At 48.6% G+C, this 58,302-nt stretch overlaps 1 protein-coding gene across 1 annotated transcript; it reads right to left on the bottom strand.

The window, feature by feature from the left end:
- Nucleotides 1-4,798: 4,798 nt before the first annotated feature.
- CIDEA (cell death inducing DFFA like effector a) lies at nt 4,799-30,883 on the bottom strand. Its single transcript, XM_002828020.6, has 5 exons — nt 28,934-30,883; nt 20,478-20,622; nt 18,995-19,141; nt 8,130-8,311; nt 4,799-5,282 (listed from the first exon to the last, which is right to left on the bottom strand). Exons 1-5 carry the CDS (start codon nt 28,969-28,971, stop codon nt 5,135-5,137), a joined length of 660 nt encoding a protein of 219 aa, XP_002828066.3. The 5' UTR covers nt 28,972-30,883; the 3' UTR covers nt 4,799-5,134.
- Nucleotides 30,884-58,302: the final 27,419 nt, after the last annotated feature.

A 58,302-nucleotide genomic window follows, 5' to 3' on the forward strand; every position in this document is an offset into this window, starting at 1 on the left:
AGGAGCCCACCAAGAGTCTCCTAAAACGATACTCCTGGCCAGGCGCGGTGGCTCATGCCTGTCATCCCAGCCCTTCGAGAGGCCAAAGCAAGTGGGTCTCTTGAGCCCAGGAATTTGAGATCAGCCTGGACAACATAAGGAGACCTCATCTCTACACAAAATAAAAATGATTAGCCGGGCGTGGTTGTGTGCAGCTGTAGTCCCAGCCACTGAGGAGGCTAAGGTGGGAGGATCACTTGAGCCCAGAAAGCTGCAGTGAGGTGTGATCACACCACAGCACTCCAGCCTGGGTGACAGAGCAAGATGCTGTCTTGAAAAAAAAAAAAAAAAAAAAGATGCCCCCATAACCCAGGAAATTCCAAAGGATTTAGGAACTCTGTGTCAGCCATTCCAATCACTCAGGAGATTACAGATTTTAGGAGATCTATGTCAGGAACGGGGGCAGAGGCCAAATATGTATTTTTTATTATATCACAATATCACAGGGGTCCTGGTGCCCTGGCCTGGCCTTGGAGTAGCAGGGAGAACCTGGCTCCCAGCAGTGGTGGCCTGAAGACTTCTCGCAGGTGGGCTGGGGGAGTTGCCGCAGTGACCTTCACAGACTGGCCTCCAACAGTCATAGCCACTGGACATCTCAGGGGAGGCCTGGGTGGGACACAACTCCCCATAGTCGGAGTGTGTCCCCCACTGCCTTGGCACATGAGCCCCTGGGGTATGAAGTTGGGGAGACCACTCAGTGGAGTGGAGGCTCAGAATAAAAGGCACTGCACTGACCATCAGATTTTAAAAGCAATAGCTCATGCCCATAATCCCAGTCCTTTGGGAGGCTGAGGTGGGAGGATCACTTGCTCCCAGGAGTTGGAGAGCAACCTGGGCAACATAGTAAGATCCTGTTGCTAACAACAACAACAAAAAATCTAAAAAAAAAAAAAAAGATGATGAGCTGGGTGTGGTGGTATGCACCCGTAGCGTCAACTACTTGGGAGGCTGAGGTGGAAGCTACATTTAAAAAAATGTTATGTTGGCCAGGCATGGTGGCTAACGTCTGTAATCGCAGCACTTTGGGAGGCCAAGGCGGGTGGATCACCTGAGGTCAGGAGTTTGAGACTAGCCTGGCCAATGTGGTGAAAGCCCAAAAACACAAAAATTAGCCGGGTGTGGTGGTGCACACCTGTAATCCCAGCTATTCAGGAGGCTGACGCAGGAGAATCGCTTGAACCCTGGAGGCAGAGGTTGCAGTGAGCCGAGACCACACCATTGCACTCCAGCCTGGGCAACAAGAGTGAAACTCCATCTCAAAAAAAAAAAAAAAAAAGTTATGTTGATTTTGCCACAATACAATAAAATCTTGGGGAAGGAGAAGGAAGAGCTATCCTCCTGGCCCACTGGGACTTGAGAGCTGGCTGTCAGAGATGGAGGGCAGGCAGGTAGCCCCATGGCCTCTGCTGCTGGAGGGGGCCTGGTAATTGTAGCAAGGAACAGCCGTCCCCATGGAGGTGGTGGTAGGGAAAGGCGCTGGCCACAGTTTTCTTTCCCTACAATTTATAACACAGGAGGGAGTGGGAGCCAGGAGACCCAGCGTGGGAACAGTGTCATCCTGGGTGGAAGCCGACCCTCACATGTGGCTTGATGAGCCGCCCCCACCTCATCACATGAGGAGAAAGGAGAACTTCCCTTTGGGGAAATGGACTCCCGTTTTAGAATCCTGGTCCTGAAGAGGCCTACGCCATGGCTTTGAGCTGGGCTCCTGACCTGGCGGGTGGTGACAATTTCTTTGGGGTGCAGGAGAAGGGCAAGCTGTGGCTGGCTGGCTGAAAAGTGCTGGCTGGAAGACAGATCGTGTTTACATTTTTAAAATCTGGGCCAAGAAAATCTGTCTGGGAATGGAGTTCCTGGACCAAGTCGATTGGATCCTGATTTTATGGATGAAGACAGCAGCTTGGGCTGTGAAGTCTGGTCACTGCGGGTGATTTTAGCCAGAGTCTGTCTCTGGCCATGAGGTCATTGCTCTTAGAGCATTTCATTCTGATGTCCTCAGTTCATCCCTGGCCTGCACCCTGTTCCCTGCTGCTGGCAGAAAGTGCTCCTTGAATCTAGCCTGGGGATCATGTGGCAGAAACACACTAGGACGAGTGTGTGGGGGATGCTCATGGCAGCTACCTGTGTTTGTGCGCCTGAGAAAGGGGTCATAGGAGTGGCGTCCAGGTCCATGCAGTGACTGCAGGAGCGTGGAACCTGGGCTCATAGGAACCATTTCTTTTTTTGTGAATTGTGATTCTAGAAGTGAATAATTTCCAATTCGAGCTCTTCAGCTTGGCCCCATCAAAGACACACAGACGAACACTCAGCCCCTGAACGGGACACACACGCCACCCCGGGGGTTCAGCTGAAGGCTTAGGTGAAGGCGGCGTCCAGGCCCCACAGGGTCCAGGCCTCGAGCCCGCTGGAGCGCCGTGGCTCTCCCCACCCACCCTCAGCTGCGTGGGGCACATCCTGGTCTGAGCTAGCGGACTAAATGCAGGTGATAGAGAAACTAAGATGAGAACAAGAAAGTGTCACGTTTGGAGTGCCTGTCACCTAATCCGAACCAGAGACAAGACAGCCACGCCTGCTGGGACCCTTCCCCTGAGGGAGTGGGTTTCAATTCCACCCGTTTCCTGGCCAAGGGCCCACTGAAGCCTTTGACAACAGCAAAACCAACCTTTGCTGCCTCCTCCCCGAGGCCTGGAGCCTCCCTGAGGGTTCTGCGAAGAGGCTGCTCTTGTCCCAGGCCACCCCATGTATCATGGGCACAGGAGATAGGGAGGAGGTGGCCGCAGCTCCTTCAGAAGCTCCCAAATGCCAAGAGGTCCTTCTGAATGTCCTCCCCCTTCCCATGGGGAGAAGGCCAGCCCGTCCCTTCCTCAATTCCTCCCTTTGAACAGGTTGGGCCCCCACAGTTTCCCCACCATCTGGACATAGGCCTAGGGCCTCCCAGCGAGTGAGGGCAGTGGCTGAGTCAACGGGATCAGGCACTGGAGTGAAAATTCCTTTTTTGGAAGCCAGGCAGTCACTGCCCAGGCCGGTGGAATCCTTGGGAAGTGACGCAAGCCCGGAGTCAGTGAGAGGCAGAAGTGAGCGCCCCTCGGCCAGGCCGGCCACACGCCTGGCTGCAGCCCTCCTCCTCTCCTCTCCTGCTGGCCCGAGGTGGGCAGGGCGGTCAGGAGCTCCTTATATAGGAAATGTTTTGAAGTCACAGCAGATGGCCTGTGCCTGAACAATGTTTGTAACCCTCGCTCTACCAGCAGCGCAGCTCATTCTGGAAGGCAAGAAGGGATAATACTGAACGTGCCTGTTTTTTTTCACAGTGTGAAAGAAGAGCCTGTGCTTTGAGGAATGCCACCTCCTTTCCTTTTGTCTGTCCTGCTGTGGGGCCTGGCCCAGCTTCTCCAAGAACTGGCTTAGACACAGTGAAAGCCCAGGACTCAGGCAGACGCCGGTCACGGGGCCTCTCAAAGGCGACTGCAAAGTGTCTGTGAAGGGAAGACCGTCCAGGCCGGGAATGGCTGAGCAGCAGCTGGGAGCCCCGGGAAGGGGAGAGTTTTTCTTCCTCTAGGGTTCCAGGACACACTGTGGTGACTTTCCGTGGCCAGAGTTGGTGGCTAGGGAAGGAAAAGGCCTCCAAGGCATCATTTCTTAATCAGGAAATATTTTTCTTCTAGCATCTGTTCCCCCGATTCTAGGAACAGCACTCTATTTCTCTTTGGGGTGGCTCCAGGACTCAGTGTGTGGCCCAGCCTGGCAGAGCCACCAGCTGCTGTGTCTGCAGCATGAGGTGTAACCCAGGGCATCCGATGAGGGGACAAGGTGTAGCCCAGAGCTTCCTGCTGCAGGGCCTGAGGTCTGCACTTGCTTCCACTTGAGGGGGTCCCCCCTCCCTGCAGGGAATCAGATCGAAGAGAGTGGGAGACAGATTCTTACAATGTTGTCTGATTGCCTTCGTCCAGCTGTGCCTGCAGCTAGAGACCCCAGCCATGGACAGGAGGCTCCTCGCAGCTGAGCCAGCATGAGGCACAGCTCCACCTTGGCAACCCGGTGCCCCACCTGGCTGCAGGCAGCATCTGCAGCTGAGGGTGAAGCAGTTTTTTTTTGGTTTTTAAGAAAAAGGCTGGGCCGGGTGTGGTGGCTCACGTCTGTAATCTCAGAACTTTGGGAGGCCCAGGCAGGAGGATTGCTTGAGTCTAGGAGTTTGAGACCAGTCTGAGGAACATAGCAAGACCCCATCTCTACAAAAATAAAAAAAACTAGGCGTGGTGGTGTGCACTTGTAATCTCAGCTACTCAGGAGGCTGAGGTGGGAGGATGGCTTGAGCCCAGGGAGGTCGAGGCGGCAGCGAGCCGAGATCATGCTGCTGTACTCCAGCCTGGGTGACAGAGCTAGACCCTGTCTCAAAAAAAAACAAAAAAAAAAAAAAAGAGAAAAAGAAAAAGAAAAAAGAGGCTGAAAAAGTAAAGTCCTTTCACTTTCACAAGTGAAAAAGTAAAAAAGTCCTTGAAGACCTCCACAATTTGAGTCCTTCAGTGTGAGGGCCCCTTTGAGCCTGTTAAAAATCCACGTTTGAAAAAAACATACAGTAACATTTTGCAGCTTGTTATTTTTGTGGCACTAATAAAGACTTATGAGGGATTATATCTGTTAGCAGAATATTCCTGGATGAGTTTTGCTTCTATATAAAGTTTTTTGTTTTTGCTGTTCTGATAGTTTTGTTTTGTTTTGTTTGTTTTTTTGCTCTTCTGAGAGATAAAGGAGACGCGGGAAGTGTCACACATCTTGAAGGTCATTCTTGCGATGGGTTTATTGCAGGAGATGGTGGACCAAATGGCTCTGACACATGCACACGCTCCTGGGCACGCCTGCTGCGTGGTCGCTTCCCATGACCCCCAGGGCCCTCTATGCCTCCCCCCCACGGCACCCTGCCCACAGCCCCCACTTCATGTACCACCAGGCCCTTTCCTTTTCTGGGCACCGCTCCTGAGCAGCGTGACCAGCGGCCTACAAGTGTATGTGGCTCAGAACATAAAAGCATCTTCAACATTCGTCATTGAGCCAAACGAAACACAGAGTTTGGCTCAAGAGCCAGCGACAGCCTGCATCCCTATCCACACGTGAACCGGCCCTTGGCTTGTGACCGGAGGGATGGCCGCTCTTCCTTGTCATCCAACACCCGGAGCATGTACGTGCCCAGATAGATGAGAAAATGTCCCGTCACCTGGGCGGAGTAGGACAGGAACCGCAGCAGACTCCTGTGGCAGAGGGAGATAGGGAGGCTTTAGCTTGGGATTATGGGCCAGTGAGAAACAGACAGGATGGGAATACTTCACTCCCCCCACCAAAAGGCACTCGGAGGAGGCCAGGCTGACATTTAGAGCGTGGCTGTCTGAGCACTCTCAGGGTGCACGTGTCCCGGGGCTGGCACAGATGCAGCTGCCGTGGCAGTGGGTCTGGCCGGGAGCAGGTCTCTGTGAGCTCCCTGAGGACCCCCTTGCTGCTGGCCCAAGACGACCCCAAGAAGCACGGCTCCCATGAGCCACCTGAAGTGTGGCCTGCTTGTTGAGTGGCTGGCAAGCTCTCTGTGGAGCAGATGGCCGCACCCGCACAGGTGTGCTGTGTCCTGGGCTTCGGCTGCTGGGCTGTTCTAGGGGCCCTGCTACTGAAATCCCTTCCCTTCCTAAGGTAGTAGCAGGACATTCAGCAGTGACTGAGCCCATGGGGATGCGATAGCCAAGTCTGGGCAGCTGTCTCATCAGGAGGGCCCACTGCCCCCAGCACCTACAACAGGGTCCCTGGCAGGCAGTGTGGGGGCTGTCGTGAGTTCCATGGCTGCTTGTGGTGTCATCAGATTTATCAGAGAATCCAAATTAGTAACAAGAAGGCTGAACTTGTCTTTCAAGAAAGACTTTGTGGCCAGGTGTGGTGGCTCATGCCTATAATCCCAGCACTTTCAGAGGCTGAGGTGGGAGGATCACTTGAGTCCAAGAGTTGGAAGCTGCAGTGAACTATGATTGTGCCACTGCACTCCAGCCTGGGGGACAGTGTGAGACCCTGTTTCTTAAAAAAAAAAAAAGAAAAAGGGCCTGGAATGTGGTTCATGCCTGTAATCCCAGCACTTTTGGAGGCCGAGGTGGGTGGATCACCTGAGGCCAGGAGATTGAAACCAGCCTGGCCAACATGGTGAAACCCCGTCTCTACTAAAAATGCAAAAGTTAGCTGGGTGTGGTGGTGCATGCCTGTAATCTCAGCTACTCGGGAGGCTGAGCCACGGGAATCGCTTGAACTTGAAAGGAGGAGGTTGCAGTGAGCCAAGATCGTGCCCCTGCACTCCAGCCTGGGCAGCAGAGTGAGATTCCATCTCAAAAAAAAAAAAAAGAAAGAAAAAGAAAAAAGATTTCTCTGAGGTGGAATTTTGGGTGAGGTTAACTTTCTTCATCATACCTTTTTCAGTTGTTGTAACTCTCTTGCCTCACTTTTAAAATCCAAGTGTAAAGCTATTTTCTCCTATCCCGGCAAAAAGGAAAACACACAAAAAAGGCAGCTCTCCTGGGAGTCAAGACTCCAACACTATGACAGTGACTGTAGTTTAGAGTCAGCCACTGATGGCTCTGAATGGGAAACTGAGGCCACAGAGAAGCCACACACCCTGGCCCACCTCAGGTGAGGCCGGGAGACCTCTGAGAGGAGGGCATTTCCCCTTTGCTGTGCTCAGCACAGATCAGAGCAGTTGTCAAGGCCACGGGGGACGGAAACAACACCCTCAAAGAGAAACGGGCGGCCCTGCCCACGGGGACGTGCAGGGGGCACCGGAATGGCAGCAGCTGCAAAACTTTTCGACTTGAAGAAGACCTTTCTACTGCAGTCAGCCACTCTCCCATCCACTCCCTCCACAGAGATTAGTTCTTTAAGGATCAACGGTAAATTTACTGGAGTAGAAGTAGGTGTAGTTAGAGCCTGGCAATCGTAAAGGCTTGGAAGCAACCTTCTCATTTTATTTTATTTATTTTTTGTTTGTTTATGTATTTATTTTTGAGAAAGAGTCTGGCTCTGTCACCCAGTCTGGAGTGCAGTGGTGTGGTCATGGCTCACAGTGGTGGATCTCAGCTCACTGCAACCTCCTCCTCCTGGGGTTAAGCGATTCTCCTGCCTCAGCCTCCCGAGTAGCTGGGATTACAGGCATCCACCACCACGCCTGGCTAATTTTTGTATATTTAGTAGAGACGGAGTTTCGCCATGTTGGCCAGGCTGGTCTCGAACTCTTGGCCTCAAGTGATCTGCCGACCTCGGCCTCCCAAAGTGCTGGGATTATAGGTGTGAGCCACCATGCCTGACCAACCTTCTCATTTAAAGATGATAAAAGCAAGGCTCAGAGAAATTAAGGAGTCTGTGAAAGGTCACACAGCTGATTCCTTAGAGCAGGGACTGCTGGTGTCTGTCTCAGTCCCAGTCTCAATGGCAGGGGTGCCACCCAGTTATGGGGCAGAAACACCCAGGAAGGTTCCTTTTGATCACATGGAATTTGTTTGAATAGGTCTGGGGTATGGTTGGATCAGGAGTCTGTCTTCTAAAAGTTCTGTTTCCTGGGATGCTGTGCAACCAGCCTGGCCTTCATCTTTGGGATGACAGTGCCCTGGCATTATGTGGAGAGGACACATGCCCATGCCACCTTACTGGTGAGGCTGAAGTTATCAGGAGTACAGGGGATACACGCAAAGGCGTGTGATTCACCAGGGTCTAGGTGACCGCTCTGTACAAACCCGGCCACGACCTCCATGGCTCTGGTTTTAGTCATCATCACCTAGAATTAAGTGCTCTAGTTCTTAAAATGAATATGGTTCCTCTTTATATTTATTATTTAGCTTTTGTTTCTAATGAATAGTTAATGGTCTTTGGAAGAAATAAATCTGTTTTGACTTGAGATTTTCTGTTGTGTGAGATGAGCCTGTGGGATAAGAGTTGACCTCCAGACAACATTACTCCAACTGCCCCTAACAGTGCTAGCCAGCCCGGGAGCCCAGAGGAACAGGGTGGGGACCGCTGCCTGTGCCACATCCCGAGCAGTCTGCAGACCCCTGGAGGTGACCCCTGGAGTGTGTTACCTCAGCAGGCCCTTGAGTCCCGTGCACCGGATGTTGTAGGACACGGAGTACATCTCATACATGGTGGCCTTCACGTTAAGGCAGCCGATGAAGTCCTTGGGGTTCAGCCTGTACAAGTCGAAGGTGACTCTCGCTATTCCCGACCTCTTCGGCGGTGAGCAAGTGGGGATGTGCTGGCTGCCCTGTGACAATGGGGGGAGGGGCAGGCTTCAGGAGCCTTCCTAACCCTCCCACGTCATCACTCTGCTCTTATGCCAGCTTCAGATTCTCCTATGTGTCTGTTTAAGGTCTGTGAGCGGCTCCGTGGCTAATCGATAGAGAGATGCTTTCAGCAGGACCCATTTGCACACACTACGACTGTGTCCAATTAGCCATGAGGCGTCTGTCCCTAATCTGCCTACAGTTCCGGACTCAGGGTGAGTCTGGTGTGGCGTCAGGGCCTGGATTTTAGGACCCCCTTGCTCAGTGGATAGTTGTGCCCTGATGAGTGGTGGGGACCCACTCGCCCTGGAGGCCACCATGGTTACCGGTGACAAAAGAATCTCATCTCATCACCATAACACAGTTATGGTAATGGAGAAGCAGGCAGCATTGGTTCAATTTTATGGGGGCTACTGGGCGGAAAGTACCAGAATCATATGGCTGAAGTGAGGGCGGAGTGGGTACCTTCCCAGAGCACCTCTGTGTTTAATAACCCCCCGGGATGAGAGCGAACTCCATGGGGAAGCCCAAAGCCATGCAGCAGACCCCTGGGTGGGAGGAGACCCCCCTGGGTGGGAGGAGGAAGTCAGCGACCTCTACACATCCCACGTTTATAAACAGCACTGGAACAGAATTTTCCTCACAAAATGGTTTAAAAATATGAGAGCAAAGATGCCCCCATTACAAATGACAGGCCAGGAGCTGTTCTTCCTGAGTGGCTTGTGCCACATACAGATCTTGCAGCACTGAGGATTCGGATCTACACAGGGTTCCTAGGTCTTGTGAGCCTTCGAGGTTGGGGGCCGCTGAAGCTGTGAACGGTAAATTCACTAATGACAGTGATCTCATGAATGGGAACTTAAAATGTAAATACCCCTAAAATTACCCAAACCCTCCTCGCTGTGGCCAGCCTTCTTTATTCCGCTGCCCGCCATACAGACAAACCCACCTGTGGTTCCAGCTGTAGCCTCTAATTCGGATCATACGGAATTTGTTTGAATAGATCTGGGGTATGTATGGATTAGGAACCTGTCTTCTAAAAGCTCTCCCTCCTGTGACACTTTAAAAATATAAGAGAGCAAAGCTGCCCCAAGGTACAAATATCAGGCATTTGTCTTTGACTTGAATTTGTCTTTCAGGAAAGATTTTGTGGCCAGGCACAGTGGCTCATGCTTGTAGTCTCAGCACTTTGGGAGGCTGGGGCAGGAGCACCCCTTGAACAGGGCAGGAGGTTGAGGCTGCAGTGAGCTATGATTGTGCTACTGCCCTCCAGACTGGATGACAGAGCAAGACCTTGTCAAAAAAAAAAAGAAGAAGGAAAAAGAAAATAAAATTTTGTGAGGTGGAATCTCAGGTGAGGTTGACTTCATCATCCTTTTCTAAGCGGTTGTAGCTCCCTCTTATTACTTTAAAAATCAAAGCTGAGGCCCGGCACAGTGGCTCACACCTGTAATCCCAGCACTTTGGGAGGCCAAGAGGAGCAGGTGACCTGAGGTCAGGAGTTTGAGACTAGCCTGGTCAACATGGCGAAACCCCGTCTCTACTAAAAATACAAAAATTAGCCGGGCATGGTGGTGCACACCTGTAATCCCAGCACTTTGGGAGGCCGAGACGAGCGGATGACCTGAGGTCAGGAGTTTGAGACCAGCCTGGCCAACATGGCGAAACCCCGTCTCTACTAAAAATACAAAAATTAGCCGGGCATGGTGGTGCACGCCTGTAATCCCAGCTACCCAGAAGGCTGAGGCAGGAGAAGCACTTGAACCTGGGAGGTAGAGGTTGCAGTGAGCCGAGATCGCGCCACTGCACTCCAGCCTGGGCGACAGAGTGAGGTTCCATCTCAAAACAAACGAACAAACAAAAAAAACCCAACCAAACAACAACAACAAAACACACACACACACACACAAAATCAAATCAAAACAAACGAACAAACAAAAAAAACCCAACCAAACAACAACAAAACACACACACACACACACACACACACACACACACACACACACACACACACACACACACACACAATCAAAGCTGAGGCTGAGGCCGTTTTCTCTCAGCGGCCTCTTGGGGGCGCCAGCGAGCCCTCAGCCGGGAAACGTGTTTGGAAAGCTCAGATCCTGGCATCGGAGAGGGCTTCTCCTCCCATCCCGCGCCTCTTTTTCCGAGCCTCACATCCCTTTCTGACTTTTGAAAGTTTTAATTTTACTCTCCCTAAATGTCTCCAGTCTTGGTTAAAATTATGACGCCCTCCCGCCGCGGATCCGCTGTGGCCTCGCCGGGCGGGAGCTGCGGGGCGGCGCTCTTCCTGAGGGCGCTGGGACCGGGGAGCGAGACACCTGCTGGCGGCTTCCTGCTCCGGCGTTCTGGTCTCAGTCTAAACTGGTTTTGCCCAGAAAGGCCTACAGGTGGCTGGGATCCAGGGAGGTGGTTGGGCAGCCGAAACGGGGGCCGCGAGCCCCCTGGAGCGCGTGGCCGGCGGTGGCATCTACACCCGTGGCATCGACCGCCCCCACCGCCCTGCCCTGCAACCAGGTTCCCAGCGCCCACCACCAACTCCTCTCTGTTAGCCGAGTGTCTCCTTTAGAAAAACAAACGCGCCTTTCCCATCTCCTACTGCTGCTGTAACAAATGACCAGAACCTCAGTGGCATGAAACCCACACACCAATGCTGTCCCACTGCCGAGGTCAGAGTCAAAGCTAGGGCGCAGGGCCGCCGTGGGGGCTGCAGGGCAGGCCCGGCCCCTCGCTTTTCCCGGCTTCTTGGGCGCCTGCCTTGGTGGATACCCCACATCCCTCCTCCTCCTCTGCCTCTGGCCCTCATGCTCACCTGCCTCCCTCTCATAAGGACCTTTGTGAAGACTTCGGCCTCTACCCAGATGATCCAAGACAAATCCCACCCCAACCCCGCCCCAGTAGCCTTCACTTAATCCCATCTGCCACGGCTGAGGATTAAGACAGGGGTGTCTGTCCTGGCGCCTGGGCTTACGCCTGTAATCCCAGCACTTTGGGAGGCCGAGGTGGGTGGATCACCTGAGGTCAGGAGTTTGAGACCAGCCTGGCCAACATGGCGAAACCCCGTCTCTACTAATAATACAAAATTTAGCTGGGCGTGGTGGTGGGCGCCTGTAATCTCAGCTACTCAGGAGGCTGAGGCAGGAGAATTACTTGAACCCTGGAGGTGGAGGTTGCAGTGAGCCCAGATCGCGCCATTGCACTCCATCCTGGGTGACAAAAGCAAAACTCTGTCTCAAAAAAAAAAAAAAAAAGAAAAAGAAAACAAACAGAGGTGTCTGTGGTCTGCGGGGGCATTATTTTTGCTGCTACACTTTCCTCAAGCAAAAAGCCATGCAGACCAATATTTGCTTTAAAAGATTTATCTAATTCACCCCACAATTAATAGTCTCATCTACAGACATAATCTCCCCACCTGCTTTTTTTTTTTTTTTTTTTTTTTTGTGAGACAGAGTCTTGCTCTGTCACCCAGGCTGGAGTGCATTGGTGCCATCTCAGCTCACTGCACCTCCACCTCCCCGGTTCGAGCAATTATCTGCCTCAACCTCCCAAGTAGCTGGGATTACAGGTGCCCACCAGCATGCCCAGCTAAATTTTGTATTTTTAGTAGAGACGGGGTTTCACCATGTTGGCCAGGCTAGTCTTGAACTCCTGACCTTGTGATCCACCCACCTCGGCCTCCCAAAGTGCTGGGATTACAGGTGTGAGCCACTGCGCCCAGCCCTGTTCTGCATTAAAGATTACATTTTATTCTAAATATTATGCTTTTATAATTGGTCTGTGGTTTCTTTCCCAGTCAGGAAAATTGTGAGGTTATATATATAATATATATATGTATATGTATAATATATGTAGAAGTAAGGAACAGAAAGACGTAAAATGAAACCTACACACTGCCATCCCTTAGAGACCCCATCCACCTGTCACATCTCCCCTTCTCTCAAGAGGGTTTTATGCCGTGCGTTTTCCCCTCACTTTTCTCTATTTTCAGCACATGTGTATCTCAAACGTTATACTGTTAATTTTGCATATTTTTGAATTATCTGTAAATGATTTGATGTGGAGTTTATCAAAGTGTAACCTAGAGACATCCAGGAATCCTGAGGCCCTATCAAGGGACTGAGAGGTCAAAACTAGGCCAAGCAAGGTGGTTTATGCCTGTAATCCCAACATTTTGGGAGGCTGAGGCAGGTGGATCACTTGAGCCCAGGAGTTCAAGATTAGCCTGGGCAACGTGGCGAAACCCCATCTCTAAAAAAATACGAGCATTTAGCTGGGTGTGGTGGCATGCACCGGTAATCCCAATTACTTGGGAGGAGGAGGTGGCAGGATCCCTTGAGCCCAGGAGGTGAAGGCTGCAGTGAACCAAGATAACGCCGCCGCACTCCAGCCCGGGTGACAGAGCAAGACACTGTCTCGAAAAAAAAGAAAAAAAGAAAGAAAGGCCATAATAAACAGTAAGATGCAGTTTGCCTTCTTTGTTCTCACAAGAAGTGCTGTTTCCACAGCACATTTGGAAAACCTGCATAACTCAGTGAATCAGTTTTTCTCAATGACCAATGCCTGCTGTTACAAAATCATCCCCAGGAAAAGGTCCATTCAAAATGGAAGACAGACCAGTGGATTCACTGTAACAGAGGAGGCCAACTTCACTGGTACACCTTCAGATTACGCGCTGCATCTAACCTTTCTGAAAACACCTCAACTCACTATTCTGAAACCATGACTTGGTGAGTTCTGGCATAATATAAAAAAAAAGAATATCCTCAGTTATCTGAATAGGCTATTAAAATCCTCCTCCTTTCCTAGCTGCATATCTGTGTCAGGATGGATTTTCTTCATACTTCCATCAGAACAATATGTTACAACAGACTGAATATAAAGAAGCAGATGTAAGAATCTTCTATTAAGCTAGACATTAAAGAAATTTACCAAAATGTAAAAAATGCCATTCCTCAATCTTTTTGTTTTGGAAAATAGTCACTTTTCATAAAAATATGTGAGTTAAGTTAACCTGGTGGCTGGTCGTGGTGGCTCGTGCCTGTAATTCCAGCACTTTGGGAGGCTGAGGCAGGCAGATCACAAGGTCAGGAGTTTGAGACCAGCCTGGCCAACATGGTGAAACCCCACTAAAAATACAAAAATTAGCTGGGCGTGGTGGCAGGCACCTGTAATCCCAGCTACTTGGGAGGCTGAGGCAGGAGAATTGCTTGAACCCAGCTGGCGGAGGTTGCAGTGAGCCGCCGAGATTGCGCCACTGCACTCCAGCCTGGGCCACAGAGCGAGACTCCATCTAAAAAAAAAAAAAAGGTGAGTTAAGTTAATCTGTATTGGGTTATTACTTTTAATGAATTAATACATATTTTAAAATTTCTGAAGTTTAATTTCTTTCAAAAATATGCTAATTAGTAACTTCCAAACAATTTACATTTTGAATATTGGCTGGGCGCAGTGGCTCACACCTGTAATCCCAGCACTGTGGGAGGCAGAGGTGGTGGATCACTGGAGCTCAAGAGCTTGAAACCAGGAGTTTGAAGCCAGCCTGGCCAGCATGGCAAAACTCTGTCTCTACAAAAAGATACAAAAATCAGCCGGGCATGGTGGCACATGCCTGTAGTCCCAGTTACTTGGGAGGCTGAGGTGGGAGGATTACTTGAGCCCAGGAGGTCGAGGTAGCAGTGAGCTGAGATCGTGCCACTGCATCCCAGCGTGGGCAACAGAGCAAGACTGTCTCCAAACAAAAAGCAAACAAATAATTAAAAAAAAAAAACAACCCGCTGGGAGTGGTGGCTCATGCCTGTAATCCTAGCACTTTGAGAGGCCAAGGTGGGTGGATCATCTGAGGTCAGGAGTTCGAGACCAGCCTGGCCAACATGACAAAACTCCGTCTCTACTAAAAATGAAAAAAAAAAAAAAAAAAAAAAAAAAAGCTGGGCATGGTGGCAGGCACTTGTAATCCCAGCTACTCAGGAGGCTGAGGCAGGAGGATCCCTTGAAGCCAGGAGGCGTAGGTTGCAGTGAGCCTAGATCACGCCACTGCACTCCAGCCTGGGCGGCAGAGTGAGACTCCATCTCAAAAAACAAACAAACAAGCAAAAAACAATTTTGACTATTGGGAATATCTATATCTATCTATAGCTTATAGTTTCTCGACCTTGACACTGGCGACATTGGAGGCTGGATAAGACTTTGCTGTCGGGGTTGTCCTGTGCATTGTAGGATGTTTGGCAGCATCTCTGGTCTCTCCACACTAGATGCAACAGCCTAATATGTCTTCAGACATTAACAAATGTCCCCCAAGGGACAAAGTCTCCGCAGTTCAGAACCTCTGATTGGCACATGTCTATAGAATTTATTGATACAAGCCGGGTGTGGTGGCTCATGCCTGTAATCCCAGCACTTTGGGAGGTTGAGGCAGGTGGATCACTTGAGGTCAGAAGTTCAAGACCAGCCTGGAAAACATGGTGAAACCCTGTCTCTACTAAAAATACAAAAATTAGCCGGGCGTGGTGGTGGCTTGCCTGTGATCCCAGCTACTTGGGAGGCTAAGGCACAAGAAACGCTTGAGCCAGGGAGGCAGAGGTTGCAGTGAGATGAGATCATGCCAAAGGCTGTTTGGGGTCCTCATTAATTTTTAGGAGCGTAAAGAGGTCCTGAGATAAAGTTTGAGGACGCCTTGTTTACTGTATTATCCTGTGATCTTTTGCTCAGCATAGCTGATGTGTATCCACATGGATGCCTGTAGCTGAACTTCACACATTTTCACAGCTGAAGAGCATTCTGTTCAGGGACCACATTGCAGTTTCTTCATGTGTATTTACTTAGAAGTACTTCTATGTGCTGGGCACACATGTGTGCTGCAAGGGTACATAATTTGTTTCCAGTGTTTGCTCTCACCACTTAGGGCACTGCTGCCATGGACGCTCTAACACACACCTGCTGACGTGGTGGTGTTGGAGTCTCAGGTTCATGCCCAGGAAAGCAGCTGCTGGGTCATAGTCTGTGCCATACTCTCTGAGATGAATCAAATTGCTGCATTAAGTAGCTGTTGACAGTAGTAGAGGACTGTGTTGCCCTGTATCTTAAAAATAAAAAAATCGGCTGGGAGCGGTGGCTCACACCTGTAATCCCAGCACTTTGGGAGGCCGAGGCAGGCGGATCACGAGGTCAGGAGATCAAGACCAACCTGGCTAACATGGTGAAACCCCGTCTCTACTAAAAAAATACAAAAAATTAGCTGGGCGTGGTAGTGGGTAGTGGGCACCTGTAGTCCCAGCTACTCAGGAGGCTGAGGCAGGAGAATGGCGTGAACCCGGGAGGCGGAGCTTGCAGTGAGCCAAGATCGTGCCACTGCACTCCAGCCTGGGCGAAAGAGCGAGACTGTCTCAAAAAAAAAAAAAAAAAGAAAAAAAAATCAAGAAGTCTGGCAATACCAAATCTAATGGTGTAAAAATGATATCATTGTTTATTCTGGAGATCCCTGTCTCTGTCTGTTGCTCCCTCCTTTTTTTTCCCCCTTAAGACTTGCTCTGTTGCCCAGGAATGCATTGGTTTGATCACAGCTCACTGCCACCTCAAACTCCTGGGCTCAAGCAATCCTCTTGCCGCAGCTCCCAAGTAGCTAGGACTACAGGTGCGCACCACCATGCCTGGCTAATTTTTTTATTTTTAGTAGAGACAAAGTCTTGCTATGTTGCCCAGGCTGGTCTTGAACTCCTGGACTCAAGCAATCCTCCCGCCTTGGCCTCCCAAAGTGCTGGGATTGCAGGTGTGAGCCACCATGTGTGGCTTCTTTAGCTCATTTTTAAATTGGATTACTTGTTGTTTTCATAATTGATTTATATGAGTTATTTACATTTACTGAATACTAATCTTTTATCAGGTTATGTTGGAAACACCTTCTTCCCATTTTGTGGGGAGTAAAACAATAAGCCATTGTTTTACTTCCTTTATAGTGTCTTTTGATGGAAAACATTCCTAAATGAATTGATTTCTATCTTTTTTTAAAAAATGACTTGTGCATTGTGTTGGCCCGGTGTGGTGGCTCACGCCTGTAATCCCAGCACTTTGGGAGGCCTGATCACAAGGTCAGGAGTTTGAGACCAGCCTGGCCAATATGGTGGAACCCCATCTCTACTGAAAATATAAAAATTAGCCAGGTGTGGTGGCACACGCCTGTAGTCCCAGTTACTCGGGAGGCTGAGGCAAAGAATCACCTGAACTCGGGAGGCAGAAGTTGCAGTGAGCTGAGATCACACCACTGCACTCCAGCCTGGGCAACAGAGTGAGACTCTGTCTCAAAAAAAAAAAAAAATGACTTGTGGATTGCGTCTTGTTTTAAAAAAATCCTTCCCTACGTGAGGATGCTAAAGAGAGAGAGATTAGATTTCAGTCTGGTCTCTAACATCCTTCGTGTTCCCCACCTCTATTGCTTTGTGTTACATCACGGGCAACATCTTTCAGATCTTTTATCATTATCTTCAGCTCTGTCTAACCTGAGTCTCCATTTACTTGATTTTAGTTGTTATATTTTTCATTTCCAAAAATTCTATTTGATTATTTCAAATCTGTGTAGTCAGTTCTTATTATCTCTTGTTCCTTTTTAGTGTATTTTTATTTTTTGAGACAGGGTCTCCCTCTGTCCCTGGGGCTGGAGTGCAATGGTGCAATCATGACTCTCTGCAGCCTTGACCTCCCAGGCGCAAGTGATTCTCCCGCCTCAGCCTCCCAAGTAGCTGGGACTACAGGTATGCACCACTATGCCAGGCTAACTTTTGTGTTTTTTGGTAGAGATGGGGTTTCGCCATGTTGCCCAGGCTGGTATTTTCTTATTTTTTGTTTTTTTGGAGATAGGGTCTTGCTCTGTCACTCAGGCTGGAGTGCAGTGGTGTGATCACAGTTCATTGCAGCATCCAAGTCCTGGGTTCAAGTGATCCTCCTGCCTCAGCCTCCTGAGTAGCTAGGACTTCAGGTGTGTACTATCTTGCCTAGCTAAGCCTTAAAAGTTTTTTTTTTTTTTTTTTTTGTGGAGATTGGGGTTTTGCTATGTTGCCTAGGCTGGTCTTCAATTCCTAGCTATTCTTACTTTAGATTATTTTTAATGTTTCTTTGAGCATTTAATTAATTTATTTATTTAGTCAGTCAAATTTAGCCATGGGTGAGCATTTTTAGTACACTAATTTTATACTCTGTATCTGATGAGTCCAACATCTGTGGTCCTGGCAGGCCTGACTTTATTGCTTCTGCTTACTGTCATGAATGTGGTGCCTGAGTCCTTACATTCTGTGTTTTGATTGTGAACTTGCATTGTGAGAAGGTTAGGAATGAAAACTCTTTGAGGCCAGGATGGACGTTCATCCCAAGGGGAACTGCCTGAGCTCCTGCTAGTTACCTGGGGCACTATCAATCCTGGAAATGGGGCTGGAGCAAAGAGAATCCAATGAGCAAATCCCTCCATTGATGCTACTTCCCCAGATCTCTGAAAACCGAACTCTCAGCTTAGGGGTTTGGGACTCAGCAATGCCTAAACCCTCATGAGGGCAGCTTGTGGCCCAAATTCCCAGGAGAGAGCTCTAAGATTCCCTGCTTTACGCAGACCCTCACATCTCACCCCCTGACTTTGTGTCAGCTGGAGGCTGTCTCCTGTCCTCCCAGCATCTGTCCCTGATGTCTGTGGGTGCTTACAGGTAGGGGAACCCCGGAGGAGATGCCCGGGGAGCTGCCAGCTTCAGTGTTCATGTTCCTCTCTGGATGCTGGCCTCAACATTTTAACCACTGAGGATTTCTCTTTCTTGGAGATCAGTTTATTATGTGAAAAGATATTTTGATATTGTGCTTTACATTTTTAGGCATTTTATACTGAGAAGGTTTTTTGAGCTATATCATCCATAGTTTTCCCAGAGACCGAAGGCTTCATTCTGTCTCTTTACTTTTCTAAATCTCCGTATTCACACATGCACACGCATGCGCACACATCCCTCTCCCTAACTTTCTTGATGGTGTTTACTTCTCCAGCCTTCTAAGAACAGAGATGGTGAAGAGTTGCCAAGTCAATTCTGTGCATTTTACAGGATCTGTAGCTACTCACTGGCCAAAGCCTGTTCCTTGGAATTATTTACTTTATATCAAGTAACCTCAGTTCACAGAGAGACTAAGTTTCCTAGAAACACTTGTAAGAATCCCTTTGAGGGCGGTGGATCCAGTTGTTAGGTGAATACAAAGTGCATATTTAGAAAGTGGAGAAGTCGGCCGGGCGCGGTGGCTCATGCCTGTAATCCCAGCACTTTGGGAGGCAGAGGTGGGCGGATCACGAGGTCAGGAGATCGAGACCATCCTGGCTAACACGGTGAAACCCCATCTCTACTAAAAATACAAAAAATTAGCCAGGTGTGGTGGCGGGCGCCTGTAGTCCCAGCTACTCCGGAGGCTGAGGCAGGAGAATGGCGTGAACCGGGAGGCAGAGGTTGCAGTGAGCTGAGATCGCGCCACTACACTCCAGCCTGTGGGACAGAGCGAGACTCCGTCTCAAAAAGAGAGAGAGAGGAAAAAAAAAAAAAGAAAGTGGACAAGTCAACACCCAAGTAGGGCACGCACTTTTTTAGGTAAAAAGTCTACCCAGTAGCTGTTTGGGTGACAGTGTTTTTGCTTACCGGCATCCACTTCTGTCCTTTTTCCAAGATCATGAAATGTGTGTTGTCTCCCAAGGTCTGAAAGAACTCTTCTGTGTCCACCATGGTGCCATCTTCCTCCAGCACCAGAGTGACCAGTCCGGTGGTGATGACGAGGGCATCCAGAGTCTAGGTGTGCAACACATCAGAGAAATGGAGTGAAGCCAGGTATTTCCATGTGACCAGCCAATGACATTTATTAAGTTGCAGTTTTCAAAAGTGTTGGCTGATTCTGATAAAATTTTAATGGTAAAGGTAACCTTGACTTGTGTCTATGACTCAGTCTTTGCTCGGAAACAGGGAAGTGAAGAATGTTCTTTTTAAGATGGGGACCCACTATGCTGCCCAGGCTGGAGTGCAGTGGCTATTCACAGGCACAATCATAGTGCATCACAGCCTCAAACTCCTGGGCTCAAGCGATCTTCCTGCCACAGCCTCCGGAGTAGCTGGGGCTACAAGTACATGCCATTGCATGTGCCCGGGAAGTTAAGATTTTTAATGGATCTGTCTCCTTAAGATACATGAGGTAATGATTACATTAAATAATATTTGTAATTTCTAAGATTACCTATTTATTTAGATGAATAAAAAGAAAGCTCTTGCATGTTTGCTGCTGTAAGAGCCGCAGCCTCGTGTGTGTAGCTGAGCGTCTCTCTTGCTTCAGAGACTGCGTGTTGGATGCTTGTTTCTTGTTTCCATGGGTGCCTGAGTCTGAGTTATGCTTCTCTGAGAGGCTGGGATTCTTCCTTATTTGGTGGTCTAGGACACTGTTCTAGATCCTGGCCTTTACAGCCAAACCCAGACTTCCAAAGTCGGCTCCATCCCTGCATCCTCCCTTGTCAAAGAAACAAAGTGATGTTCTCCATTGGTGACTGTTTTAAGGTTTTTGTCTCTGTACCTCAATGTTTTATGGTACAGAGATGTAATGTTCCCCTTGATCATTTATACCTAACCTTTACTCTCAGAGTCTCTGAGGCCAAGAGAGGGTCTGATGAGTTTAACTCGCTGTTTCTCCTTCTTTCTTTTCCTCCTCTTTTAAAAACAGCTTTACTGATGTATAATTCACATATTATACGATCCACTCATTTAAAGTATACGGTGCAGTGGTTTTTGGTATGCTCACAGAGTTGGACCACCGTCACCACAATCAATTTTACAGCACTTTCATCACCCAAGAAAGAAACTGGCAGGCACTTGGGAGGTTGAGGTGGGAGGATCACTTAAGCCCAGGAGTTCGAGGCCAGCCTGGGCAACATGGCAAGACCCCGTCTCAAAAACAGAAAAAGAAAAAGAAACTCCATAACCACCAGCAGTCATTCCCAATTTCTCTCCCCGTTTCCTCCCAGTGAGATGCTGCTTTTCTTGACCGTTCTCTGCTGGCCCTGGCTTAGAGCCCAAGACCACGGCCCTGTGTGAGTGCAGGGCACCCCTTTGGACTGGGGGAGAGGTGTGGGCTGTGGGGCACCTTGCTGATGAGCTCCTGCAGGCTGCTTGCCATCACCCCACGCCGGCTGCTCCTGTCATGGTTGGAGACCCGGAAAGGGCGAGCTGGATGCATGAGCGGGGTGAGCAGGACTCGCTTAGTCTGTGATCCCATAAATGTCAGGGGCCTGAAAATGGAGGTGAAAAGTAAAACTTTTTAAAAAGAGTCTCTCAGGAGAAGTGTGAAAGTACATAAAAAGAATGCATTTTTAATATTTGCATTTAAAAGAAAGAAATTCAGTGGTTGGGATTACTAAAAATTATATATACACGTGTACACATAATTCCAAAGAAGAAACAAGTAACACATCAAGCCAAAAAACACAACCATCTTTATTCCTATTTTACTAGAACATCCAAAGTCCTTGCTGAAACTCTTTGAGAAGGAATGGTTAGAGAATTCAACTCAAACAAGAAAGAAGAATTATATTCTGCAAATATGGATGGGAGATTTAAAAAATCCAAAAGAATGATTTCTAGTGGCCATGAAGTAGTTACACAGAGTTAGAGACTGACTGCACTCAGACACGTGCACATAGCTACATGTTTATACAATAAGAGTAAGCCAGAAATCAATTCAAAAGTGCAATATTGGTCACTATAGCAATCAATGAAGTTTCTGAAATCAACTTAGGATGAACCAAGAACAGCAGAACCACCCTTAGAACTGTGGCTGGAATCACAAGAAAGAAAAGACCCTCAGGGCTTACATCACAGGACACTTTGGAGTAAGTCCACATTTATCAAAGAATTAATTCAAACATTTACTTTTTTTTTCTCCTTTTAGATACAGGGTCTTGCTTTGTTGCCCAGCCTGGATTGCAGTGGTGTGATCTCAACTTACTGCAGCCTTGACCTCCGGGGCTCAAGCGATCCTCCTGCCTCAGCCTCCTGAGTAGCTGGGACTACAGGTGCAAGCCACCATGTTTGTCTGAGTTTTGTATTTTTGTAGAGACAGGGCCTTACTTTGTTGCCCAGGCTGGTCTTGAACTCCTGGGCTCAAGCAGTCCTCCCTCCTGCCTCAGCCTCCCATATGAAGCTTTTGATAGCAATTTAAGAAATGCAAAACCTGCTGGGTATGGTGGCTCTCATGCCTGTATTCCAGTATTTTGGGAGGCTGAGGCAAGAAGATAGCTTGAACCTAGGAGTTCGAGACCAGCCTGGGCAACATAGTGAGACCCTGTCTTTACAAAAAAAAAAAAAAAAAAAAATTAGCTGGGTGTGGTGGTGCATCTATACTCTCATCTACTCAGGAAGCGGAGGTGAGAGGATTGCTTGAGCCAGGATGAACCTAGAAGGTCAAGGCTGCAGTGAGCCAAGGTTGCACCACTGTCCTCCAGCCTGGATGACGTAGTGAGACTCCAACTGAAAAAAAAAAAGAAAAGAAAAGAAAAGGGAAACTGCCTTCAACACATGATTGCATGCTTTTAAACCAAAAAGCACGAAGGCATGAAATTATATAAAAATAACTCCAAGAGGGGAGACACAGGTGCCCTGCTGCTGTCACTAGAAGGGGGGCCAGTAGAGCAGCATGTAGAGTTTTCACCCAGGACTGCAGACTTCTGTTTGTTTGTTTTGAGATGGAGTCTCGCTTTGTTGCCCAGGCTGGAGTGGTTCAAGTGATTCTTCCGCCTCCTGGGTTCAAGTGATTCTCCTGCCTCAGCCTCCTGAGTAGCTCGGATTGCAGGCACGCCCCACCATGGCCAGCTAATTTTTTGTATATTTAGTAGAGACTGGGTTTCACCATGATGGCCAAGCTGGTTTCAAACTCCTGACCTCAAGTGATCCGCCCACCTCAGCGACCCAAAGTGCTAGGATTTCAGGCGTGAGCCACCATGCCTGGCCGACTTTTTTACATTCAGAAATAGATTAATAACAAAATGATTGCAAATAACACAATCAGAAATCCGCAAGGGTTCAGGTCTTACCTAGAGCCAGGCACCGTGATAGTGGCATCTGTGTGACCTCATTCAATCCCCATTCCCCCACAGAGCAGGACTGGACACTCCCCTCACCCCGGAGAGCACCCACCTACCACAGGTGCTCAAATTAGTGGCTATTTGGACAAATGCTCGTACACGGATATTCAAGAGAATGAAACAAAGGGTGTAGTTTCAGGACAACCTTGAAAAAGACACAAAGTGAGCACATCACTGCTTTTTGACTCTTAGAGCAGTTTTTCTGGATTAACTCACTGAATGCTAAAATACTAGGGAACACCTGCACAGATTGCCAATGCCTGTCACCTGCGATTTGGCACTTTATGACACACAGCCATCTATCCATGCTTTATTTTCTGTATGGATAAAGAATTCTTTGTTATATTTCCTGTAATACCTAGCTTAGTTGTAGGCACATACATTTTAGATAGTATATTGTCTAACTTAAAGCTCTACAAATGGATCCAAGTGAAAATTCAATGACTTACCAAATTGTTTGTAATATAAAAAACTGATAGTTGGCCGGGTGCAATGGCTCACGCCTGTAATCCCAGCACTTTGGAAGGCTGAGGCAGGAGGGTCACTTGAGCCCAGGAGTTAGAGACCAATCTAGGCAACATAGTGAGACCCTCATCTTTACAAAAAAATAAATTGAAAAAAAAATTAGCCAGGTGTGGTGGTGCATGCCTGTAGTCCTAGCTACTTGGGAGGCTGAGGCAAGCGGATTGCTCGAGCCCTAGATTGGGGCCACAGTGAGCTGTGATTACACCACTGCACTCCAGCCTGGGCAGAAGAGTGACACTGTCTCTAAAATAAACAAACACACAAACAGACAAAAAACCTGATAGTAGAGTAACAAGCTGGCTCTCAAAAATCACCTTGTTGAGTTCACGCTACCAGCTTGATCCCAGTTTCAGGCTTTCCATAATAGTGAGTGTTTGTGCCTTCTCCAGGTGCCTCACCAACAAAGTGTTGTTCTAGAACCAGACCAAGGTCATTGGCAAGAATTTGGTCTGGAGTATCCTTGGCCAGGACGACATCAGGGCCTCATAACTGCTGGCATCTGAGCACTTGCCATGGCCAGCAGTGTATTAGCAATTTCAGCTCTTGTTAATGTTAGTTCAATTTTTTTTTGTTTGTTTTTGGAGACAGAGTCTCGCTCTGTTGCCCAGGCTGGAGTGCAGTGACACGATCTGGGTTCACTACAGCCTCTGCTTCCCGGGTTCAAGCAATCCTCCTGCCTCAGCCTCCTGAGTAGCTGGGGTTACAGGCGCCCGCTACCATGCCTGGCTAATTTTTGTATTTTTAGTAAAGAAAAGTTTTTCACCATGTTGTTCAGGCTTGTCTTGAACTACTGACCTCAAGTGATCCGCCCGCCTTGGCCTCCCAAAGTGCTGGGATTACAGGTGTCAGCCACCATGCCCGTTAATTCAATATTAATTAATATTAATAAATTATCCTCACAACCTTGCAAGGAAACTATTGCCCCACTTCACGGATGAGAAAACTGAGGCTCAGAGTGGCTTCTCAAAGTCGGCCAGTCAATAAGCGAAAAAGATAAAACCTGATCCCAGGTCTGTCTAAAGCCAAGACTTTTTTTGGTTGGGGGAGTAGATTGTTTGTTATCCGTCCTCTGAACTTCAAATCTCAAGCAATAAACATCTATCCAGAGGGCTGTGCGGAAGAGCTGCTCTATGGCTGAAGCACAGCAGCGCTTTGAGTTCATGCCCTCAACGCCTTTCCCTTTTGGGTAGACAAAGTTGCTACACAATTTGTTTTCAATAAGGCAAGCCTGAGGGAAATGTGCTGGGTTGGGGTTCCGGACCTGTCAGATTGACCCGCACATGTTTGCCAGGGACCCACCAAGCCAATCAGGGCCTCGCCCGGCCGGGCTGTGCACCAACACGGCCCCAGGACTGGCACACGGCTTCTGAACTGTCACCTCGATTAAGAGAGTGACGCAGGGTTCTCAGTTACACAAGGCCATAAACAACACTGCTGTGCTGACACCACGGGGAATTCGCGCACACTCCCACCCCTGGTGACCCAGGGGGAGAGGGCGGTGAGGACGGGCTGTGTTACATTTCACATTCAGAACCCTGGCGTCGCCTCCAGCTGAAACTTAGCAGCTGAAACTTAAACTAGCGGAAGTCCCCTCAAGGAGGGAGAGAGAAAGGCCCAAGTGCCACTGGATGCCAAACCCTCGTGTGTGAGAGCTAGCACCTTGCCTAACCACTCTTTGGGATCCACCTTACAGTGAAACCTAGGCCTGGGGAAAGCAGGAGGCGAATCGTCAGGGCAGCAAAGGCTAGACCAGGGTCTGAGCCCAGCTCCAGCTTCCACCCAGCGATGCGGCACCTGGCCAGAAGACGCGGCTCTCACAGGAGAGAAGGGCCCGGCCTCAGCAGCAAGAAAGAGCCTCTCTTCGCCCCCAAGGCAGGAAGTCACCACAGTCTCGCACAAGGCTTCTAGCATCTGTCTCACGGGGTCTGGCGGTGCATTTCCTACTTTCCCACAGCGCCTGTCAACACGCCATCTATTTACTGAGTGAAAGATGCTAGGCCAAAATCAGAGAAATGAGAGAACATGGTCCATGTCTTCCAATGCTAGGTCCAGCCCCAGTGGTCAAAGGCGCAGCCCTGGCCCTGCATCTCCTCATTGGACGAACATGCTCATGCCTTCGTAAGCACCTGTGCTCCAGTGACCTGGCCCAGATGATTAATTCCAAGTTCCTGCGGTCTTTACCTGTCTGACAAGATAAGAGCTGGCAACCATTTCTGGTTCTCCCTGCCTTCACCTGCCCTCAAGATCACCATCGTCAGTGAAAAAACACCTACTGTTCTCACCTGTAGCATTTCCAAACCAAGAGCTGGGTCACTGCTGGAGGAAAGGCTGGTGGGGGCACAGGGGACAGGAAATTTACACCCCACCTTCTTGTCAAGGAGGAGGTGAGTGATTTCTGGGTCAAATTATGTAAAATCAAGACTGTCTCATATGTAACACAGAAAGGGGTTAAATGAGATATTCTGCACGCCAGGCCTATGTACACCAGGACCCCACAGGTACCGAATCTGCTGCTACATGAACAAGCCACCGTCTCCACCCAACTCACCTCCAGCCCGCTGAGTAGAGTCATCTCTATCACTGGCCATCAGCACCGTGCCTAAAAGCAGGGCCACTGAGCGGCCCTAGGACCATGCGTTTAGACACACCACACATGAGAACTGCCGCTCCTAATTCCTGTGAAAGTAGGGGCAGACAACCACAGGAAACAGAAAGGGAAATAACCCTCTAACACGGAAGACATAAGGAAACAGTTTGTTTAAGGAAATAGGCTGTTTCAGAGAAATCCAGAGAGGAAAAGTCAGACTTCATAGAACGCTGTGAAATGGCATGTCTCCCAGGAACAGGTGGGAAGGGAAGGTTTTGTATTCTGCCCCGAGGGAGGCAGGGCGCCGCCAACTTCCAAAAGTGTGTGAAATACACCAACAAGCCACAGACTGACAGTAGACCTGAACTCTTCTCCAGTAAAACAAACCTGAGCTGTACAGAGAATTAAAAAGCTTTCTTTATGTGCCACCTATGGAGTAAAAGGGCCCAGGATTAAGGTCTTCCTCAAAGTGAAATATTTTGGTGTCATGGGTGAGGGGGCAGCAGTACAGGCTGTGTAAGATAGTGCCCGGGAATATTCAGGGGGCAGTGATGGCTGAGGGAGGAAGAAGCAGTACACAGGAGTAGGGCAGAAGCCAACCGAGCACTGTCACCAACAGCGGCAGGGAATGCCAAGGAGGGAAGTGCGAGGTCAAGCACAGCCATGCAGAGAAGGAAGGGAGGGCTGGGAAAGTGCTCCACAGGCCTGGAGAAGAGTCCCTGAGCTGTAGGGACAGCATCAGAGGATGGTGGGGTCAGTGGCAGGAAGCAGAGAAGCAAGTGCTGCCTCGATGAGACTTCCTGCTGCCCGGCTCCCCTAGGACGCTTGGACGTGACATACGCAGGTGGGAGCACACCTACCCCCCAGATGAACTTGCCCCAACAAGGACTGCCTGGCTCGTGGCTCAGTTCTTCGCAAGCTACCTAAAGGCTTGACGTTATCAAGTTTTCAATACATGACCATGAAGTCTTTGAACACTTTGCAGCTTCATTAAAATAAGAATTTAAATTCAAGAAGCAGAAAGCTGAGAGATTGACTTGTAGCATACTTAATTCCTTACTAATGTCACTAAGAAGACTGGTGAAATTTGTACTGAAATAGCAGCACAAAACCTAGAGTTCCTTGTTCAAGGAAAGGAAAGATGTGCTAGATAGCTATGAAAGCAGCCATTCCACACGAAGCTTATAACATGTACCAGCTTCATAACAACTTCAGCATTTGGCAGGAATGTTATCACTGACAGAACACAGGAACAGAGCAGACTTTGTCTGTGACAGTCAACCTGCATGTGGACCTCCTTGATGTCTGGAGCTTTGTTGTGAGACCTCAGGCTGCTTTCCTCAGGACCAAGGCCCCTAATGATTCCAGCTGACTAACAAATGCCTGGGTTAAGGTTTCACCACTAACCACAAGTGCCTGATTTTTAAAAATTGTGCACATTGATTAAGTTCTTTCCTTGGTAAAATGTAGTTACTAATAAAGACAGAATTATGACATCCTGGACCCGGTTTAAATTAAGGAACCCTGAGAGGAAGCAGAAGTCCAGCAAGAGCACAATTAGCAAATGTGTTAGGACCTGGCCTCTGGCTCTTTTGCCTGGACAGGGTTTTAGAGAGGGGCAGGGAAGAAAAGGTGCTTTCCCTTCAACAAGAATTACAGATTGTTTTCTTCCAGTTTAGTTTGGTAACAGGTAGATTTCACAGAATTACAGTAGTTCAGCCTGGGAGCAGGTAGATTACACAGAACGACGGTAGTTCAGCCTGGAAGCAGGTAGATTTCAAAGAACTGCAGCAACAGCTTGTCCCTAACAGGTAGAGTCATTCACTCCTGGGATGAGCCAAGCTAGAAGGAATGTGTCCTGGGAGACTCAAGGTTTCCCAATGTTTCATTTGTCAACAGCTCATAAGCAAGTCACTTCCACTTCACACTTGAACTTGCAGTGACCCCACACAGAAGCATTTTGGATTTCGGTGAGCTGTTCTAATAGTCAGAGGCAGGGACAGGCTCAGCCTGAATCCTGCTCAGAGGCCAACCAGGATTGGTTAGTGCAAGTCAGCCCACACCTCCTTCCCCCATGCTCCGGAGGAACAGTGGGTGTGTTGTGAATTCACTGGAACAGTGGTTGGAAGGACGCATTCCAAACTGCTAAGTCCTCCCCTCCTGGAAGTGGGACTGTGGTGTGGATGGTTCTGGAAGAACGCAAAAGAAACAGGGCCCTGACCTTTAGGCCTAAGCGTGTTAATGACCATACACGAAGCAGGTGTTTCTCAGCGTCCCCCTGCCACCGCCCCGACTTGTACTGTGGGCTTGTTTTTAAAGAGAAAGGTGCTTCTAACCTGCAGTGTCTGCAACAGCTCGCATTTAAGAACCCGGGATCGGAAGCTCATAGATTGCGTTTTGTAGCCGGACCGCTCCCTTTCACCCATGTAGTCTCTCTGCCCGCCAGACGTAGCACACACAGTGCGACCCGGCGCCGCTGAACGCCTGCACCTTCAAGCCCGCAAGTGCTTCTCTATCCTTTTCCAGGCACTTGATCTTCAGAGAAACACGATCTCCCTCTTAGACCTTACTTTACAGTTGCTGCCACGCAACGACTTAGGATTTTACCAAGAATTGGCTTGGGTCTGTTGGGATATGAAGATTAACCCAAGCAGGAAAATAGCCAATGCTGCCTGTTCGACCACGAGCGGGTGCGAACCGCAGGGAAGACTCCTCAGGGTCCACCCGCCCCTTGTCCCCGCTGCTCCCCAGGCAGCGTCTCCGCCCTTGGACCCGGAGGCAGGAGGAGCGCTTCTCCCAGCACCACCAACCTGGCGGCTCCGCTGGACGGTCGGGGCCTCCCCTCGGAGACCAGAGCCCGCGCTTCCAGGAGGGGCCAAGCCTGGGCCCCTCCCGCGCCCAGCTCCCGTTGCGATTTCCAGGACCCCCAGAAGCCCGGTCCCCTCGCACCGTGGAAGCTTTGATCCGGGTTCCTGGGACCGGACCCTCTTCTGCGCCCGCGACTGCAGCAGCGGCCAGAGATGCAGCCACTCGCCAGCTGTCACCTGGTCTGCAGACGCCCGCGCACCTCGCAAGAGCCACACCTGGTACCTGCGCCCAGCTGCAAGAGGGTGAGGAGGCGCGGGACGGGATTGGGCTCTGCCCGCGGGAGCGGCTGGAAGGCTTGGGCACCAGTGGGGCGGATGGGTGTGTGCGCGGGGTTGCGGAGCACAAGAGAATGCGGGGAGCAGGAGGATGAGGGGAGCGGGGTACGGTACGAGAGGCGCACAGGGGAATATGAGACCACGGAACGCAAGGCGATTGGAAGCGCACGGCAATGCGGGGCTCAGGGGGACGCGGGGCACTCGCCTGATGAGGGCTCCTGCATAGTCCCGGGCGGCCTCCATGGCGCGGATCCCCTAGCTGGCCTGGAGGCCTGTCTGCCTGCATAGCCTCTTAAAGTGCGGCGGCCCCGCCCCCGCCCGCCTGCCAGCCCCGCGAAGGCCTGACTCGCGCAGGGGAGGACGTTTTGGCATCAGCTCTCCACCGCCCAGGATCGCGGCTTCGCGCTCTGGGAGCCCCGGGTCGTCCCTGGCTCCCGCAGCCTGGAGCCGCGCGTCCTTCGCTGCCTTGGGCGGTACCGAGGAGCTTGGAAGCCCAGATGCTCCGCGGGTCTCTTTTGGTCACTTGTCAGCCTGCTTGTTTTGCACTTCTGGGGGTCGGGGCAGTTGGGGTCATCACCAATCCTGGCAGCATCACTTTGGCCGCGGAAAGACGGGTGTGTGGATTTTAAACCCAGGCCACGGGTGAGGCAAGTGAGGAGACGGATGTGAGCGCCACTTGCCTCCAGCTCTGGAGTCCCCCAGAGCCCAGCCCCAGGCTCAGCGAGCAGCTGGTTCCCTGCAGAGATGCGGAAGCTGCCGCAGACACCGGGACCTGCAGCCCTTCAGGTTCTCCGAGGCGCCTGGGCTTCCTGCCCGCTGCGCTGCTCTCAAGGCAATGTCATGAGCATCTGGGGACAGTGAGAAGGGCATGCAGAACGGGAGGGGAAAGGAACCTTTGGACTGCATGAATTGCCTTTTAGCTGTAGTAAGGGACCCTCGCAGAGTGAGGAGGCAAAGAGCGAACCCCGCTGGGGCTGGGGGACTTCTGTCCACACCCAGCTCTCATGGTTGTTCCCATCAGAAGACACAATTAGGGCCTCTGAGACCTCCGAGGAAGGCGGGCAGTTACAAGGGGTTCCCAGAACCCCTCACTACAGGACTGAAGAGGTGGGCTCTGTGTTGAGGGGTGGGACTCGGGCAGTAAGAGGTGTAACTTTCTGGGATGGAGGCTTGCTAGGACATCCTCTTGTGCCCAACTGCTGACTGCCGCCTGGGAACTGCGTTTCGGGAGCTGCAGCGGGACCCTCGCTGGCTCCTCCTGAGCCCACCTGGTTTGAGCAGACTGACGTGATCTCTTAAGACCTGACCCTATGCCCGCCCTCTTCCTCCGCTGGATCTCAGAAAGGGTCACCGTGGTCAACAAGCCTTGTGACTTGCAGGACTGTTGAAGCCAAAGGCAATTGCCTTCCAGAGTCAAGGACTCTGCCTACTGGGAACACCCAGCTCCAGACTCACAGGGGGCAGCTTCCCCCAGAGGCACTGGGCGGACACAGCCTTGGGAGGTCATTCACTGCCCCTCCCACTCACAGCCCCAATCTGATGGATGAGAAAATGGGTCCAATCAATTCAGGTCAACTTACCTCCAACCTTTTTATTGTGAAAAAGTTGAAATATAGAGATACATAGAAAGAACAGGGCTGAGGGTGGTGGCTTACATCTGTAATCCCAGCACTTTGGGAGGCCAAAGCAGGAGGATGGCTTGAAGCCAGGAATTTGAGACCAGCCTGGGCAACACCATGAGACTACCACCTCTACATAAAAATAGCAATAATTAGCCAAGCATGATGGCGAGCAGCTGTAGTGCCAGCTACTCAGGAGGCTGAGGAGGGAGGATCACCTGAGCCCAGGAGTTTGAGGTTGCAGTGAGCTGTGATCATGTCACTGCACTCCAACGTGGGCAACAGAGTGAGACTTTCTCTCTAAAGAAAGAAAAAAAATCTGTTTGTGTGTACATATCTATATATATATAAAAGATAGATAGATAGATAGATAGATAGATAGATAGATAGATAGATAGATAAGAGAGAACAGTACAATGAGCACACTTACACCCAGCCCCTGGATTCAACCACTGTTAACATTTGGACATATTTCTTTGTTCTTTATATTTGTATTTGAACCCCTCCAAATTAAATCCTTCAGCTTGCATCTCTGGAGAAACAAGGACATGATCTCATACATAACCATAGTGACATTATCACTTGTAACAAAATTAAAATAAAGACCTGGGCACTGAGTGTGGACATGGGGGTGGGGTGGGGACTAGCGAACATTTCCAGGCCATGGTGATGGCAGAAGGGACCCAGCTGGAGATCACCCTGGGGTTTTGAGCTTGGGAGACTGGAGAGATGAGGAACCCTGGACGGGAGCAAGTCTGTGGTGGAAGTGGAGATGGTGGTGAAACCAGGCCCTGGGGACCACTTGGTCACGGAGGCGGCATAGCCCTGGTGTGCATTGGTTCTCATGCCGATCTTCAGCCTGGGAGTAAAAGTCGGTCACTGCCCTGCTGCTGAGTGGGAATTCTGGAGTGCTGCGCTAGGAGGGTGGTGGGGAGAGGTGGGAGATGGCAGAGGGCAGACTGAGCTCCAGGGGACTAGGCTGCAAACCCAACAGATGATGGAGAAGAAAACAGTGAGAGTCATGCCCCGCCTTCCAGCACATTCCCGTCTCCAGCACGCAAATTCATTCCACTCTCACTCGACAGGTTTCATCCATCCATGTTCAACAACTACTCTGTGCCCGGGCAACCAGGATTGGGAACCCAGCTTTTTAGTTCAATTCACCAAATGTTTGTTGTCACAGAGCCTGTGCAGCTGTGAACAGTGGGCTCCACCTGACACCGACACCCTCAGGAAGGGACCTCAGCATTGCCTTCCCTCGGCTCCCAGCAGTATCTGCGGGGTGACGCCACAGTGGGCTCTGCTCTTTCTCCGAAGTATGGATGCCTCCCCACTCCCCAAGTCTCAGCATGTGCTGGGCACAGCCCATGCTCTGGAGTGCAGAGACCTAGGTTCCTAGCCTGGCTTTACCTCCTCTAGCTGGGTGAACTTGGGCAAGTCACATAACTACCCCAAGCCTCAGATCTTAATCTGTCACAGGGCAGCGGCCTGTCTGTCTCACAGGGTGTGTGAGACTTAAATGCCATGAGGGAAGGGCTGGCCTGGTCAGCTCCAGCAGTGTGAGCAGGACTGACCACGACAGCAATGAACGGCTCCACTCCCTACTCCTAGCAAAGAGCGAGTGCCTGAAACAGAAATTGATTCCCACTTACCAGAATATGTTATAAACGTCGGTGCTTAGGGTTCAAAGAAACTCCAGTCTCTAATCCAATTTCTGTTTTTGTTTTTTTTGGTGGAGGAAACAATCATCCCTGAACTTTGGCCTTGCTACTCTCAAATTCTGTCACTGTGGGGAACTTTTCTTTTTTGAGCTTCAGTTTCTTTATTCCTACTGATCCCTGATGACATGCACTTTTTACCAAGTTTCAGTGGGGTGCAGTGAATGTCGAGTGAGGTAATGCTTTTGAAATACACTGTGAACCATCAAGCACTGGAAAAGGACTAATCCAAATACCGTTAAACACATAGCCAGGGCATCTTCAGCAGAAAGGTCAGTAAGGCAAATAATTTATTTCAATTTGCTCTGCTATTTGCCAAAGCCAAGTGTCCTCCTATTTCCATACAGCTTCCAGCCTCCCTGTTTGAAAAAACTTTCTATATTTATTTATACTAAGGTGTAAATGATTGCTGTCCCACTCAGCAAGCATTTTCTGAGCATCTCACTGGTTAGTCTCCACCAGGTCCATTCCCCTGCCCTCTCTGTCCAGCCCTGTGCTCAGGAGGCCGCCCCACGGGCTGCTCCTTGCCCTTGGGCTACCAGTTGGTTCATGCTGGGCTTTAAAAAATTAAGAACAATTGTATTGCAGAATAATGTGCATCTGCTAAAATGCACAGATCTTTGTGTGAATGTTTATGTGCATAAACTGCTTGGATCAAGACAGAATATTTGCAGTGCCCATTAGGCTCCCCTTGCCCCTTCAAGGCAGTACCGCCCACCCCACACTGGAGATCACACTGTTTTGCCTTCCATTACAACAGGTTCATTTTGCGTATTCTTGAACTTTGTATAAATTGAATCACGCAGGGTGTTCTCATTTGTGCCTGGTTTTGTTCGCTCCTCATTGTGCCTGTGAAATTATTCATTTTATTATATATGTTATTTGTTTGCTCATTTTTGCTGCCAAGGAGAACTGCATTGTGTGATATTTATGTTCCATTCCACAGCCCATGGCTATCTGGCCGGTAAGGAACCACAAGGCTGCAAGGCACTTTTGTACGTTTCCTGGTTGCACATGTGTGTTGCTTTCTCTTGGATGGAGGGGCCATGGGGACGTGGACACACCTGAATGGAGTGGCAGAGGGACAGATGACCATGGGTACAAACTTCATCTCCCAGGAACAGGTGTGGAAGGTGGGATTTGAAGCCTGACCAGGAGGTCTGCCTGGGCATCTGCATTTCCAGCAGTTCGGATTTGAGTTCTAGTGTCTCAAATCTATGCAACGATGCCTTGGTCATGAGCTGGGTTACAGCAAAAAACTAAGGTGAATTTTCACAAAATTGAGGAGCATTGCTTGCAGTCGACTAAGATGTCTTTCTTCACATTGTTAACTAATGAGGTCAGGCATGCCCGTTAGGAAAGTGAGTGGGTTTGTAGCCAGAAGGGCCGGGGCAGCAGATGGGGCTTTAGTGGGTTCACACTTGATGGCCCAGGGCTGGTGAGCCCTGCAGTGTGGGAAAGATTACGCAGGAAGTCAGGGCGCCATCTCTCCTCGGTATTCCAATTCCAAGCCTCAGTTCCACACACAGAATAACCATAAACAGGGAAATCCAGCTCTCTGCATCTGTCATGTATACAGAGAGCTGGATTTGAGAGGGCAGCTGCAGCACATTCAGAACAGGAGGAGTTGAAATTCACCTGCCCTCAGCATTGCCCGATTTGAAGTGCAGGTCCTAGGTTTAGCGTTGGTACCCAAGGTTGCAAAGGGTGAGGGCAGTCAGGAAACTTGTGTGAGGGGCTCTCAGTGTAGACAATTGCTTGTCCAACTAGGTGAAAAGCAAAAGATCCTTTTAATTCTGGAGTGGACGTTAAGAATTTCTTGATTTCTTGGGCAGCTTACATTAAAAACTCAATGTGGTGGGCTGGGCGTGGTGACTCACACCTGTAATCCTAGCACTTTGGGAGGCCAAGGCAGGAGGATCTCTTGAGGCCAGGAGTTTGAGACCAGCCTGGGCAGCATACTAAAACCCCGTTTCTACAAAAATGAACTAATTAGCTGGGTGTGGTGGGGGATACCTGTGGTCCCAGCTACTCTGGATGCTGAGGTGGGAGGATCACTTGGGCCCAGGAGTTCAACGCTGCACTGAGCTACGATTGCATTGCTGCACTCCAGCCTGGGCAACAGATTGAGACTCTGTATCTAAAAAACAAAATAAAATAAAAATTAACAAAACTCAATCTTGTATTATTTCATGCCTACGATATTTAATGGGGCCCCCATACATTGATTCTTAACCTTTGGGGGCTCAAAATCCCTGAAACGTCTGATGAGAGTGATAGCCCTTCTCTCCGAAAAGACTCATGTAACCCAGTGACATTGTGCTCACACTCTGGGGGTCCCCTGTGCCACAGGCTGGGAAGCCTGCTCCAAGGGGAGGCATGGTCTCTGAAGGCTGCAGCCGACCCTTCAATGCTTTGTACTATTAATAAGCTGGCTACTCCGGACACTTGTTTTGGTTGTGGCTGTTGCTGGGCTTGGATGTTTATTTTCCTTCCAAATATAGGAACAAAGGTGATGTTCTTTTCACCGACTTCCATCTGTGTTTTTCTGTCCAAAAAAAGAAGCCTGTGTTCGGAGCTAATTCCAGGACTTTCCCAACTGGGCAGGAGGGCAGAGCAGACTCTGCTTTTTGCAATGGGTGTGTCAGCGTCAACAGCAGCACATCCAAGACACCAGCCCCAGGCTCTCTATACAAAATGTCCTGATCTTCCAGAAAGGTTTTAATAACATCTTAACTCTATAAGTAATAGATAAATACTGGGTCATTATTAATGATTTTTATGTAAACGTTATGGAGAAGGCAAAATCTTCTGGGATCACGGCCTCCAATCCTGCCCCTCTTCTGCCCCGTGAAGGGGTGGCCTGCCCCTCCACACCTGTGGGTATTTCTAGTCGGGTGGGACGAGAGACTGAGAAAATAAATAAGACACAGAGACAAAGTATAGAGAAACAACAGTGGGCCCAGGGGACCGGCGCTCAGCATACCAAGGACCTGCACCAGCACCAGTCTCTGAGTTCCCTCAGTTTTTATTGATTATTATTTTCATTATTTCAGCAAAAAGGAATGTAGTAGGAGAGCAGGGTGATAATAAGAAGGAGGTCAGCAACAAACATGTGAGCAAAAGAATGTATATCATGATTAAGTTCAAGGGGAGGTACTATGACGGACGTGCACGTAAGCTAGATTTATGTTTCTCTCCACCCAAACATCTCAGCGGAGCAAAGAATAACAAGGCAGCATTACTGCAAACATGTCTCACCTCCCACCATAGGGCGGTTTTTCTCCTATCTCAGAATTGAACAAATGTACAATCGGGTTTTATACCAAGACATTTAGTTCCCAGGAGCAGGCAGGAGACAGTGGCCTTCCTCTACCTCAACTGCAAGAGGCTTTCCTCTTTTACTAATCCACCTCGGCACAGACCCTACACGGGTGTCAGGCTGGGGGACAGTTGGGTCTTTCTCATCCCACGAGGCCATATTTCAGACTATCACATGGGGAGAAACCTTGGACAATACCCCGCTTTCAAGGACAGAGGTCCCTGTGGCTTTCCGCAGTGCATTGTGCCCCTGGTTTATTGAGACTAGAGAATGGCGATGACTTTTACCAAGTATACTGCTTGTAAACATTTTGTTAACAAGGTACGTCCTGCCCAGCCCTAGATCCCCTAAACCTTGATTCCATACAACACATGTTTTTGTGAGCTCCAGGTTAGGTCAAAGCGGTTGGGTTAAAGTGGCTGAGGCAAAGCTACAAATTAACATCTCAGCAAAGCAATTGTTTAAAGTACAGGTCTTTTTCAAAATGGAGTCTCTTATGTCTTTCCTTTCTACATAGACGCAGTTAACAGTCTGATCTCTCTTTCTTTTCCCTACACCCCGTCCTCAGCTCGCTCTGAATCCTCCAGTGCCTTGTCCTGTGGGTGATAGCCACACATCACAAGTGGGATTCTGCACTGTGGGTGGTTTGCACAGTGGTATCATATTCCACGGAATGTTCACAGCTTGCTTTCTCACCCAACAGTGTGTAGCTCTTCCTGTCCCCGGGCGCGGGGACTGCCCCGCTGTTGTAACTGCCTGGAGTTCCCGGCAGGTGTACAGCGCCATCACAGCGAACATCTCCCTCTTGCTGCCCTCTGCGCTGTTTCCAGTTGGTCCTTGGCATCCACAGTGTTCTCCTGAGCATGCTCGCGTGCGTCCTGTCTCCGTGGGTGCCTCGCTGGGGGTAATACCAAGAAGTGGAATTGATAGATTTTAGGGTATGTATATTTCATTTATTTATTTATTTTGTTATTTCGTTTTTATTTCATAACCATAAACTCTTCAGTCCAGCTAAATGTGGAGGGGAGTAAGGAAACTGCGGAAGCCAAAGAACTGCAGCGAGAGCACAAAGATGATAGGACGCTGCGAGCAATGGGGTGGAGGGGGCGCTCCTGAGCTACGGAAGGAGTGCGCCGGTGGTTAAGAGAAAACACAAGTCAAATCGTTAGCGCTGTCCACAGTCGGCAGTGGTGATCTGCTGCTGGTCGTGCCATTCCTGGGCCCAGGCGCTCCGTGGCTTCCACCGTGTCCATGCACCTTGCCAAAGACCACGTGCTTGCCACCCACTCAGTCCTGGTTGCGCGGCTGAGATACTGGGACCCGTTTGTGTTAGGTCCAGCATTTGCCATGGACAAGACACCAGGACCCAGATGAATCAGAATGAAGTCCTTGTCTTCAAATTTCTCCCTGCAGACTTGCCACCAGTGTCATTATGGCCTGTGAAGTCGCCAGCCTGGCAACAAGCCCTGGAATAATTCTGTGGAAGCAGGAACCCTCATAGCCAAATTCTTTCTCTTCAGGGTTCAGAGCATGAAAGTTTTCTGCTAACTTTGGAACTTTGTCTGCAAACCTTCGGAAGGAGACCAGCCCAAGGGCTCACCACCGATGACAATGTCAAAGAACACGATGGGGTTGACCATGGCTGATGGCAGGGGACTCTGGGAGGCAGCGGCGTCTGCAAAGCTGTGTATTTTAAAATTTCAATAGATCCCGTCTTGCTTCTCTTTCCCCCATGTATGCAGCCCCTTTCCCGGTGCTGACCGTGAAGCTGGGCTGGACGGTGTCTCTACAGCGCTCTCCTTCCCCTTTCTATGAGATTAACATCATACTGACGATAATGTAATAACTGCCGTTTATGCCTTCCTTCAAACCTTATTCAGAAACTTACCTTTTCAAACAATAGAAAAACAGAAAAACGGATGGAAATAGCTGGTGAGAATTGCCCTTGAGGAAATGTCCAGGATGACGGATAATCAAAGGGAAATAAAACAGTCCCTGGATGCCTCCTTTTGCCTGTCTGTTTAGTAAAGCTTGTTTAAAAGAACCCATCCATGTTGGGGAGGGTGCAACGAAACAGGAATTTGTACTCTTACTGCTGGTGGGAGGATCACCTGCTCCACTCTTTGGAAAGTAATTGGGTAAATATGTATCAAAACTTGAACAAATGAGCCTGACCTTTCCTGCACCAATTCCACTTCCGAGAACCGTTTCAGGCAGCCACCGCACCCCTGGTGTGTATTTGGTCCACTCAGTCGACAGGTCTGTTGCAGAAAGGGCAGGAAGGAGGTTGGTGGCGGCTGTGGGGTTGCGGCGGCTCTGCACCTGGCTGGCTTTGCGTCGTTGCTCCTCATGCCCCGGTTTTGCCATCTTCGCCTCCAGCCTGGAGCTCCAGCCTCTGCCCTCCCTGGTGCCTCCCTTCAGCTCATGGAAATGGTCCTCTTTTGACCCTGCAGGGTGGGGTGGCCCTGACCAGAAACAGCCAGTGGCTGCTCAGCACTGCCTCCTCCCTGGCATGGCCATGGTTTGAGAGGCCCCAGCAGAGCACAGTGACCTGGTGCCAGGGGCCCCCTTCAGCACACCACGGGATGGGGAGTGGGTCTGAGGGCCGGCCCTGCCTTCCTTTTTTTTTTTTGACAGAGTCTCACTCTGTCACCCAGGTGGGAGTGCAGCGGTGTGATCTCGGCTCACTGCAACCTCTGCCGCCTGGGTTCAAGTGATTCTCCTGCTTCAGCCTCCTGAGTAGCTGGGATTACAGGTGACTGCCACTGCACCTGGATAATTTTTGTAGTTTTAGTAGAGAAGGCGATTCACCATCTTGGTCAGGCTAATCTTGAACTCCTGACCTCGTGATCCACCCGCCTCGGCCTCCCAAAGTGTCTGAATTACAGGCGTGAGCCACTGCGGCCGCCAACCCTGCCTTCTTAGGTGGAGCAGGCCAAGCTCTGACTGCAGCACTGGGGCCAGAAGAAAAATGACTTGTTTGGAAAAGGTGAAGTTTCAGCATTTCGAGGGATTTATGTTAGAGCCATAAGTGGAGCAGGTGTTTCAAGCAATTACACTTTCTGAATTAGCAGCATAGTCATTAAGTGACATACCTGGATTCAATAGCCAAAATTCAGAGAAAGGGAAGCTTTCATGAAAATCATGTTAATGCAGCCCGAATCCTCTCTCCCTTATTATTGTATGACACCCGGGATTGGCTAAGAGAAAGGCATTCCCCTCCTTTCCACTTCATAATTAAAGACAACCTGAAATGACAGAACCCCAAGGATCATGTGACTAGATGACTGCTTAAAAGAGAGAAAAAATTCAACAACCCACTAACTGTGTTCACCATGGATGGTCTAGTGCAGTAATTTTTACCGAGTAAAAAAATAGAAAGAAGAAAAAACAAAAGAAACAAGCTTACCACCTCACCTTACATGTGAAATTAAAACTCAGTTGTACAATGTTTCTCTTTACCTACATAAGATGGAAAGAGAAAATTAAATAAGGCCTTGTAAAAATTCTGAGGCACTGCTTATAATGTCTCAGTTGAGTCCCTGAGAATGAGCTGGAGTTGTTTGCAATACCCACCTCGTATTTGCACCTTTAACACACACACACACACACAAACTCCCAGACTCTCAGGCCTCAACCAGAACCTTAATATTTGGTTTTGTGGAGTCTGACTTTTTAAGTTTCTCAGAAAACTACCCACAGCATTTGCCTTGGTGGATGGCACTGGGGATATGAAACAGAAATGGAAAGGAAATTGAGATTTTTCCTGTGATTTTTTGTACTTTTTGAATTTCGTACATTTTAATTTCAATTAAAACCATGCGCATGTATTACCAATATAAGATATTAATTGATTAGTTATCTTTCAATATCAGCTCAGAATGCTCTTCAGTTACTTCTATGTAATTATATAGAAAAAATTGTGAAGAATTCTTTTAAAAAAGAGAATACTGACTGAGAGTCTAATTTAACCCAATGGGGAAAGGAGATTTTTTTTTTTAACACTTGGGGCTGGAACTACTAGATATTCACATAGAAAAACATGGGCCTCAGACCTCTCTCACACCACCTGCAAAAGGAATTCAGGATGCGCCATAGGCCCCCATAGAAGAGGCAGAACCGTAAGGCTCCTAGAAGAAAAGAAGGAACTGTCTTTACAACTTAGGGTGGACACAGATTTCTTGGAGATGGTGCAAAAAACACTGGCTGGACGTGGTGGCTCATGCCTGTAACCCCAGCACTTTGGGAGGTGGAGCCGGGAAGATTGCTTTAGCCCAGAAGTTCGAGACTAGCCTGGGCAACAGAGAGAGACCTCGTCTCTACAAAAAATAAAAAGGTAGCTGGATGCAGTGATGCATGCGACAATAGTCCTAGCTACTTGGGAGCCCGAGGCAGGAGGATCACTTGAGCCCGGGAGGTCAAGTCTGCAGTGAGCAGTGATTGTGCCACTGCACTCAATCAAGCCTGGGGGACAGAGTGAGATCTGTCAAAAACAAAGCCCAAAAAACAAAAAACCACTATCGGTAAGACAAAAAATTGATAAATTGGACTTCATTAAATTTTGAAATGTTCTGCTTACCAAATAACAATCCAACAAAATGGAGTAGGTAAGCTACACACTGGGGGAAACATTTGCAGAAAATATATCTGAAGAGGCATCTTTAGAGAACTCCTAAAAATTAGCAATAAAAAGATGAACAACCCAAATCAAAAGTGGACACGAGATTGAACGGCCACTTAACAAAATAAGATACACAAATGGCAAGTCAACACATGAAAGGTGCTCACGTTAGTGGTCATTGCTGGTCAAGGCAGGTTCAACAGATGAAACTCCATCAAGATAATTCACCACATCAACAGACTAAAGAAGAAAAACCATATGATCATCTTGTCATTTATGTATATATTGAAAAAACACAATGGGAAATAACAAGTGTTGATGGGATGTGGAGAAATGGCCCTCACACACTCCTGGTGCTGGCGGGAATGTAAAATGGTGCAGCTGCTGTGTAAACAGTTTGGCAGCTCCTCAAAAAGTTAAACATAGAGTTGCCTTATGACCCAGCAATTCCACTCCTAGATACCTACTCAAAAGGACTGAAAATATGTGTTCACACAAAAATCCGTACAGGAATACTCCCAGCAGCATCATTCATGATAGCCAAGAGTGAAAATAACCCAAATGCCCATCAACTGATGAGTGGATAAACAGAATGTAACACATACATACAATGGCATAGTATTCAGCCAGAAAAAGGAGTGAAGTGCTGATATGCACTGTAAGAGGAATCAAGCTTGAAAACATCATGCTTGGTGGAAGGAGCCAGACATGTCCAGAATAGGCAAATGCACAGAAATAGAAATAGGGTCGTGGTTGCCAGGGTCTGGGAGGAGGGGGTGATGGGGAGAGGCTGCTGGTGGCGCTATGGGGTTTCTTTTTGGAGTGATGAAAATGTTTTGGATTAGAGGCAGGGTACAGTGGCTCACACCCGTAATCTCAGCACTTTGGAAGGCCGAGGAAGGTGAATTACTTGAGGTCGGGAGTTTGAAACCAGCGTGGCCAACATGGTAAAACCCCATCTCTACTAAAAATACAAAAATTTGCCAGGCATGGTAGCGCACGCCTGTAATCCCAGCTACTCAGGAGGCAGAGGCAGGAGAATCGCTTGAACCTGGAAGGCAGAGGCTGCAGTGAGCCTGGGTGACTGCAGTGCCGTGGGGAGATCTGCACTCTAAAATACTCTGTCTCAAGAAAAAAAAAAAGAAAATGTTTTGGATTAGATAGTGATGACGATTGGATAACCTTGGGAATAAACTGAACAACAATAATTTTAAACTTTAAAATTGTGACTTTTATCATATGTGAATTATATCTCAATTTTAAAATGACCTTATAACTAACATTATAGTGAAAGATTGAATGCTTTCCCCCTAAGATTGAGAACAAGGTAAGGATGCCCTCCCTCCCCACCCCTGTTTAACATCATACTGGAGGTTCTAACCAGTGCAATAGGCAAGAAAAAGAAAGAAAGCACACAGATTGCAAGGGAAGAAATAAAACATTCTCTGCTTGCAATGACATAATTTTTTAATGTAGAAAATGCAAAGAGCTACTAGAGCTAACAAGTGAATTCAGAAGAGTCCCTAAGTATAAGGTCAATATACAAACATCAATGATTTTTCTATATACTAGCAATGAATAATTAGATGTGGAAAATTTTAAATATCATTTACAGTTGCATAAAACACTCATTAAATTCTTACTATAAAGAAAGTGAAAAGATAACTCACAGAATGGGAGAAATATTTGCAAATCATATATCTAATAAGGGCTTAATATCCAGAATATATAAAGAACTCCTACAACTCAACAACAATGACTAAAAATCCAATTCAAAAGTGGGCAAAGGACTTGAACAGATAATTTTCCAAAGAAGATATGCAAGCGTCCAATAAGCACATGAAAAGATGCTCAACATCACTAATTAACAGGGAAATGCAAATCAAGTCCACAATGACATACCACTTCATACCCATTAGGATGGCAATTTTCAACAAAAAGGGAAGTAACAAATGTTGGTGAATATGCAGAGAAATTGGAGCCCATTGTGCATTGCTGATGGGAATGTAAAATGGTGCAGCCACCGCAAAAAAAGAGATAACACTTCAGTTTTTCTTTAAAAAGTTAAACAGAATTGACATATGATTCAGCAATGTCACTTTCAGGTATATATCCAAAAGAATTAAAAACAGAGACTCAAATGAACACTCATTCATTGCAGCATTATTCACAATAGTCAAAAGGTGAAAACGACACAAATGGCCATCCACAGATGAATGGATAAACAAAATGTGGCATTTCCAGACAATGGAATGCTATTCAGCCTTAAAAAGGAATGAAATTTTGATAAATGCTAAAACATGATTAAACCTCGGGGACATTATGCTAAATAAAATAAGCCTATCACAAAAGGAGAAATATTGTATGATTCCACTTACATGAGGTACCTAGAGTAGTCAAATTCATACAGACAGAATTGAATAGAGGTTCCCAGAGGCTGGGGTGGGGGCAGAAGTAGGGCACCATTGTTGAATGGGTACAGAGTTTCTGTTTGGAATGATGAAAAAGTCCTGGAAGTGGGTGATGGTGATGATTGCACAGCAATGGGAATGGAATTCAGTGTGAATGCCACTGATGCATGGATGTATGTGCCCCAGCCAGGGATGAACAAGCTGGTGTGTTCGTAAATGGACACCACCCAGCGGTAAACAGGAACGAACTACTGACACCTCCAACAACACACATGAACCCCAAATGCATTATGCGAAGAGAGAAGCCAGATTCAAATGACCACGCACTGTATCATTCCATTTATGTGGCATTCTGGAAAAGACAAAAATATAGGAGCAGATCAGGGTGACCAGGAGGCAGAGTAGTGGGGAGGGAGCCTATCATGGGGACACATGGGAATTTTGGAGACGATGGCTTGTCATATATCCCGAGGGTGGCAGTAGTTACATAACTGTATGCATTTGTCAAAATGTGCAGAAATATACATTAAAAAGAATGAATTTTGCTGTTTGTAAGTCGTGTGAAAAAGACTGGTAGGAGTGCAAAATGGTTGAGTCATTGTGGAAAACTCTTTGGCAGTTTTTGAACAGTAAAGTGCACATTTATCTTATTACCTAGCAGCTCCACTTCTCCCAGTGTTTCACCCAAGAGAAACAAAACATTTGTTGACAAAAAGACTTGCGCAAGAATATTCATAGCAGCCTTATTCACAGCAATCAAAACCTGAAACAGCCCTAACTAATGTTCACTAACAGAATGGATAAGCAGTTGCTGGTATATTTATGCAACAGAATACTACTCGACAAGAAAAAGGAACAAGCTGCTGATCTATACAGCAGCACGGGTGAGTCTAAAAACATGCTGAGTGGGAGGGCCAGGCATAAAAGAGCTCAGATTGCACGACTCCATTTCTGTGAAGTTCAAGAACACGTAGAATGACCTATGGGGGGGGGGGGACTGCTCTTTCTGTGCCCCCAGCACTTTGCTGTGTTTTGAGGACATTGATCACTGATGACCCTGGTAGAGGCGGTCACAGGCGGGAAGGGACAGAAAGGACTTTCTGGAGCTATAGGGAATGTCTGCATCTGGATTACAGTGTTGGTTATGTGGGTACAGACATTTGTCAAACTCACAAATTGTATGCCTGGAACTGTGCATTTCACTCTATGTAATTTTTAACCTCAAAGAGAAAAATAATGTCTAGTGACAGAGTCAGAAAGTGATTATCTGGTTGGGGAAGGGGGCTGATGTGGTGGAGACAAGAGGGAACTTTCTGGGGTGATGGAAATGTTCTTTGTATCTTGTTTGGTGTAGTCAAAGCTCATCAAACTGAACACAGAAGAACTGTGTAACTTACTGTATATAAACTACACCTCAGCACAAAAGAATGTAAAATATAAAATAAATAATGCTGCAAAAAGAGAATAGTCAATAGTCATCATAGTTAAAAAATAATTTTTAAAATGTTTAATTGTGGTAAAAAAAAACACATAAACTTTACCATCTTAGCCATTTTTAAGTGTGCAGGTCAGTAGTGTTAAGTGTATTCATACTGTTATGTAACAGATCTCTAGAACTTTTTCATTATCCCAAACTGAAACTCTACACCCATTAAACAGCAACTTCCACCACCCCCTTCCCAGGCCCTGGCCACCATGCTTGTATTTTGTCTTTTTGAATTGGACCACTCTGGGTACCTCATGCAAGTAGAATCACGCAGTATTTGTTCTTCTGTGTCTGGCTCATTTCACTTAGCATGATGTCTTTAAGTTTCATCCATGATGCAGCTTGTCTCAGGATTTCCTTCCTTTTGACGGTTGAATAATATTCCATTGCATGCATGCAGCACGTGGTGATCATCCATCCATCCATCGATGGGTATCTAGGCTGCTTCCACCTCTTGACTACTGTGAATAGTGCTGCTATGAACATGGGTGTGCAAATATGGCGTCATAATTTTTAAAAATGAAAAACCAGGGCAGCAAAGATTGACTGTCTTGTCACTTTTTCCTTCCTTTTCTGCATTGATCAGAGGCCAGCACAGGAACAGAGGACGACACCCATGCCCAGCACTGAATCCGATAGTGACCCTGGGTAAGCAAACGCTCCTGCTTTTCCAGAGGCTGAAATGTGTGTCTTTGGAGCCAATGTAGAAATACAGCCGGAGGTTATTTCAAGCCAAAAGACAGCAAAGGTCGCCTCTTGTGCGTTTCCAGGTGCAAGACTCTCTGCACTGTCCAGGGAGGAGGCTCTCGTGCCCCGTGGTGTCTGCAGGCAACACTGGCTCCTGGCCCGGTTTGCTCCCCAGATGGCCCCATCTCTATCAGGAGGTGGCGCAGGAAGGCCTGGGGAGAGCGGTGTGCACCCGCGGCCACCAGGGGGCAGGCGACACAACAGTTACCAGGCACTGACAAACTCCGCACAGTTCCCGCTGAGACAGAGCACCCCTGGACTAGCTCCCCTGCTGTCCTCACCCCGACTCCACCCACCGGGCCATCTTCCCACATTCTGGGCTTGCGTGGAGGTTCACCAGCCACAGCTGTCAACAGAGGATTGGTGAGACCCTGGGGAAGCCCTGAGGTTTATCAGCGCGCCTGTGGGTTTGCAAGCGTGTGCCTTCCATGAAGCTCTAGAGGAGGTGAGCTGTGGCCAGTGCAGTCCAAGCTTAGGGCTTTCAGGGCCCATGGTAACAGTTATGTCATTTTTGCCTGCCCTGCGTACGCCCCAGCGCAGGTGCGACTTCCTGTGTCCCTGAACAAAATGCCCTACAAGCCCAGGGGAGAGCCTGAAGCTCAGCCCAGCTGAGCTCGCAGCTACTTAGCTAAGGAAGCTACGAACATGGCTTCCAGGTTCCCCACTCCTGCGATAGGATGGGCCTGCACATCTCTCCAGCCTCAGAAGGACCCTTTTTTGTCATAGGCCAGGGCGAATCTTCACCTTACTGCCTCAGGAATAAGAAACGACACTTAGGTGCTTCACACATGTCACGCACAAGCTCTGTGAGTCAGTGGCCCGTGGTAGAAACTGCTGCTCTACTGTGCCTTATATTTTTCACTCATTCTAAAATGAGCTATGGGATCTTGGGCCCACTCATTACTTCCACTTATCAACTGCATTTGGCCTATTTCATTGCTAGGACTTCTATTTTATAACCCCTTACATGGGACTTGCCACCAGATAGACTCTTTATACCACGATCCAGTTCAATTTAATTCACCGCCCATTTACCAAGAGCCTGCGTGTGCCTGTCCTTCCCCAAATAGCAATCTGCTCAGATGTGCCCGGTAGCCCCTCATTGGCTACGAGATGAACCACAGAGTTTTTAGCACGGCTCGTGCAGCCCCAAGACCTTCCAGCCCGGTGTGCCAGCCCAGGGTGAGCCTCCGCCAGGTGCCAGCTGGGGACCATTCCCCTGGACCCACTGCCTGCCGCCCACGCCACCCCCTCCCGCCGGCCATACGGGCCCCTCGCTGATCCTGAATTCGCTGCACATGTTCGTGAGGACTCCGTGTCCTTGTTTCTGTGGTTTCTACTGCTTAGAGTGCTTCTCTTCCTCCACCTAAAACCCACTCATCTTCTAAGACCCAGCTCAAGAGGGGCCCTCCTGCAGAACCTCCTGGAGCCCCCACCCCAACATCATGCACTGCTCCTTCTGCGCACCCGGCCCTTGGCTGTGTTTCCACAGCACTCACCACTGATGACCTTGTGTACCTGTCTGTGTTCATGCGTGTCTCCCTTTGCTTCAAACTGTTAACTTCTTGAGGACAGGAATGATGTTACACCCAGCTCAGAACCTAACTACGGTAAACATAAAAGTAATAAGAAATGTTTAATATGAGCGCTCAATATGGCCAGGAATGGTGCTAAGTGCTTTACATATTGAAAGAGTCCTGAATATGCACCCCCAAATATGCCACTTTGGCGTAAGGATTATTTTGAGCTGAGGAAACTGAGAATGGGCAGATGCAGGACGAGCTGTCTGCCCTCCCTTTCCCATGTGAAAGCAGGGCATAAATTCCCCTGTGAAGGTTCCCCCTCTCCACGCCAGGAGGGGAGAGTGACTCTTTTCACTGGAGACGGAGTGAGCATGAACAAACCTTGCTAAACTCACCCTCACCTTCTGTTAGCGTCCCCTATATGTTCCCAGCCACTTCTCCATGATTTCCCGTCCATGAAGCCCAAACCCCCTTTTCTCTGTTAAAATGGCAGGTAAGCCCCTGAGTCTAACCATTCCTTTGCGTTTCACTTCTTTTCTGTAAATTTTCATCCACATAAAACATTTATTTAAACAATTTAAATTATTTAATTCATTAAGTTTTGTAAAGATGGGGTCTTGCTATGTTGCCCAGGCTGGTCTTGAACTCTTTACCTCAAGCAATCCACCTACCTCAGCCTCCCAAAGTGCTGGGATTAAGGGTGTGAGCCACCACACCACTCAGCCACATTAATTTTTTTTTAATTGTTTGCCTTTTTCCTGTTTATCTGTCTTTTTAAAGTTTAATTCACAGGGCCCCAGGCACTGAACATAAGAAGATAGATGAAAAGTTCTTCCACTTAGAAAGTTTTGACAGCCACAAGGGGTTCACTCCGGAGGCTGCAGCCGAGGTCTCAGGACACTGGTCATGCTGATGAAAGGAGGAATTCTTACCACACCAGCCCCCCACAATTCTGCTCAGAATCTGGTCAAGCGAGAGCGGTAAGACTGACTCCAGTCTTGGCCTTGCACCTCCCCTGAGTGGCTAGAGCTTCTTCCTCCCATCACTCCTCCCTGCATGGCTTCTCACCACTGCATTTATTAAAAAGCAGAGAATCTGGAGGGTGCTGATCTTGGAGCAGAATCCCACATCCACCCAGCTGCCCTGAGGCTCATGAGAGGCAGAAGAACCGTGAGCCATGCTGAGCTGAGCCCATTCTTGAAAATGTCCCCAGTAAAGCCTGATTGGTGTTCACACTTCAGGACATTGCGTTGCTTGCATTTGCAGGTGGTGCCAGTGGGGAAAATTGCCCCCAGCCCTGAATGTGGGTTTTTGGGAGTGTGGACCAGCTGAGCTGATCTGGGGCGGGCAGACTCCCTCTTGTGCTGGTGGACAGCTTGCCCGGTTGGGGTTGTCACTGACCATGTGGAGATGGGATTGTGTTGAGTATCACAGAGGCCCTCGACCCGGAAGTGTGCAGGGAGCTTTGCGGAAAGCGGAGTCCATCTCCTTCACCCTCCTGGCTGTTTGGACGTTCGAGTCCCCCGCAGGGCATTTTCCTCATGGCTGGAGCAGCCTGGCCCTTCTCACTGGAGGCCTGTTTTCAGGCAATGTTCTGCTCAGGGGATCATTGTGGGGAGACTGGGCTCATGCCCCATCACAGAAGGGACTCCTCTGGGGCCCAAATGCAAACTGGAGTAGCCCAAGGAGGCTGAGGGAGCTTTCCTCACCTCAGCCATCTGCCCTCGACTGAGGAAGGCAGGAGGGGTTACAGGGGTGGCTTCTAATGAATGAAGGTCCTGAATTTGTTCCTCAGCCTGAGCCTATCGAGAGGAATGGGATAGACTTCGGGGTCTTGATGTTTCTTGCCCCAGAGACAAAAGAGCAGAAAAGTGGACCAAATTTTTACCCAGATCTAAAACAGTCCTTTATAATAATGTCCAGAATCTTCAATTATGGGTGGTAGAACACTTCCCCTGCTGAGAATTATAACATAAGTGAATTATTAAAAATTATACTTTAATGGTCTTTTTTTTTTTTTTTTTTTAAGACCAATTGTTGCTCTGTTGCCCAGGCTGGAGTGCAATGGTGTGATCTCAGCTCACTGCAACTTCCGCCTCCTGGGTTCAAGTGATTCTCCCGCCTCAGCCTCCCAAGTAGCTGAGGTTACAGGCCACGTCTGGCTAATTTTTTGTATTTTTAGTAGAGACAAGGTTTCACCATGTTGGCCAAGCTGGTCTTGAACTCCTGACATCGTGATCTGCCCGCCTCGGTCTCCCAAAGTGCTAGAATTACAGGCATGAACCATCGTGCCTGGCCTACATGGTCATCTTTTACAGACATCAGATAGCTGATGATATACCAAGCATGGAATGGGCCCAGGGTCTGGAGGGGAGGGTTTTAGGTTATTGTGACAAGCTCTGCTGTTGCTGACTCACTTTGGGAATTTCCTGAATACAAAGTTTGCACCATCAGACAGCCACTGTCAGGTCAGAGAAAATAGCAGGCATGTGGTGGATTCCATTGATAAGAAAGTTCAAGTAAGTAACTAGGCTTGACCTTAAGAATGTTATCAAAATTGTGTAGGATGTCTGAGTTTTCACCTGCCAGCATAGAGAAACCCTGTTGAACACATGAATGAAACTAGTAATTGAGCTAAACTAGCCACAGAGTAACTCATTCGTGGCTGGTGGGGATGCAGATGGTGTCAGCCCCTTCAGAAGACAGATGGCAGATCCCCGCCCAGCTATACATGTGCTTTACACCCGTCCCGCAGTCACATCAGGTGCTCACCCACATGGGTTGAAAACGTGTGTCCACACAAAGCCTGTGCGCAGACGCTTATAGCAGCTTCGTTCATGATTGCTAAGACCTGAGAGCAACCAAAAGGCAGTTCAGTGGATGATAAACCACATGTGGTACAGCCACGCAATGAGGTATCGCTAGTGATTCAAGTAAATGAGCTGGCAGGCCACAAAACAGAATGGAGACAACTTAAATGCATATCTCTGTTTTTTTTTTTTTTTTTTTTTTTTGGTGCTGTGACCCAGATTAAATTATATTAAATCATATTACATTAAATTATATTATATGCATTTAATCTGAGTATATATATTTAATCCAAGTTCAAGCAATTCTCCTACCTCAGCCTCCCAAGTAGCTGGGATTACAGGTGCGTGCCATCACGCTGAGCTAATTTTTGCATTTTTAGTACAGATGGGGTTTCACCATGTTGAAAAGGCTGGTCTGGAACTTCTGACCTCGTGATCTGCCCATCTCGGCCTCCCAAAGTGCTGGGATTACAGGCATGAGCCTGGCCTAAATGCACATTTCTAAGTGGAAAAAAGTCAATAGGAAAAGGCTGTATAATTCCAGCAATATGGCATTCTAGAAAAGCTAGAATTATAACAACAGTAAAAAGATCAGTGGTTACCAAAGTCCAGGCGTGGGAAGGAGGCCAAGCAGGAGTTTTAGGGCAGTGAATCTATTCAGTGCATAATGGTGGGTCCCTGACATAGGATTAATATAATAATAATGTGTCAATATTTATCAATATTGGTTTCTACAATTTTATCAAATGTACAACATGAATGTGAAATGTTAAAATAGTGGAGACTGTGGCGTGAAGTGGGAGAGAATATATGGGAACTCTATGTACTTACTGCTTGCTTCTGTAAGCCTAAAACCGCTATAAAATAAAGTATATTAATTTAAAAAACTAATGGGAAAAGTAATTATTGGGTCCTAACAATGTGTGTGTGTGTGTATGTATATATATATATGTGTGTGTGTGTGTATATACATATATATATGTGAATAAGTTATTTTACCCAAAGATGGGAGATTATGCCTTAAATAAACTGTGAATAATGTTAGACTAATAAACATTAATTAGCATTCAAAGAAGAAAGTGAAAGGAAAATTGATCCGATGAGCATCAGACTAGAAAACAATAGTTGCCATGTAAAGAGGTATCATGTAGGACACATAAGAAACATTTTCACATTGGCAGCAACAACAGAAAAATACACCCAAATGTAAGAAACAGACAACTTACGAGGCAAAACGAATAGGTACAGAGGATGTTACATCTTGTAATTTGTACTCGAAACAAGAATATGGAAATAAAAACTATACGGAGCAAGGGTGAGTCCAGCTGGTGCAGGGGCTGGGGCATCGAGCACAGGAAACTGCAGCTTTGGAGGCCGGGAGGCTGGAGCAGCTGGGGCAGGTGAGGCCAGCAAATGCCTGAGCTGTTGGCCCAAAAGCCAAGCTGCAACACCAAAGTAGCCTCCTAATGGGCAATACTCCTGCCTAGTTATAGGTACACGGGCAATGTGGTGAGCCCTCAGGAAAGTGACCTCCAGAGAGCTGTGAGGAAGGGTGGGGGAGCCGCCTCCTGCCCCTGGACTCTGCAGTCCTCCCGAGGGGCCACATGGCCTCTAAGGAGCTGCTGTTAGCATGCACTTTGGGTTTAACTCCCTCCTGCCTCAAATTGTGGCCTCTTCCCGAAGAGGAAGGCACTTGCCTGTGTCCTCATCAATTCTTCCCACTCTATTCACTGTGGGCATTATTATGTTTGTGTAAAGAGATGGCATCGTGATGCAATGTTCCACTTTGGATTCATAATGCTCCATAAATTTTATATGCCTTTCCAACATTCACACAGATTCTTCGGCCACGTGGCCACATGAAGCACTTCCCACTTTTCACGGATCAGCCCCTCCTGGTTCCACCTGCGTGGTGCTGCTCTTCTTCCTGCATCCTCCACGCTGACCCGCGTGCTGACCAGCGCCACCACTCACAAGGAACAGGAAAGACCCTCAGGACTGGGGGCAGCACCCTGTGCCTCTGGGACTCCAGTGGGTACCGTGGGCCGGGCTCTGCAGAGCAAGATCAGCTGGGGAAGGCTCCTCCAGTCCCGGGTCCCAGGAGCCTGCGGTGGCTGATGTGCCACAACTCCATCCGTAACCCGGTGCCTGAGACCCCTGAAGGAAACTCCTCTGTCTGAAAGCCCCGCCCTGGATGGCCCCGGGGTGACCCTGAGAGGTGAGGGCGGCCCTATGGCAGCAGCTCTAGAACAGCACTGCGCTGGGCCGTCAACACCGTGGCCGGCTCCTCTCCAGCTTACGCTCCTGGCTGCCTGTGCGGTGTTAGGGGGCTTTCTGGGCAGGGGGAGGGCAGGCAACACTAAGTCTCTGGCCCGTCTCCTCTCCTGACCTTTTGGTCTTGCACGTGTTTTCAGGCGCCGCGGCACAGGCTGTGGCCTTCAGCTCCTGGAGGGCTGCTCACACTCACCTGAGGCTCCAGTGCTGGGGCCCCGCGCTGTGGCTGCTGCATCCAACAGAAGCCCAGTCTTGTACCCCAGGATCTAATAAGTGACCAGCAATTGGGGCCCAAGAGTCCCTGTCTGATTTCAGGCTCCCTGCTTGGAGGCAAGGCTGCCCTCAGGGTCGCGGGGCTGGCCCGAGCAGGAGGTGTGTGTTACTGTGCTCCATGGCACAGCGACCCTCTCCACAGTGACGCAGATGGCCCCTGCAGGGTGCCTGTAAAGTCCTGCAAACCAGGCAGCGGCACACACAGCAGAAATGCACTTCTCACTTTCCTGGAAGCTGGAAGTCCCGCATCTAGGCGCTGGGAGAGGCCATGCCTGGTGAAGGGCTGCTTCCTCCTTTGTGGGGGCTGTCTTTCTGCTGCGTACTCACAGGGTGGATGTTGGAGAAGCAATGGGAGGCTCTTTAGTGAGGGCTCAGCCCTTATGACCCAGCCACTGCCCAGAGGCGCGGCGTCCTAAGACCATCGCACTGGGGGTGAGGAGGTCCACGACTGGCTTTGTGGAGATGCATTCGGTGTCTGACAGGGATCTTATTTTATTTTATTTATGGCTGGAATTACACAGGTGCGCCACCATGCCCAGCTAAATTTTTGCGTTTTTAGTAGAGACTGGGTATCACCATGTTGACCAGGCTGGTCTGGAACACCTGACCTCAGGTGATCTGCCTGCCTCAGCCTCCCAAGGTGCTGGGATTACAGGCGTGAGACACTGTGCCCAGCCTGGCAGGGGATCCTGACAGGCAGTCGGGGAAGAGGACAGTGCCCATCAGTTGCTGCTGGAGACCAGCAGGGCCTGTGGCTCCTTCCACTGACAGTCTCTTGTCTTTTTTTTTTTTTTCTGGGAAAAAAAAAAAAAAAAAGGCCAAGCAGATTTCTGGAGAAACTACTCCATGAAGCGAGTGGGTCTAAGCAGTGCAAGATGCAATGGTGCAAGATGCAGTGGTGCAAGATGCAGTGGTGCAAGGTGCAGTGGTGCAAGGTGCAGTGGTGCAAGATGCAGTGGTGTAAGATTGCAGTGGTGCAAGATGCAATGGTATAAGATGCAGTGGTCTAAGATGCAGTGGTGTAAGAAGCAATGGTGTCCATCACGATGCCCTCCTCAGGGCTGAACATGCCTTCCCAAGTGCCTGAATATTACTGGTCAGCCCATGTCCACTGAGACCCCTTATGGGTCTTGCCCTTGGGTAAGGGGTCCCTCATGATCACTCTTCCAGGGACAGCCTGCATTCAAGGACGGAGTTGTGCACAGTGATGAGGGCCCTCACCCAGTTCAGGACTCTGAGGGGCCCTCCCAGCTCCAGAGCTCAGCATAGAAAGGGCTGAGTTTGCTACAACTGCATCACACCGAGGCTGATTCTGGAAGTTCCACAGCCACGGGAGTGCCTTCAAAGCATGAGTCAGCAGAGGGGGCAGAAGCACTAAGTTGCTGCGACAGCACCTGAGAGTGCAGACAGGAGGGGCCCACCCCCAACCCCCAACCCCCACCTGAGAGTACAGACAGGAGGGGCCCAGTCACCACCCGCACCTGAGAGTACAGACAGGAGGGGCCCTCACCACCCCCACCTGAGAGTACAGACAGGAGGGGCCCAGTCCCCACCCCCACCTGAGAGTGTAGACAGGAGGGGCCCAACCTCACCCCAACCTGAGAGTGTAGACAGGAGGGGCCCACCCCCAACCCCTGCCTGAGAGTGCAGACAGGAGGGGCCCAGTCCCCACCCCCACCTGACACCCAGTGTCAAGTGCCCTGGGGAGAGCTGCGCCCACAGACATCCTGCAGCACCAAAACCCAGTCTCTTCTTGCATTTTACTCTAAGCAGTCAGGAGAAACCAAGCCGATTCTCAAGAGACGATAACCAATAGAACCCAAGTGTTTGAGATTTGGTGTGGAAGAGGCAGAAAAAAGCAGGTCCCGAGGGAAAGATAATGTTTGAGAAGCAAAGCAAGAAAAGATGATGACAAACAGAACACTCAAAGGCCCTAGACATCATCACTTTTTTTACTGTCATGAACATTTAAACATAACACATTTTCTTTTTTTTTTCTAATTTCATCTCCCTCTTCCTTCCCTGGTCTCCGAAGCTGCAGGCCTGAGTGGACTGCTCCCGGGAAGCCACTTTCATGGCGTCCCCTCTCCAGGGTGCCCATCTACCTGGAGCGTCATCATCATCACTGCTGGAATCATGTCTCCTGTTGCCAATCCAAGCTCTGGAGACACAAGTACCACAAGAAAGGTGTTACCCAGAGGCACTCGCCCATCCTCCCTGCTGCAGGGGAGGCCACACCAGCTGCCACAGCAACTCCCTGCTCCGTCCTCTGCTTTCTCAGAACTTACCTGGGCTCTCTGGAATCAGAGGCCTTCAACAAGTCACTGCTCACATTTGCAAATGTTCACATCAAGAGAGGACCCCCTTTCCACCTGCCACTCCCCTCTCTTCCGGATCATTGCAGCTCTCCCCACCAGCCTTATCAATGTGGGGCTCCAACCCTACAGGTCAGTGATTCACAAACAGGCACTGTCCCAGGTTGGAGCCACTGCCACGAGCCTGTTCTGCACAGACCGGAATGTTCCCTCTGCCTTGTGAGCGCAGGGCTACCGGGTACTGGAAATACGCCTGGTGCAATGAGGGACTGGAGATTACATTTTAAAATTAATTTAAAATACAGATGCACCTGGTTAATGACTGTGGCACCAGGGAGCCCAGAACTGGGATTCAGAGGTGAGGGAGACGTCACCTCCCCGTCCCTGGGTTTTCCTTCCAGCGTAGCCATCAATGGCCTAGTGTTATCTTTCATCCAGTACGTACTTCCTGGGCACAGGCATAAGTACCAGGTGCTCTGTGAGGCCCTAGGGGTGCTAAACACTGAGTCACATCCAGGTCCTAGAGGGGTTCACAGCTGGGGGTGGTGTGTAAACACAGTGAAGGGCATGGCCAGCAAATCCTGTGCTGGAAAATCTGGGCAGCTGGAGTGAGGGGAGGGGACACCCCACTGTCCCCAGGAGCCCACACACCCAGCTGAGTTTGGCTTTTAATTCACCTTTCTTGTGGTGTCTTTTGCTGAATTTGCTGTCATGATTGTCCCGATTAAAAGAGAGCAGTGTGTGTTCCCTCTATATCTGGAAGTGTGCATGCAAGATTGGAGTTACTTCTATTTAAAATATGTGATGGACTCAGAGGGGACAGTAAGGATGGAAGTTTGCATATGGAAAAATAGTTTGTATTACTTTGTTTTTATTTGATGGTTGCTTTACTTGTGGTACAGTGCACAGTATATTACATGTACAGATTGTTGCCTTCTGACAAATACTGTGTTACCACCACCCAGATATAAACACCCTGGCAGCCCCTCTTTGGCTAATTCCCAGGCAGTAACTTCCAAGAGACTCACTATTCTGGTCACGATCAACATATTTTAAATTTATTTTTAAACATTGTATAAATGGAAACCTACAGTATGTACTCTTTTGTGTCTGAATGAAAATTATACGTGAATATCATGTGAATTTAACCTACGTTCCATTGTGATGAAACATTCAGCATTTTGTACTGCTCAGTCCTGTCCATATATAACATCTACATTGTAGGAAGTTGGCACAATGAGTTTACACCCTCTATGTTTTACATTCACTCTGTTTATCATGATGGTTATAAGGGAGGAGACCACCCCTCATATTGTCTTATGCCCAATTTCTGCCTCCAAAGAAAGAAGTAAAAACTAAAAGGCAGAAATGAAATCCACAAGCAGACAGCCCAGCACCACACCCTGGGCCTGGTAGTTAAAGGTCGACCCCTGACCTAATCGGTTATGTTATCTATAGATTACAGAGATTGTATAGAAAAGCACTGTGAAAATCCCTGTCCTGTTCTGTTCCATTCCAATTACCGGTGCATGCAGCCCCCAGTCACGTACCCCCTGCTTGCTCAATTGATCATGACCCTCTTACGCAGACCCTCTTAGAGTTGTGAGCCCTTAAAAGGGACAGGAATTGCTCATTCGAGGAGCTCAGTTGTTGGAGACGTGAGTATTGCTGAAGCTCCTGGCTGAATAAAGCCCTTCCTTCTTTAACTCGGTGTCTGAGGGGTTTTGTCTGTGGCTTGTCCTGCTACAGTTACATGAAGCGATGCTGCTATAAAGCCCCCCATGGGGACACCAATATCCTTGCCTCATACATGTATTTTGGACATAGGTAGCAGGAGTGGGACTGTAGGGTCACAGGTACCGATTACTCTAGTACACCCTAGAAAGTCATTTATCAAAGTGGTTGAAATTAAGTATGTTCCCAGAGTCACATGTGATAGCTCCAGTTCCTCCACAACCTCACCAACCCTCTGCATTTTTCTCTCTGATAACGTGTCTATTTTGGTGGGTGTAGAAGTGAGAAACTCTAGTTTGAATATGCATTCTTCTGATCATGCGTGATTGAATGCACTTTCATAGGCTTTACTATGCCAAACTTGCTGAGGTTTCTATGAATTTGACAGACGAAAGTGAGTACATGGTGTGTTATTCTGTCTGAGAAACCACATAACCTTATGAGTTCCTGCACGACTATTTAAGGTGTTTTGTTCAAAGAAGGATTTAATAGGTAAAATTGCACAGGGTATCAAACAATGGAAAGATATTTGCAAGGACTATCGAGAATTCTGAAAAAAAAAAGAAAAGACAAATAAAATGGAAACCTAATTAAAAGTGGACAAATATTACAACAAAGCAATTACAGAAGGCAAATGTGGATGAATAAAAGTCATATGAACATAGGTTCAGATCCACCTGAGGCAAAAGGAGTAGCTGTGGAGAAGCCCAGCATGTCTCTGTGGGAGGCTCCCTCCACGAAGGGCAAAGGGAAAGCAAAGGGGCTTGGGGCGGAGCGCGATGGGAGTGACAGGAGCAGCCAGAGCTCCTTGGGCTGGAAGCAGGGAGAGGGATGGAGGTCCGCCAGCCAGCACGGCCTGGGCAAGCAAAACCCGTGGGTTCTCGTGGACACTCCAGAACTGCACACTTATTTCTCAGTCAGGCATGAAACCAATGAGTGCTGAGCAGACAACTAATGTTGCAATTAAAAAAAAAATCAAAATAAATTGCTAGTTAGGTTATGGAGAGTCAAACTCACTCACAACTGGGAGTATTTAGGAGGTCAAGCATCCTGAGGGATTTCCTCAGCACACAGGAACATGAAGAGTGCACCCTCCATGCACCAAGCCCTCTCTCGTTCAGAGGCAGGAAAGCTGCAGGAGGAGTCCTCACTGTAGGAGGTAGCTGGTATCAGCAGCAACCTGGCTGCTCGGCACAAGAGGGTTTCTAAGCAAAGTGTAGTTGACGCAGTGCTGACCACTTGGAAGTCACGGAAGAGCCTCACAGGCACACATGGATAAAATTAAATGTATGAGTTTAAATCTCAGAAAAAATAAAAAACCAGATGAGGCCTAAACGGGGAAAATAATTTAATGCAAAAATGCAAACACACTCTATGAATTCTTTAAGTATCTGTAGAGATTATTTGGAAGAGTGGTCCACATGATTTATACTTGGGTTGGTGACTCAGGGATGGATGGAAACATGATCTGAGTAAACTCTGTGCCTAACGCAAAGGTTTTAATATACTTAATATATAACAGGTCTCTAAAAATAGGGAAGAAAAGACTACCAACAAGCCCATGTAAGCATGTCAGAGACATAAACAGTTCAAAGAAAAACAAAAGAACAAATGGCTTTTAATCTCATTCAAAATGTGAAAAAGTTCACATTAAAACTATACTGAGAAACCACTTCAAGACAAAATTTTAGAAGTTTCGCATGTAACTATGTTAGTGTGGCTGTGCACACGTTGTTGTGAAGAAAGCCTGACTCAGCACCTGTGGAGAGGAGTTTGGCAACATTTAGCAAAGCTACATAAGCACTAACACTTTGACCCATCGTCCAACATCTCAAAATCTATCCCAAAGTAGACTTGCAAAATATGAAGACTCATGCACAAGAGCATTGGCTGCAATATGAGAAAATGTACGGCATAGTTCTAAACTCAACTCTGTAAGAATCACAATGAAATTAGATACTTACTAATAAATAATAAAAATTGCGCAAATTGAAAATTGGGAGATGCAGCAAAGAGCATTATGTGGGAGCAATCTATGAGATTAGTTATTGAGATTAGGAACTTGACACTTTTGGAGGCCAAGGTGGGAGGATCACTTGAGGTCAGGAGTTTGAGACCAGCCTGGCCCACATAGTGAAACCCTGTCCTATGTCTTTACTAAAAGTACAAAAATTAGCCAGATGTGGCAGTGCAGGCCTGTAGTCCCAGCTACTGGGGAGGCTGAAGCAGAAGAATCGCAGACTTCCCAGGAAACACCGACAGAGAGGAAATAGCACACATGCCCTGCTGCTACAGCTGGAAAGCAGGTGGCTGCGGCTCCTTTCAGGGAGAGGGACCTCCCCTCCACTGACAGCACCCTTGTTTACAGTTCCCAGATACCCTGGCCCCTCTCTGACACCATGAACAGCTTTAGAAAACTGCGGGCCTCACACTGAGATGCCCAGGTGTGTCAGGGAGGCAGAAAGGCTTTGGGGTCTGAGGGCAGTGGAGACAGTGGGGACACTCTTGAGATGTCCCCTCTCAGCTGGGAAACCCCTCAGGGCCTCCAGGGGATTTCAGCCATCAGGGTGCCCACTGGATAGGTTTGGGTTGCAACGCGGACAGCAAGGACCCCCCTTCACCTACTGGGTCAGCTGTGAGAACCCAGGAGAGGGAGGCCCAGGGACAGACAGGTAACAGCTCTTATTTGCATGCAGTGGCTGTGCCCCCATGAAGGTTTTA

Source organism: Pongo abelii, chromosome 17, assembly GCF_028885655.2.
Source record: "Pongo abelii isolate AG06213 chromosome 17, NHGRI_mPonAbe1-v2.0_pri, whole genome shotgun sequence".
Classification (NCBI taxonomy): Eukaryota; Metazoa; Chordata; class Mammalia; order Primates; family Hominidae; genus Pongo; species Pongo abelii.

Excerpts from the sequence above, each read along its gene's own strand:
- CIDEA (XM_002828020.6), bottom strand. The coding sequence starts at position 28,971 with ATGGAGGCCGCCCGGGACTATGCAGGAGCCCTCATCAG. Across the intron at positions 19,142-20,477 it reads TGCAGGAGCTCATCAGCAAG|ACTCTGGATGCCCTCGTCAT; the intron begins GTGCCCCACAGC and ends TTGCACACCTAG. Across the intron at positions 8,312-18,994 it reads AAGGACAGAAGTGGATGCCG|GGCAGCCAGCACATCCCCAC; the intron begins GTAAGCAAAAAC and ends CCATTGTCACAG.